The sequence below is a fragment of the Pelecanus crispus genome, chromosome Z, assembly GCF_030463565.1.
Source record: "Pelecanus crispus isolate bPelCri1 chromosome Z, bPelCri1.pri, whole genome shotgun sequence".
NCBI lineage: Eukaryota > Metazoa > Chordata > Aves > Pelecaniformes > Pelecanidae > Pelecanus > Pelecanus crispus.
In genome coordinates, this window is record NC_134676.1 from 306,261 (window position 1) to 370,745 (window position 64,485).

Sequence of the window (64,485 nt, forward strand, 5' to 3'; positions counted from 1 at the left end):
GTTTCAAACTAATATGGAAAATATCTAAAATTAGCTTTTAACCTAGCATGAAGGGTTTAGAGGGGCACTTGCTCTGCTTCTTTTTACTTAACTTGAAGGCAGGGACAGAATCTAAAAAAATCAAGCAAATAAATATTCTTGCAAAAAAGTATTTTATACTGTTATGCAAGTTAACCCCATGACAACTTACGGAACTCTTAATTAGGCAAGAAAACACTCAAGTATGTAACGTGATACAGGAAGTCCTACTTTCCACTGGGATTGGCCTATGACGTTAATCTTGGCCTACTGGACACAACAGAACTCACATCAGGCATCTCATGCCATCGCTAAGACTCTCAGAGCCCAAACAAAACTTTGCCACAGGCTCTAAGCAAAAGCATTCCAAACAAGAACAGTGTAAAAGAATCATTTATGCCTGTCACTAATGCGTATCTGAATGAGAAAGAAAATGTTTGGGTTTTTTTCTTTAGATAAAAATTTAATCCAGTTATTTGAGAAAAATCTTTTTCATCTTAACTGGGGAAGGGAACAAAGTCAAAAGCTCAAACCTTGTGTAAAATTCCCATGGAATGTGGAAATAATTTCTTAGTAATTTCTAGCAATTACAAGGGTAAATTAGTTAATTTTGTATTTACTGGTGAATTATTTGTTAGAAGTGCCATTTTTTCAAAAAATTAATTTCCACTCTCTGCATCAGTGAGAGGACTACAGAAAGCAACTTTTCCAGGTAAAGTAGTTTTTTGAATTACTATTTTATTTAAGAAATTTTAAAAAAACCCATACCAGATCTAGTTTGTACCAACAGCAGTACTGATTTAAATTCTAAATTTTCTATTTTAGTTACAAAAAACATAGACATTTTGCATTACTTACCCTCTTGCTCTTCCAACAACATCTTTCTTCTCTAACCAGTTCTGACCTTCTTTGTACAAGCCTCTATCATCAACTTCATTATTATCACCTTTAGTCAGAAATTTGATGTTCCCATTTTCTCTAGAAGGCAATGAGGTGATAAACTAAATACCACTTAATTTAAAAACCTCAATTAACATCTACAAAGCACAATGAAGACGAAAAGTGCTCCAAGATTAGATAACAATGTTTACTTCCAGTCCTGCTTGTCCTGCTTATTTAGCAAACACCATTAAATCATTAAGATTACAGACTTTACTGACAGAGTCAATAGATTTTAACAAGAAATGTGTTTTTAGAACACTCCCAGACTGTCAATTGATGTAACCAGTTACACATGAACATGCAAGGGACATTGTCCATCCAGAGCAGGCACTAAACTTCTTCAACAAAAGCAGCATGTGCCTATCTGGGAAAAAAAAACCCAAACAACTGACCCCCAGCATTTTCAACAGAACAGAAAGTTTAACTCTGAAATACTGAATAATACCCTACTAAGGGGTGGTGGTGGTGGTGTTATTTCTGTTGTGATTTTTTTGTGTTTTGGTTGGTTGGTTGGTTGGTTTTTGGTTGGTTGGTTTTTTTTTTTTTTTTAACAAATTGTGGAATAAGATCCTGTGAAGTCATCACACATTAGAGAATTAATTTAATTGAATTTGAATCGCAAGTTTCAGATGAGGTAGACCCTAAAAAAAAAAAATCTTCCCTTAGGAAAGAAAGTAGTATAATAATATAATGCTTTAGGCAATTTTCTTCTAAATTCTATACATTGTTTAACTCTTAGTAATCATATTTATGTCAAAATAAAGCTTTGTCCTCCTTTTGATGGAAATAAATATTGAAGAGCCTCTAAAGTTGCTGCAAATCTGCATCAAATTCAGTATTTTGTCACTAACGCTACAATACAGTTTTGGATCACTCATTAATTGTTAAACAATACAGTGAGTTCCAGGCAAAACCTCCCTTACGTTTGATATTTATTAATGTGGCAAATAAAAAAACCCCACTTAACCAGTCTTTAAATAACACCATGTGGACAAAACATCACGTGGGGCTTTTAGGGGATCGCATGGAGAAATCCAAGCGACAGAAACGCTGCAGTAGGTGGCACGCTCCCCCCCACGGATGAACGCCTGCAGAGCTCGGAAGAGCCAGGCTGCTCCCTCAGAGCTGGAGCTGACGCCCTGAGCTCTCCTGGCCACTGAGGCTCAGTCCTTTTTTGTAGGAATAGAGGTTTAAAACCCTGAACACACCCAAATCATAACCTTTCCCTACTGTTTCAAATGAACAAAGTATCCTACGCTACGTTTTGAACATGATATAATTTAACCACTGCTGTTAGAAAACCTCCCGTTTCGCTCCCTTTCAAGCATTAGGCGTATTGCACACAATGCATGCAAGACTTCAGTTCAACACTCCCATTTAAATGAAGTTAAGTTTACAGTCTTCAAAATGATTATGCTCAAGAAGCTGCTAATTGCAAGTAACGATATCAAGAAACAAGAAATTTTTATGAAGGCAAATTAGGTATTAAAAAAAAAGAAGAGGTAATTCTTGGATATACATATTTGTTTCAAAAATGCGTTGAAGAACAGATATTACTCAAAAGATAAACACCTTCAGTTCATGGCCAGGACCTCCTGAGGAGCAAATATGTCAATATTTGCCACCTCCAGGTTAGCTTTTTGCTGTGTAGAATTAGAAACAGAACTGCCTCTGTTTGTCTGAGAAGAAACTGTTCATCATGCCAGGGATATGCAATAAAGGTAAAAACAAGTAATCCACCTGTTGCTTTTCAGCATGAATTGTTGTTGGCATTGTGACTAACAGACACAAAAAGAGTAAGAATCTCTTCCTTCATTCTGAGTCAAATCTCTTTTCTGGAAAACTTCAGTTAGCAAAGATCACATACTTGTCAGACTTCATTTACAGTTCTGATTCTGAATCTTCACCTTCTTTCAGAGATTTGCTTTTAGAAGTAGCTATTTCTCATAATCAAAATCCCAATTCTGCAACAGCCAGTACAGAAGTGGACTCTGCTCCTACATATTGCTACCGCTGGCAAAAATAACGTGTATAGCTTGTGTTACCGGACTCCTCTATGGCACAGGTTTACCTACTTCGAACCTGAGCAACTTTGCTGAGGGACAGGAGTCAGGGTCTCAAGAAGCGCGCCACAGAACTGGGGACAAAAGCGGATCACATTTATCTTACAGCATATCCTCACTTGCCTTTTTCATAAAATACTACCAAATTAAAACGTAAGTGAAAGTCACGGTGAAGGAAACTATATTTAGAAACAAGGAAAATGCCAAGTTGCATTACTTTTCATGTATTTTGATTACTCTGTGAACTATTGGAATGTCTCTGCCTTCAACTTTGAAAACAACTATTTCACCAGCTCTGATTGGGTCATCATGGAAATTTGTTAAGAACAACAGGTCTCCCCTGTGAAAAGCTGGTTCCATGCTTCCACTACAAAACAAAAAGAAAGAGTGAGTTTATTAGCATTATGGTAAACGAAAGAAGAACCATGAAAACAAAGAATATTTAATTCTTACAGATAAACTCATGATTTTAACTCAAATCTGTAGCTTCACCCATTCAATAACACTACACAGGCATTTAACACAACCCAAACCTCTGTACGTCCCAAGCTGAGCCAGGCTATAGAAAACTTTCTTACTGTCTCAGTGAAAGAAAGAAAGAAGCTGTACAGAAAAGTAACAGCATTGTAGCTATGAGGAAGGAACAAAACGAGCCATTCTGGTTAAGAAAACCAATCCATTAGTGAAAAGCCAAAAAATGTTTCACGGTACGACAGACAGTACTTCTACACATAGAAAGGGTTTAATTAACATGAGCAAGAGTTATGCTTACATCAGTGATTACTATTAATGATCAGAAAATCTGTGCCTTTTTTCAGAGCCAGCCATAGTATCTTTTGGTAACAACCTTTAAGGTAGGATTCCAGATCCCGTAGCTAATAACACAGTCAGACAATCTCCATTAAAACACTGTTATTTACCGCATACATTCCTTGCTGACACACATTCAATTTCTGTAAGGCTGAATCTTCCATGAACACGTGTTTTAACTTCATGTACTTGATCAGCACTTAGGGGCCTGCAGGACTGGCTCTTTAAATGCCACATATCTACCGCTTCTACAAACTTCAGTGAAAACCAGACTGCAATTACAAAAGCAGCCTTTGCTAAGTGTCCAAAAACAGAGTCAGAAGAAAATAAGCATCTGAATACTTCTTTAAAGCAGGTGAGATTTCAAACTCCAAATCTATCCAAGGGGGAAGGGGAGGAGATAAAGGACAAAACAATCTTTGGACTTGAACAAAAAAGCCTTCACATTGACTTACCTGAGCACCACAACAATAGGGCTTTCACTTCCGGTAATGACGATCAGCCCTTTCCATATCATAAGGGCAGAAGACACTATCATAGCAAAATTTAAGACTTGGTAATACAGCTATATGAAACAAGAACATTGTTTTTAAAAGTTACTGTGTTGTATTTAGAAGCATAACATAGAATTTCAACCCGTATGCAACACTGAATCACAATCCAGGCACGCGGACTTCTATGCTAAAACCATTCTCCAACAGAAGCTTCATGGAACAGATTGCTGTTGGCAACCCAACCATACAAACCATCCTGCAGCACAAAGTTTTAATCCATTGTGTGCACCAATCCTGGCTTATTACGCCTGTGCAATACTCCCATTTGTTAGTGCTAGAAGCTAGTGAACTCACTACTAAAGACTTCTAAAATATAGGAAGCTACAAGGCAAATGATCAAATCTATTTTGACTACATGTCCCTGACTCTTACCTGAGCTCATAAGTATTAAAACACGTAAGAAATACTATAAGATCAGTAATAGCAGACTTTGTACTTTAAAGAGTTATTTTTGTTTAAACAGAGAAGCTGTGGGACTAGAAGAGAGATGACAAAGGATCATTTCCTGCTATTGCCAGGCAGAAATTTCTCATGTGGAAAGTCTTTTATCGATTTGACTAACTTTCTGCCCCAAAATTCTACTGCTTCGCCAGCCATTACAGCAGTGGATATGTTTTCTTCATGCTACCTCCTTTTTTTTTTTTCTTGGTAACATATGAAGATGCTCTGATGGAAAATGACCCTGCCCATCTCCATTTACCATGTGGCTCCCTGATGTAAATATGGCACCAGAAATTTCCAAGCCATCATTCTAGCTGGAAAATATATATGCTGGGATTTTGAGGTATATGGCCCACTTAACTTAGCATTGGTCAAGCTTCAAAATCTGCTCTGAAGCTTGGGTTTGTTTTTTTTTTTAAAGTTACTGATAGATAATAGGAAAAAAAAAAAAGGGAACTTTCAGACCTCGGAAATCAGAAGGCTTGTCACCAGTGTTACATTCGCCCTTCCAACCAGCTACGTGCATAGTCGCACAGTGAAGATAAGCCAAGGACACCCATTTTCCACTGCAGGAGCTCAAGAACACCCATTTGCTTCCACATGCTGCACCCCCAGGATGACACTGGTCGCTGACAGGAATGTAAATCCGGTTTCTCAGCTTGCAACCCGAGGGCTGCCAGCCCCGGCACCGCGGCCCACCCGCCCCTCCCGTGGCTGCCGCCCGGCCCCGCACTCCCACTCCCGCTCCCGCTCCCGGGGAGCACAAACGCCGCTGACGGCCCAGCCGGCTCCCCCCGCAGCAGGGCGGAGCGCCCAGCTCTCCCTCAGGAGCCCGGCAGGCCCAGCGCACCGCGGGCCCCGGCCCGACCCAGCCCCGGAACCTCCGGCCTCCGCATCCCGACCGGACCCCCGGCGCCCGGCCGGCACCGGCAAGCCGCGGCCGCTACCTGCCGCTTGTTCATGCGCCGCAGGTCCCCGAAGAGATCCATGGCGGGACCCCCGGGAAGGGCCGCGCCCCGCCGGCGGCAGGGGAAGGCTACCGGCGCCCTGCCGGGCGGCTCCTCAGGCCGCGGCGCGGTGGAAGCCGCTCGCACCCCGAACCCCTGCGCTGGCCGCCAGCCGCAACTACCGCCGGCCCGGGGGAGCGGCGGCGCGGGCGGCCCCTCCGCTCCCCGGGAGTTGTAGTCTCCCTCCTCCCCCCGCCCCGCTCATACTCGGCGGGCCCTGCGGCCACTGAACTACAATTCCCAGCATGCACCGCAGCAAAGGGGCCCTGAAAGCGAGGCCCCTCGCCTCCTGCCCCGGGAGCTGCCCGACCAATTTGCCCTCCCAGGGGCCTCTCGCTGGGCGCTGAGGCCCCGCGAGGACGGGCGGAATGAGCCAGACTGCTCTGCGGAGCGGCAAAGGGGCGGCAGCGGCCCGCCGAGCCATGGCTTCTGGATCAGGCGGCTGCCGGCCGCCTCTCTGCGGGGCTGCCTCTCTGCGGGGCCGCCTCTCTGCGGGGCCGTGGCGGCGTGGGCGCAGCTGATTGGCGGGGCGGGGCGGGGCGGGGTCAAGCGAGGGAGGGCGGGTGCCAACGCGGCGGGGCCAACTGGGCAGGGGGCGGGGCCCGTGGTGGCGGGCCCGGTGGCAGCGATGGCGGGCGATGGCGGGCAGGCCGTGGGCAGGGCGGCAGCCGGCCCTCGGCCCTCCTGTCAGAGCGGGCACGGGGCCCCGCAATGGGGTCTGCCTCAGACAGCGCTCGGAGCCGGGGAGCAGCAGCTGTGGGAGGGATCGAGTTCGTCTAATTTCAGCAGCTCACGGCCACCGCAGTGCGTGTTCGGGGGCCGCTGCACGGGCCTTGAAAAGAGAAAACCACAAAGTCCTAGCAAAAACACCTATATTTTTTATGTGGCAGCAGCTCAGTCCTTTCCACAGTCCTGGCTACTGACAGGAATGAGTTTGTGCTAGTCAGAAAATTGCTGGCAGCAGCTCAGGACCCCCAGGGTAGGACAGGGACGGTTTATACGCCCAGCTATCAACTACAGCCTTCCCTTCGTCCTTCACGCAGGAACGGATGTTCATAAAAAATGTGACCTTACAGAAAGTGGCAAGGGAGCTGGATTTGTTTTGGGGGTGATTTTGTGGATGTTTCTCTGAGCAGGAATGCCAGATGGAGGAGTTTTGCCCATCGGTAGGGCAGTTGTCCCTATAGCACTGCTGTGGCTTTGCTCTAAAACTGTGTGACTATGCAGTGAACTGGACTCTTAACTAATCCATGCAAAAATGCTTCCAGATAAAAAAGATGGGATCATGAAGAGGGGAGTATTTTTAAACTGCATTTTTCTCCCAAATTTAGTTCATTGCATGGTTCCACAAGCAGACCAACATCTGTTGGAAGTTAATTTTCCATGCAGACGGGCTGACCAGATGTTCTCTGGAATGGTTGCATAAATCTGAAGCAACAACAAGCCAAATAGGTACATTGCCCAGAGCCTGTTGATTTCCTGGGGATGGAATGAACCAAACTAAATGAGTTTTTCACCAAGTTCAGGATTAGCTCCTGAAGACAGGGAATGGCAACAGGAGAACAAAGAACACAGGGAAATACTAGTAAGATAAATGGAAGCAAATCATTTGTCTGAAGGAGCACTGGAGAGGTATTTCCACAGTTTGCCAGAAGTTGCTCAAGACTTTCTGTTAGCAAACAGTTGGAAAAGAGTGACTGACAGTGGCAGAACTGGCATTAGCTCACAGAGGAACGTGTAATGGTGTCATGAACGGCCAGAAATGGCAAATGGACACCAGGAAGCAAGCTCCAAGGACACTAGCTAGGCATTACCTTGACAAGATCTTTGATCTTCTCACCTGATTATTCTTTCAGTGACACCAGTATTCTTTTACTTACTACACAGGGATTCCTCTAAGTTTACATTATTTCAGGTTAGTTTTCTCTGATATCCTTTAAATACTCAAAAGAGAAAATCATACTGAAGTTGATTTTCTGTATTAACCATATCCCCAGGGAGCCCATTAAGGATAGTCTGGGGAATTCTGACATAAGAGGAGAGGCTGAGAGAGCTGAGGTTGTTCATCCTGGAGGAGAGAAAGCTCCGGCAGGATCTTACCAATGCGTGTAAATACCCGATGGGATGGAGGAAACAAAGAGCCAGACTCTTCTTGCTGGTACCCAGTGACAAGACGGGAGGCAATGGGCACAAGCTGAAACACAGGAAATTCCATTTAAACATAAGAAAAACCTTTTTTACTGTGAGGGTGGTCAACGCTGGAACAGGTTGCTCAGAGAGTTTGAGTAATCACCTTGGAGATACTCAAAACCTGCCTGGACAAGGCCCCGGTTGCGGGTCATGGGGAAAATATCTTACCAGGAAAGAGTGCACCATGGCAGCTGCACCCTATGCTCGTGTGTCAAAAGACCCAGATGGCCTCTGGCCATCCAAGCTTTGGCACCACGCTGCAGCCAAAGCATACTTGTGTTGATGGTGCCGTAGATAGCATTACAGCTGGCTGCCTTGCCTGCTCAGCCTGAGTCACGCAGCAGTCCTTTAAAACTAGGAGCTTCAGCATTACCACAGAGCACGGCTGATATACGTCCCTAGAGCCACAACAAAATACGTGATACAATTTGTCATTATCCCTCTTTGAGCAGATGTAGTATTCAGAAGTAATTACTAAGACGGACATGGAGAAGGAAAATACACAAGAGCAAACTCAAAGGTGGCTAGAAGATTTCTGAGTTTTCTTTGTGTAATTAAGATTTTAATTAAAAAGGTGTGGAACAAAGCTATCTATTCTTTAAGAGTGGGATCTGCCCACTGAAATGTTTGATAGAGTCTTGCCCAGCAAAAAGTTTTCTGCAGTTCCCCTGGAGTAGGTTTTTCATACCATGCTACTTAGATTTAAAAAAAAAAAAATAGAGGTTTTCTCCTTTGTGTACAAATCTGCTTGCCAGTTGTTTGTTTTTTTTTTTAAATGACAAAATAAAGATTGAAAATGGTGACTGGGACAAAATGATCAGGAAGTAGAATCAATGTAAGGGAGACTAACAAATCACAGTCTCTTGTGGGTGACTGCTATCCACAAAATCTGGAGCTGCATATTTTTCATGCTTCTTCTATGACAAATTGAATCCTTTTGCAGAGTTTACAGTGGTGTCCATATAAGACAGAGAAGAGGAACAATTAAGGTAATAGTTCTGTGAAGCTTTAGGAAAATTTAGCTCCAATTACCTGTTGGTTACCTTCTGCCCATGACACAAATGTAAGAGTTGTTTAAGAGGGCAGTCATTCAGGTCTTTGATTTTTCATTTGCTCCTCTAAGAGCAGCTAATTGCTGATTCTCTTAAAAGAACCCAGAGTGTCTCACATGTTCTTCTGTTTCAAATGAGTCTCTTCATGATGAATAAACTGCCAGTTGCTTCTGTATTGTTGTTAGATGCGTACTGTGATGATGTTTTAGAACCCATGCCTATTTATGAGCCTGTAAATCTTTTCAGTGCTAGCTAAACCCTGCTTTTCAATGGCTAACTGCTTCCATAAATGCATTTCTGATATTTATACAACTGGAAAATGATGATCGCGAAACTACTAATTAAAATATATAACACATAAGGTCCCCATTGTCTAATTACATTTCTCTCCCAGAAAATTGTGCCTTTCAAGCAAAAAAAGGCCAAATTCTCCAGAAATAATTCACCAGAAGTAATTGTACCTGGAGTAAATCTAAAAACCTCATTGAATATACCACTAATTTACACTAGGGTAGCAGAACTGAGTTTAGACCAGTAACTCATAGGCAATTATAAACAATCTGACAATTAAATCTTTGTTAAATTTACTTTGGCATTGGAAATAAATCTTTATGTTATTTCTTGTGGTTATAGATGTATGTTTCACTTTAGCTATTAAAAGAATTCATTATATTAATGTGGAGTATCATATTTGCCTTAATAAAAAAAAAAAAAACACAACAAACCAGGTTTTGTTCCAAAATACTGTGTACCACACCCAAATTCCTACTAAAGTAGAACAGATTTAAACTGTGCTTTGCATTTAATTGTATGTTTACACTTAACAGTAAATATTTGACACTTTTCTATTTTCCAGTTCTAAGCAAGTTTATAACCTTGTCTGCAAGGTTATTTTATACTGCTTGTGGTGCTCAGAGCAGTTCGGGTTGGTTGACGGTATCTCCTCCGATAAACTGTTTCAGACTGTTTTTCCTTGTTCAGCAACTGAACAGAGCAGTGCTGTGATGCACGATTGTGACCTAGCTCTCCACCTGTAAACACGCTCTGCAGTCCTCAAAGACTGCTACTACAGCATGAAGAACGGGCTGGGCAGGTACGAGGAGGTATGGCTGATAAGCCTTTGGGCTAGCTGATGCCTTGCTGTGCTCTCTTCTGTCTGCTGCAACCCAGAATAAATCACAAGACTTTTGAGGCTGTTGCAGGATTTCATCGATGCAAAGGAGACTGGAAGACTTAGGATGCTGTTGTGCTTCTACATCTTCCTGCAAACGTAGCTCTGCACAGTCTCGCTGTAGTTAAGAAGTCACAAAATGAATGGCTGACAGTAAATGGATGAATTTGCATCCTAGACTAGAGTTGCGATGCTGCAACACACAGAATGACGGCAAATGGCTGTGATAGGAGAATGAGCTCTGAGTATTATTTGTAGGTAGTGCTTTAATTCTCAAAACAGGCAGAAAATTATTCTTGCCTATTGTGAAGTAGGAATAGATGAATTCTGGAGCTGAAAGACAAGCCATTTAGCAAGGAAATGGCAGTATCTTAGAGAATGTAAATGACAAAGACTGGTCAGTGTTAGAACAGTTCCTTGCAGTCATTCCTGATGGAGAGAATTAAAGTGGAGGTTCAGATGATAAAATATAATTTTGTAACAAGTAGAGGGAGAAAGCAGAGCTAGTGTGTGGCGAATTTAGAGAAGCAATAAGGCAACTTTGTGTTGAGACCTGGTAGGACTGAAGCTGCTTAGATTTTTGTTCACAAAGACGCTACATTCTTTTGTCCAAGGCACATCCCACACTTAATTCTGAGACCGTAGTACCCTTGCTAGTATCTTTGCCTGTCAACTTGCTATTGGTTAGAGTTCCAAAGCTCAGAAAACACTTTTACTCACCCATTGTTCATGGTGAGTCAAGGGAAACGTATTAGGAACATGCTTTTCTTCCTTTTCCACAGATGCTAGGAATCACCCACACTTCTGTTGGTGGCTTTGTTATTTTACCATCTGGATGATTTAGATTATTAAAGGTTACATGTATTTTGAAATCTTCCCATACTCTGGATGTTTGACTTCAATATTTGTACAGTAGATCTTTTGGAGCTCTGCAGCTAGAAAATTATGCTAATTTTTTAGTACACAGAAAAATGTAGCTCTTGACATTCTGGATGATTTGCCAGACCTTTGCAAACATCTAGGCGCCAGTGCTGCCTGTATATATAATATTTGAATTACAGCTCTTTGGTTTCAAAGAGATTGGCCATGGGCAAATAACTAGCACCTTGCACCTGAGCTGAAAAATGTAGGTTAATAGGCAAAGCTGTAGAAGTCCATTTGCAGCCACTCAGAGTAAAGCACAGAAGAAATGCAATAACTGACTTCCCTGGTGAGCACTCTTTTGTTCCAAATCCATTTGGAACTATTCTGCTTCCCGTTCCTGTTGCTCAACAGGCTGTTAGAGCAGCCAGTAATGCACACAGTGCTGTCCAAAAGCGACAGGATGCCACTTACACCAATACCACGCTCTCTTCTGGATTCTTCTAATACCTGGAGCACTAAGCTATTTGAGTAGTTGCATCTGAGTGTAAGTAAGGGGACAGCAGCCTCCTTTGCTCTGAAAAAGCTTCTGCTGCATCTGCCAAGCAGTAGCGTTGAAAGGGAAAAGACGTGTGGGAGAAGGGATGTATTTCAGAGAAAAGGGACTGAAGTATGAATGTCAGCAGGCAACTTGGGTATTCACTAAACGCATCTCCCTTGAACCCATTGCTTTGGAAGCAACGCTGGCCCACGTGCACCCTGTAGACAACACTGTTCTTCACCTTCTTGGCCAGACTCAGTTGGATTTTCTTTTACCACGTCCATAAAGCAGGATCATGATCCTAATACTTCCTCCCATTACCTTTGGTTTGTTGTCAGAGGAACTATGCAGGACCATGTGTCTCTGTCTTCAGATCTTGTTACTCCACATTTTCACCCAATATTATATGCTTGAGCAAAGCTGCAGGCGACTCCACACTAGGCCCAGTGTCTACTTCAGAAAAATCAGTCTCTGGACGTTATACCATTCTCTGAGCCACACAGCTGAGCCGACAATATGCGCTGGGATAGCCAGCTTGCTGGGAATGTAACCCTGACTCAGTTGCCTCCTTCTGCATGGAATCACGTTTCTGACAAAGACAGGAATGCGAACAGCTCTCCTGCAGCAGCTGGCAGGGAGCCTTAGGTACCTCTTCCCTCCTTGTTCTGTGGTTTACGTGTGGCTTCATTATCTTCAACGCTTCAGTCTCATTAATTTTCACACACACAACATCCACTGATGTGCTGAAGGGTTGTTTTTCCTGTGTGTGAAAAAACAGCACAGTGGAATATGACCCCAGGTACACACCTTTGCTCTTAAAAGTGGTTTCTGAAGTAATTTCAGATGCTTCTGTTAGACCACACACCAAGTAGTCTCAGGCAATACTGTATGCCTTGCCTCTGAAATCCCATTAAGGTTCCTTAAAATTGGGCACCCAACTGGCAAGGCTCTCAGAACAACCCGTCACTGCAGAAATGCAGGCTTTCACGTTTGGGGTTATTAGTGGGTCTTTCTGGCTCAGACTAGAATGTCACTTTGCATGGCTGTATTTCTAAATGTATGAGTCAATGTTCTTAAGTCTGCTCTGCAACCCACTATCTGGATAGCTAACCTGATTACAGCTGGGTAGATTTGTTTCAGGGAATAGTTTATTTTTGAAAATAAGTTATTTTTCTGGGGGAAAAAGGGAAGGAGAGGGGGGGGATCAAACTATCTGAACATTCAATTGAATTTAGCAAATAGTGTTCTCTTTTCCTTCCCCTTCCCTCAAGGAATAGGAAAAAAATCAGAGACAACTTGTTTAGGCTTTTCCAAGAGAAAAAAAGTTTAATTTTTAAAACTGCTGAAGAGTAAATGAGGGGAAGGTAAAAGGGTTTTAAAAAAATTCTAACAAAAGGAAATATTTAATCCTTATTCAAGAACAATCTCTTGGTGAACTAAAAATGTGTGTAATGGTTAGGTTTTTCTTTTTGCTGGGGGAGGGGAGAACACTGAGATGGCTTATGGGATTTTTTTTTTTTTTTCTTTTTCCTATGAAAACTGCTAAAGCTTTTACATAAAACCAGCTTAGCTTGGATCTGAAATGCGCTCTGCGTTCTTTGTGAGTGGGGAGTGTCCATAAAGTTCACCAGCCTCAGCAAGGTTTCACCCCGCCTCCTTCCCAAAGGTTCTCTGCCCTAGTGACAGGCTTAATTGACACTTATTTTGTCCTCTCCCCTTGTCATGTCTTGTATCAGCCCACAGACACAGTGTCATAGGCATAATCAGATTTCCAACGCTGCATTATGTCAAGAGACAGTACAGAAGCGATGCCCCCGGCAGCAGCACTGTTGTCGGCACCAGTAGGCTTCCTGCAGAACACTTCTGCATAATCCGTCTGTCCCTTCAGCCGTCCCCCGCGGCACGTGGCCCGACGTGCCCAGCTGCACAGTCTCGTAGTCCAGAGGTCAATGGAGACACAGACTTCCAGCAGGCATGGGACAGTACCTGAGCTGTGACTGCCAAATGTCCAACTCCACCGTCCTGCCACCTCTCAGTGAAATTACGGTCCGTATGGTATGTACAGCGGGCCTGATGCTAAGTCAGGAGCAGGTCTTTCATCAGCTCCGGGGCTCCTGTGTTGCTCTAATACAGCCCTCTTCAGGGTGGCAGGTGAGTTATGGGAGGCTGCGTGCCAATTCCCTTGTGCGCCACTCTACTTGCTTTTTCGGTCTGGTATAGTGCTTCTGTGTCATTGCTGATGGGCTTGGGATCGCAGCAAAACCAGACTCTGTTGGAAATATCTGTCACAGCTCTTCCTAAAGTTGCCTCATTTGTATCTTTCAAGCCCATGATTTGCCATCTTTCTGTGGATCTGCTCTCCTTTGTAAGTGGGGAACGACCCATCTCCTCCTCCTTAAGCTGACAGACCCGCAGCACCTGGGGTAGGTTCAGGACAGCCCCAGCACCGTGCAGGAGCTGACCAGAAGGCACCGCTGCTGCCCTTTGCCTCTTCGCTTCCTGCCGCTAGCTTGGTGTTACCCCTGGGGCTCTGGTGCTGGCAACATTCGGGGTTTAGACCCCCTTGCTGCCTCCTCTTGCCCTGCAAGTGGTTGATGTCCTCCTGTCAGCACTGGCTTTGGAAGGGCCAAGGGCAGCGACTGCCAAGGTGGCACCCAAACGTCCCTGCCACCAGCCTTGCCTCCCGGTGCCCACAGGCTGCTGCCCAGGCAGCAGTAGCCGGGGGGAAGGCAGGTATTTTGGGGACGGTAGGAGTTTTCAGCAGTACGCTGTGCCCACGCCTTCCAGCAGCAGCAGCTGGTGAGCCAGTGCTCGCTTCTGTGCTGCCTCCAGCTCCCACCTTTCCCGTGGCAGCTCACCTGCCCTGTGGCTCAGCCGGGAAGGAGATGCCGAGCTCTGCCTGTGCTGCCAGCCAGCCTGGAGCCGCCTCTGCCCTGTCCCCAGGGCTGCGGCTCACGGAGAGACGTGACCACATCTGTCCCTGTCCCCAGGGCTGCGGCTCATGGCAAGATGTGGCCACATCTGTCCCCGTCCCCAGGGCTGCGGCTCACGGAGAGATGTGGCCACATCTGTCCCTGTCCCCAGGGCTGCGGCTCACAGAGAGACGTGACCACATCTGTCCCTGTCCCCAGGGCTGCGGCTCACAGAGAGACGTGACCACATCTGTCCCTGTCCCCAGGGTTGAGGCTCACGGCAAGACGTGACCACATCTGTCCCCGTCCCCAGGGCTGCGGCTCATGGAGAGATGTGGCCACATCTGTCCCCGTCCCCAGGGCTGCGGCTCACGGAGAGATGTGGCCACATCTGTCCCCGTCCCCAGGGCTGCGGCTCATGGAGAGATGTGGCCACATCTGTCCCCGTCCCCAGGGCTGTGGCTCACGGTGAGATGTGACCACATCTGTCCCCGTCCCCAGGGCTGCGGCTCATGGCAAGATGTGGCCACATCTGTCCCTGTCCCCAGGGCTGCGGCTCATGGCGAGACGTGACCACATCTGCCCAGAGCACCCGCGCAGACACAGCCCCAGAGAGCGCCTGCCGCTGCGTCTGACACGAGGAGAGGCTCTGCAGGGCAGCTCTGACACCAGTCATTTATGAGTGCGGGCTCAGATTAGCACTTTTTTATTAATCACAATAGTGATATTAATACCTGACCAATCTCCTGTGAAGCAGGAAAACAGATTGTTTTGGGGGTTTGTAGCAAGCATTACCATTAAATGTTAATCTTTCTTGGGTGCTTTTGGCCATGCACACAGGCGTGGATGTGCTGATGTCTTCGTTGTAGCAGGGCTGTGGTGCGTGCGCCTGCTGTGAGGTGTTTGCTGTCTCCCCCAGATCCCAGGAGTAACTCCGTACAGATGCAAGGAGACAGACTTGCTCCATGGTTCAATCAAGAGCTCTGCTACTGCCTTCTTGGCCTGTGGTCGGTTCACTTTTGGCACAGCTGAATCGAACATCATTAGGCAATGTCCTGGCCTAAGTGAAGGTGCTTCTGGAAGGGTCTGGGAGCTCTCATAAAGCCAGCTCCCTCAGCCTTAACTCAGATGAAGTGAAACAGAATGACAGGCATGAAGATGAGGAAGGAGGGCTGGAACACCTTAAAAAACTCTGTCTGCTCCCAGATTGAGGAATGACTGTTCTGAGAGCCACAGCTGTAAAGTGCGGGAAAGCTGAGAGGCTGACGGTCATTTCTCTACAGAGGAAAGGTCACGTTGCTTCTGTGCCTTCCCAATGCATTTTAATTCCTAAACAGTTCTGATTTTTTTTTTCCTCACTAAGTTTATCTGCAGCTTTTAATTTCTTGTCATCTCAGTGTCTTGAACTATTTATGACTTTTCCATGGTCTCTTCTCTCTTCTGTAACCTGGGAAGATTAGCAGTGTTGCACCAGCAACCAAGCTGGCTGATAATGATATTCGTTAACTATTTGCTTAACCTGCACTGAAGAACTGAGGCTAAAACACTGCCTAGGAAAACAAAAAAGAAATCATATCTGTGATGGCACTTGAAGGCCTCAATCATAGCACCATATAAGATGATCTGGCCCCTGGTCACGGTGTTAAATGGAGACGAATTTGGCCTCTGGCCGTAGAGTCTGCTATTTGATGCTTGCGCCTTGACTTTTATGAGCATTTGGAAAGTGCTTGCCATTACATGAGTGGAGCATATCATGTGTGGGAAACATCTAAGTGAGGTAAACCGTCCAGAGCAATGCTGGTGCTGCGTGATGAAGAGGCATTTCTCTGCATATAAAGGGCTCTGCTCATTTTGCTAACAGCAACAGTATGTAAATGTAATGGCCAAGTGATATTTTGAGGCAGTAGCTCCTCCAGTTGCAGCCTGATTGCATTCATCAGGGACGGGTCCTCATTTTAACTGAGAAAGTGACAGTCACTTAGACCAGGAAATATTGTTGTACTTGACCTTCGGTATTAATCTGGCACACAGAGCTATGGCAATGTTAGCCAAGTGGTGGACGGACTCGGAGAGAGCAATACTTATGATGCACTGCATCCACATACCCGCCATCATATTAGAATCATTGAATACAAAATAGCAGAATTTGAGAGTATAAAATAAATGAACTGGATAAAGGCTTCTGCCAAATCACATTAGGGGACATATCTGTGAAGGATACAACGCTCAGATTATTTTGCTAATAGCCACATTACTGCTCCAAATACATTTTTTCCTTCAAAGTAGAAACCAGGGGGTCAGAGAAGAAACCGTAGTGCCTCCAGTTCATTTTCCAGATGAATTTGGGTCATTTTCAGTGCCTTGCTTTACCAGGACTTTTCAAAACACCCTATAGCCGTGGAGGAGAGCATGGTGCTTCAGCACGCGGCTCTGCTCTCGCCCCTGGCTGGCATCCACCATCCTGGACGACGATTTCAGTGGAGACGGGGATCTCCGCCTGTGTCAAGATCCGCCGGTCTTGCCGCCGACCCTGACGATTGCGCCGACGGGCAGGTCGCAGGCACCTGCGTCACGGCGGCGCAGGGCCACGCGGCTGAGCGGCGATGCTCTGCGCCGGGGAGGGCATCGCCGCAGCCCCGCCGTGCCGCGCCTGCCCGGTGGGCAGCGACCTCCGCCCGCCCAGACGCAGAGCGCCGGCGGGGACTTTGCAGGGTGGCATTTCGCCCAGCAGCTGATGCGAGGCCTGCGCTCGGTCCTCGTGCGGCTTGCCGGAGGGCTCGCGGCGGCCCCGCATCTCCTGCAGCGCAGGGCTGCCCTGCGAGGACGGGGTCGGACGTCAGCCCAGACGGCTCTCCCCTCGGGGTGTCCACCGCGCCGCGCCGCAGGGGGCCTCACGGTGGTGCCCTTGGAGGGACCGCCTGGCCCCCGGGGAGGAAAGCTGTCTTTTTTCCAGCTATGAAAGAAATAACGTTAAAAGCAGTTTTTGTACAGCCACTGTTGAGGAGAAAACAACGTTTTTCAAAGGGACGAAGCGCTCAGGGCGGACACAAGAAGTGCTCCTTCTTCCACGCTCCTTCTGCATCCCCCTCTGGGTACAGAACGCAGCCTGTGTGCCCAGCCCAGGGCTGTCGGTCGGGTTTGCTTCTGCCTGCTATGTTTGCCATGGTCTGTACTTATTTCTCTTTTCACTCCATTACCCACCCTTCGTCCTTCCGGGAGCCTAGACAGATAACCTTTTAGTAATAATCTGAAATTCAAATACAACGAATTGACTCCTGAAGTGCCCTAATATTTGAGAAAGGTTTTAAAATAAAATAGGTTTTTCTGCGGCCCATTATTGGGCTGGCAGCTGCGTGTGTATGCTGGGTGTACCGAGAAAGGTAATATTAACAGAATGAAAAGGTCAGAGTTATATAAAAATCCTTTTAAAACTAAATAGGCCTGCCGTGCTGAATTCCCCACAGATACACAGAGGTTAAGAACTGAGAACATTTGGACTTTTGGCAGGTCAAGTTGTGCATCTGTAAATGCCCTCCAGAAATAAAAAAACCCAGACAAGTCTACAAGTACAGTGATTGTGGTCAGCCGGACTCAACTTCTGCTGTACCTGACTGCGAGAAGGCCAGCTGGCCAGGACAGGGCTAAATACCTCCCTGAGCAAGTCAGGAGCAGCCCCGTGAATCTTGGGGGTACCATGGAGGCAAGCACCAAGGGGCACCGTGCAGGGGTGGGCAGTGCAGGCGTGCATCATGCCCAATAGCCCCATAAACACAGGAGGCAGATACCCATGGGATTAGACGTATTGCTAGCTGAGTTTAGCGGTACTGCAAGGTGCGTAGTCCCCACGTGTACTGCTATCCCGGGGCGGGCGGGGAGCGCGAAGGATTGGGGCTGCAGACACCCCTGTGGCATGCCAGACTGAAACAGCGGGTGCCACGCCGAGAAGGCAATACACGGAGAGGCACGAATGGGAGCGGCGAGGGCCTGGCACGGCACCGCGGGCACGGCTGCGGCGTGGAGAGAGGACAGGCAGTCCCGCAGCGCGGGGGCAGCCACCTCCTGGCTGCTGGGTCAGGGCCCTCAGGGCTGCAGGGGACATCACGACGGGAAGGCGGCTCGCGGATCTCAGCTTGCAAGAGTAAGCTGCAACTTGGATAAGAAAGAACCTAAAGCCAGCCTGCCCAGATCGGACCAAAGGTTCCTCAAGCTCAAGCCCTGTCTCTGACAAAGCCAAAACCAGGGGATGCCTGGGAGGGGCTGTAAGAACAGGGAGTTTCCAAGCCAGAGAAGCTGGTTTTGTCTTTAAAGAGCCCCGAGTGGATCTTTCTTCCATGAATTTGTATAATCACTTTTTGACTCATATAAGCTTTTAGGATCTGTAACATCCTGTTGCAGAGAGTTCCCCATCGTGGAATCCCCCACGTGTTTGATGAGGAAGCACTTCTGAACTCCCCATCTCGTGTGGATGCCCCCGTTTCTCATGCAGGGAGCGGACATTCCCTGTTCGTCGTCACCACGGCATTAGCTCTGCAATACCTGCTTGGGCCATCCCTTACGCAGGCTGATGAGCCGTACCCTGTTTTGACACTCCCCGTGCAGAAGCCCTTCCAGTATCTGTCCTTCCATGTGCCTGTCCCAGGTCTGCTCTGTCTTTTTTGGTGCTGGTGGGGAATTCAAGCTGCATAAGGTATTCCCTATGCAGGTGGTCATGGATTTATTTAGTGGTATAACTATGTTTTCTATTTGTTTTTGTATTCCTGTCTTACTAATCCATTTGCTTTTTTAATTGCTACTATGTGCCAGGCTGACAACTTCATAGCACTGGCGATTGCCACTCTAAATCTTCTTTCCTGATTAGCAATGGCTGATTTGGGGTCTGTCATTTGGTGTGTAAACTCAGTCCCTTTGTTCACTTCTGAATCATGTCGCATTTTCCCACATTGACTCTCCTCTGCCATTTTTTTCACCTTTGTCAGTACTGTGATGTCCTTTTGCAGTGCTTTGCAATCATTTTTCAGTTTCACTACCCTGCATAGCTTAGTGTCGTCAGCAGCCTTGTGACTCGTGACTCCCTTTCTCAGGCTGTTCATGAACAGCACAGCCCTCAACCCAGATGCCTCTGGGGACTAATTCAAGACTACCCTCCACTGAAAAAAAGTATCATCACTTCAAGATGTAGGCGTACACACCCCTTGTCACTGAGGCGCTTTGCTCTCTTCTTCTTGCATTTGTATGACTAAATCAAGTCTTGTTTCAGCTGAACGACGAAGCAGTGCCAACAGCCCAACCAAACCTCGTTTGAGACCCTATAGCTAAATTACACTTTGTGACACTGTATGTGTGAAGGTGAAAAGTAGGTTTCCACCTGCATGGAAGTCAGTCCTCTGACTTTAGACTAGTTGGATAAAATCAGTAGATTAGTTACTCGCCATGCAGTAACTGCTGCCAGACCCGATCTGTCTCAAGATCGCGTTATTCCAGGTTCTTGCAATGTGAACAAAGAAAGAAACCCTACAGGGCAGACATAAGGTCATCTGGTTTCTTGCACAGGTATTACTCTATCAAAGTAAGAGATGGAGGAATCCTTCCAAAAGGTATTTCCTGTAAATACATTTCTTACCCTTGCTGAAATCTTGATATTCATCATTTTCTGTGGCATTTGAGTTCCACTGTTTAACTGTATGGCAGCATTAAAAAAATATGTGGTTTATTAGTTTTGAATGTTCTGCTCCTTGTGAGGCATGGCTCCCCTTGTCACATCGTGAGGCGTCCTCTGCACCACCCACCCCAGCTGCGCCTCACCCTGCTCCTTCTCGCCGCGCTTCCCCCTGCGCTGCAGCCTTCCCCATGGCTGCCCGTGGGCTGGTGCCTCCGGGCGCAGGCAGACGGCCTGGGCAAGCCGGGTCAGCCGGGGAGAGGAACCACGGCCTGCCTGCACGCATCGTCCCCGCCATGCACCGTCCCCACGCCACCACGTCCACGGCACCACGAGGCGCAGCGTGCCAGCGGCGGGCAGGGCTCGCGGCGGCATGGCACGGCACGCACCGCGGGGCCCGGGCACGTCTCTCGGCACCGGGCAGCCGTCCCAGCGCCAGCGGGCTGTGCCTGCTGCTCACAGCCGCTGCGCCGAGGCCCCTTGGCTCCGTCGGCCTGAATGCCCAGCGGTCGGGCTCAGCAGGAGGGGTGCGGCACGCTTGCCTCTCCCCGGAGCCCCAGGGCCTGCCGCGCCGGCTTGCTTTTCCCGTAGCGAGTGTTTTGCTTCCTATGGGGTTGATTGCACGGAATGAGGCGGCTCTGCCTGACCCGGTGTCCCACTTCCCCTTGCTCATTGTTCCCTCCTGCCGGCCTCGCGGCCTTTCTCAAGGGCGTTTTTCTTGCTGGCAAATTGAACGTTTTGGAAGGCGTCTCAGTATGGCCCTGTGCACAATGCGAAGGGCTGGCCCCATGCTGCCTCACTGGGCTATTGTAAACTCCCATGCTGTCATTTTCTGTTACTTTCCCACTGATAAGTGAGTGAGCGTCCCCATGAAGATGCATTCAAAACTTTCCCGGCTGGTGTGTGTGTGTTTTTTTTTCGCGCACACACTTGTTTCCGTGCCGTTCCCCAAGGACCTCTGCCATGCACGGCCGGGGCAGAGCCCCAGCGGGGTGGGGTGGCAGCCAGGCGCTGCCCGTGTGCCCCGCGGCTCCGGGGCGAGCCCTGCACCCACCCCGGCGCGGAGCCTGGCACCCGCCGCACCGCAGCCGGCCCTTACAGACCTGTCCGCAAAACGTCTGCGCACCCTGAAATGCAACAGCTGAGGGGAGCTCACCCACTCTCAAAAGCTTCGTTTTTAAACACTAAAGCACACTTCAGTTGGCTAAAGGGGTCTGAGGGGGGAGCACCTTTGACCATGTAGCACTGCCAGCGTTAACCAATATTAGTGGGTGAAAAATTAGCTTTATTTAGGCTGTGCCAGCAGGTGGGTCCAAGCCTTGTCGTGCCGGGGCTGCGCTGATGGCTGCCTTCGGGCCAGGGCAGGCACCGGCTGCTCCTCCAGCCGGCCATGCCTTCCGCTGCCTGGCCCCGCCATCGGCCGCCCTGGGCCCGCTCGGCCCGGCTGCGGGCGCTGCCCGGCGCCGTCGGGACGCACTGGGTGCCCACGCTTCAGGCAGCCGAATCTGAACAGGAGCGGTGGGACTGGCTGTGGCGATGAGGAGCGCAGCAGTCGAAGTCATGACGCTCCCGAGTTCGGGGTTGCAGTCCCGGTCAGGCAGCTTCTCTGTAGCTGGATACTTGGGAAGAGGTCTCGGTGAGCTCCCTACCTTGCTGAAGAGCAGAAGGGATTGAATGGGAAGGCACAAAATGGGAGGAGAGAGATATATATGTACCCATATATACCTGCCAGGCACTGCCTCCACGGAGATCAGAAATCCCTGCCTTTGTACTGGGTAAATAGAGAGAAGCAGCCACGTGTTAACCCCAGACCTGATGCTGACGCTTTGTTCTGCCTGCCTGCATGCTCCCTCAAGCCGTCATTGGTATTTCTGTTCTAATCCGCTTGCTAGAGTTGATGTGCAATGTGAAGTATCTCTGTGTTCAACCAAAAGAGTGGCTGCAGAACAGTGGAGGCTAAACGATCCCTTTCCTACCTCACAGAGGGGTTTTATGAGGTTTAATCCATTATTGTTAAATCCTCAGAGGAAAGAAGGTGTAGAAAAGAGAAGTAGTAATGTCATCATTGTAATTGACTGTCAGTGCCACAGCATTAATTAAAAGCAAACAATTCAAATGTCAGATCTCACGTACAAATATGTTCACATATTTTCTTTATAGTTTACAAGAGGAAATAATTCCCCTAGGCAGGCAAACGGAGATCTTTGCCTTTTCACTGGAGTCTCACGTTGCTTTGCAATGTGCTGCTCTCCTCCTGGTCTTCAGGAGGTCACCTTCCCGTCAGGAAGGCCTGATGGACCTGCAGCTCCACATACACAGTGCCGATCGGGGCATGCCCTGACGCCCAGGGCTCCTGGGGTATTTGCAGTGGCAAAGGATGCGCGGTGCCTGGGGCATGCTTGGGATCGGGAGGCCCCTGCCTCGGCGTTGGCCTCCCCAGCTCTCCCAGCCCTGTTCGCTGGCTGCTCAGGCCCGCCTGGGTTCCGTGCCAGCGCCTGGGACTGGGCGCTTTGGGTGTGCTTGTTGCCGAGGGCCGGGCTAAGGAGCCGCCCTCGACAGGGGTCCTGCCACATGCCGTGGAGGAGGTTTGCCTTCTACCGCTCCTCTCCTTCCCAGGTTTTGGGAGCCTCTCCAGAGAATTTGTAATTTAGGGTTTGCTTCCTGCTCTTGAGGGGAACACCCGGCCCTCGCAGCAAACACACAGCGAGCTGAAGTTGCGTGAATTTGAACAGCGGCTGTGAATGCCATTGCTCCGGCTGCGGCCCAGCAGAAGCCTTGGAAGCCGGTCTGTGCTTTTAAGGTTGCAGCTACTCCCTTTTCAGCCTGCACAGCCGAACAGCTGGGATGGAAAAGGAGAGGCCAGACTCATTTCTTTCATTCCCTTTGCTGTCGCTCTCCAGCAGCTCTCCTCAGGCTCCCAGTGCGCTGTAGCTGTGCCCAGCTGCTTGCTGCTGGTTTATTCTGTGCAAACGCGCAGAAAACTTCTCTTACACGTTCCCTTCTGTGCCATCCTTGCTGGCTGTATTGCACCATGTTGTCCCTTACAATCCCTTCCTGTTTGAAACACGTGCCTTGCAGCAAGGATGGTGGCATCACCTGCTGCTCAGCAGCAAGACTGCTCAGCCTCTGCTCCAGCAAAGCGAAACCTGCCCTGAGCCAGCAGCTGCATGCGGAGCGCGGGTGACCAGCCTCCCTCCCCATCAGTAAAAAATCGCTTCATTAATAAGGCACTACACTTCCAAGGGGCTGTGCTGTATTTGGGTCCCCTACTTGCTTTTGCTTTTCCGTCCGATAAGCACGCGTGTCCCCCGAGAGCTGGATGGACAGGGAGACGAGACCAGCGCGCTTAGGACCACGACAAACTTACGCTGAGGGGTTCTGAGCAGCAAAGGAGCCACGATTTCTGAAAGGGCCAGCCAAATAAAATGTGAAACTTTCTTTGCCCCAAGTCAAGTAAAATAGCAATAAACAAACTGGTCGGTCAACACCAGGAAATCTAAATCTCTGCTTGGACAAGACCAACTTCCAAGCAGAAGAATCTCAAAAGGGAACCGGCAGAAGCGTCACTCCTGGAGTAGTGCTTGGACACTGGCAATCTGCCCTGGAAAGAGAGGGAGGTACCCAACAGGCCTTCTTCATTACTAATATCTAGGAATCTGGAATTACTCAGAAGATGCAGAAGGAAAATCCCCAACATCTGGAGGAGCTGGAGGACTAGGCAAGAAATACTAGGTGAGAAACATTATATTAATTGTCCCACTAAGTCTTTTTTTTCTTCTTTTTTTCCCAGGTCTGGTATTTGGGAAAAGCCACGGTCCTCAGAAGGGCTCCTCTCCCCTTCACCTAGCTGAGTGGATTTCTGCCTGTCAGAAGGAACCATTTACCTGGAGGAAAAGTTACAATACTCCTGCTGTACCCAAACGCGTATAAGCTCTAACACAGAAATGCATCTAGATGTTCCGGGTCAGTTCAAGACCCACAATCCCCTAAACCTTTCAAGGGATTGCTAGAAGGAGCATTAAATTATCTTCCAGTTGAAACTGGACAGAACCTACTGCTCAGTAGCTGGGCTCCGCTCACTGGCTGCGGCAAAACGAGCTCCCGTGCGGACATGCAGCGCCAGTCACGGGGGCAAAGGCAGCACAGGACCTTGCACTGCGCACATCTGCCCTGGGAGGCTGGCTGCGACCACGGAGTGATTTCATGTCGTGCCCAACACCTTTCAGATGACTTGCCAGTAACTTTCAGCATTCTGCCTCTCGGCAGCACCAACCATGGCCTAAGTTACTGGTTCACAGCATCCCTTGCAGGTGCAAGACAGTGAAAAGGGAAAATAAACAAAAGTATTAATAATGGCTGTGAAAATTTAACTTTTATTATCTGTTCACTGTATACAAAACACCATTCTGCATAGTGATAACTCATTTGTTGTACAGTTGACAGTGCACATCAACAAACAAGTGTTAAAGAGGTATACACTTAATGGACAGGGCAGTGATGGCCAGTGTACATTACACACTAAGATCCTGCGATGCCAGCTGTATGTTTTAGGATGGAGAAGTACCTCATAACCACTCAATATGCGAGTAATATAAATGGGATAACAAGCATTTACCAACGAACCAAATTAAGAATGAGGATGAAGAGAGAAAGCAGAACTAATGTATCCGATACACAATTTCCAGAGTGATTAAGAAGTTTTACAGAGGTGGCTGAGAAGGATCCATATTTTTTCAAACACTTCCATTTTTAAAACTGTTAAAATTTAATGATAAATAACCGAATCTCACAAATCTTTAGGGGCAAAATGCTCCACATTTATTTACATATGAAATGTGTTTAATACAGTTGTAATGGACATAGTGTATAGTAACATCTGACAGCAGCAAGACTTTTAAGGAACCAAACAATTACTACTGTATATCATGCAGCTATCTATATATACACAATTTGTTTTAAAAAAAAGTACAAAATTTTTTTTTAGGGATACATACAAGGTATAAAATGCAAAAACAAACCAAAAATATAACTCTCACAGAGAACTATATATGAAAGGGACAGTACGGTACCTTTTTGTACTTTGTGAAAGCGTAACTAGTGATATTAGATACGTGTTTGAAATGGCTGAACTAGCTTCGTACGGTCTGTGCTAAAGCTGAAAGCCCCAATTATACTTACATAGACTGGTGTGTGAGCTTCTTGACAGTTGTGGTTGTATGTAACACTGAGCACCAGAACATTTGGCATTAGCGTACAGAGCTGGGAAATACCAACCCCTGCAGCAAGGGTTAACTATTTTCTCTCAATAACCAGAAATAAAGGAAAATACATAATGCTGTGTACTCGCATCTATATAATGTTTAATAAATTACATGACAAAAAACATCAGTATAAACCTATTCCTCTAATTACATCTTATTTGTTAAACCCAGAGCAGCCCAGCCCTTTTGTAACAATTTGAGCTTTGATCACAAGCACCTGATGGCCTAAAAAATCACTTCATGATACAGAGAGTTGTGCAATTACACTTTTCAAAAGTACTTTGTCATTCTAGGGGCTCTGCACCTGTTCTGGTGTTGCCACCTAAAACCAGCACTGCATTTTACATTATGCAGTGGTACTTTTACTTCTTATTTTTCTTTTTTTTTTTTTTAAAATATATATATTTTTAAGAGAAAGTTTAAAAGCTTCCTTAGACATTTAGAAGCACAAGTTCTTCGAACTTAAAATCTCCCCTTAGCTTGCTTCCCCTCCCCACTCCCTTCCAAGCACTGCCTTCTGATGTACTTCTGTTAGCTAAACTTTTTCAGAAGCATTCAAACAAGAAACGGTTTAAGAGAACCTAAGGAACTGCCCCAGCATTCAGAACTCTGTTTTAAAGAAACTTACTAGAAAAAAAACAGAAACAAAACAGAAAAACCCAAATTTTCCACTAGATACCAATACAAACACATAACAAAGAGTATAAAAGTTATTAGTTTAAATATATACAAACTCTTTTCAACTCAAATACTGCTTCAATGGTTTTGAGGGTATAGACAATGAGGTGAAGGGGACACTTTTATGCAGAATATATTGCAACAGTCTGAACAGTACTGTTAACACTATTATACCTTGAACTTTCTGTAGCAAAAATGTCATTAGTATTCCAATGTGGAGAGGGATTTCTGCGTCCCAAATAATCTGATCACTTTTCAGCTGAACTCATTCTTTTTGACTTAATGAAGGCCATGCCATGTGTTCTCATGTGAGTGTTTAAGGCCGCTTCAGTTTCAAAAGTCTTTGCACACACTTTGCATCTTCTGTCTGATGCCGTACTGTCAGATGATTCATCCTCATGATTGGGTTTATTTTCTTGCTGATTATCCTCCCCAGACCCATTTTGTTTTGATACTGGCTGAGGCTCCTTCAGCTTATGTACAATGAAGAGATGTCTGGAGAGGGACACGTGAGATGTGTAGCAGAGTCCACATTCCCTGCATTGGTACGAAGAGCCATCAGATTTATGCTGAGGAATATGTTCATGAAACTGGAGAAGATTTTCTGTTGTAAAGCCACAAACAGCACACTTGTGAACTTTAAAAACATTTATCTTTAGCTTCTTCAATGGCTGAGTGATTGCACCTCGTGGAGGCCTGAATTCCAGTACAGGTTCTTCCAATTTACGCTTTGGACTAGGAACCTAAAAAAAAGCCATAAATGGTATATCATGTAAGCATAAATACGCAGTTCTTTTCATAACTATTTGTGACTTGCAAACTTCAAAACCTTTCCCTTGGTAGATTACAGTACAACTTTGATAAATGCAGTATTTGAAATAATACAAGCAAATATATGTTGCACATGTTGGAAAACTAGGGGTTTTCTTTACTATAAATTGCACATAACATTTGTTTTGTCAGCTCTGATGGAGCTACAGTATCTAATACACTGTATAAACTTGAATAAATATTTGCCAGCGTAACTGAATCCAAGTACACGCACCAATGTGACTTCAATTGTGTACAGAATGTAGGATATTGGTCTAGGAACTTTTCAGCACTACCTTCTGGAACTCCATTTTAATGACTTAATATTATTTCATGCCTTGAAATTTGACTTGACATATTATCTCCTGATGCTAGTAACCAGACTAACATATGGCCACAGGATGAATCAACATGCACTATTTTTTAAACTAATTAAACCGATCATTTTTTATATTCTGCTTGTTATCCTTCTGACATGACTACTCCTCAAGAATCCTCTGCATCCTACCTAGCTCAGATATGCTCCATGATGTTTATGAAGACAAGGTATATAGCTGCCATATTTTCAACACTTAAATAAGAAGACAATATGTTGGGCTGAAAGAGAGTCATGTGAAGGACAACAATACATTTTAGAACACCGGCATGTTTGCGTCTCTGCTGTCAGCTTTGGACATGCCATCACAGGTTAAATTCTTTATCATATAGAGCCCAAAACACTTTAAAAATGTTGTTAATCTCTGCATGTAACAAATCTTTGGACAGCGCTGTCATCGTATTTTTGCTTCCCTCCTAACACTCGTCATCAATGGAAGACTAGAATATTTCAGCTGGAGGGGACCTACAACGCTTACCTAGTCCAACTGCCTGACCACGTCAGGGCTGACCAGAAGCTAGAGCATGTTGTTAAGGGCAGTGTCCAAATGCCTCTTGAACACTGACAGGCTTGGGGCATCGACCACCTCTCCAGGAAGCCTGTTCCAGGGTTTGACCACCCTCTCGGTAAAGAAATGTGTCCTAACATCCAGCCTAAACCTCCCCTGGCACAGCTCTGAGCCGCTCCCAGGCGCCCTGTCCCTGGATCCCAGGGAGAAGAGCTCAGCACCTCCCTCTCCACGTCCCCTCCTCGGGAAGCTGCAGGGAGCAATGAGGTCGCCCCTCAGCCTCCTCTTCTCCAAACCAGACAGACCCAGAGTCCTCAGCCGCTCCTCACAGGACGTGCCTGCCAGCCCTGTCACCGGCTCTGTTGCCCTCCTCTGGACACATGCCAGGACCTTCACATCCTTCTGAAATGGTGGGGCCAGAACTGCACACAGTACTACCCGTGAGGCCGCACCAATGCCAAGTACAGCGAGAGATCCTGCTGTATTTCAATCATCAGATTGAAAGCAGTTTCACTGTAAAATTTCTATCAAATAATATAGAATATTATTATATATAAATTTTATATTTAAATTAATACATCAAATAAAATAAGCTCCAGGCTGGGTGTTTAGAAGAAGGTCACATTACTTCTACCTAACCTGTAGCTTTTCTACAGCTATGAGAGGACTTGGTTGCAGAGGATTTGAAAGGTCATCTTAAACCAAACCACTAAGTGGTAAGTTATATTCTCCATCATTCAGTGATCAAACCAAACAGAAAGTCTTTCCAAAAACATGTTCTAGTACAAGCATGACACAATTTGCTGCAGGAACCTTTGAGACATTTTTTGGGCTCTCCGTCACAGAAGATCAGACTTTTATGGGATCAAAATACCTACATCTACTTAAAGATCCTGAATGTATACCTACAAAAAATTCATTCTCAGTGCCTGAATGAATCTTCTAAGTGATTACCTTTGTGTCTTCTTTTACTTCCCTTTCTTCCATATTGGTTGATTCAGTCATTTCTTTCACATCAGGGTCTTTAATGCCATGCATCAACTGAATATGTTTTTCCAACATCAACCGCTTGGTAAAAGTACGTCTTGAATCTGGGCAGTGCCTACATAAACACAAAGCAGACATGCACAGATTCAAATGTCATGCTTAACAAAAGTTGTAGTATTCTGAAGAATATAAATAAGAGTAGTAAATAATCCAGACTAGAGTACAATCTATTATAAGACAGTGACAACATTTTTCCAATCAATTGCACAAGTAAATATTATAAGACAATGAGCATAATTACAAAATAAAACTAGAAGTATTTGAGTAATTTATATTCAGAGCGAATGAGAAGTTCTCTGAAGATGATCTCCAAAATGGTACAAAGCGTGCATCAGAATAAAACCTGGGAGCATCCGAGTTTGTTTCTTGGACCACTGCTAACATCACCAAACTGTACACTCTATTAGACACTTTCCCAAGTTCTCTTTAATTTAAAGTTCATAGGGAAAGCAATCACCTTCCATGTTGGATGAATGCTGGCTCCAAATGACACTTAATTCTGCAATTAAATCCAAATACTTTTATCTCCTTGGAACCAGCAATTTCTTCTCAGCTCCCCTTCCAACCTCAAACTAATCAGCAGAATAAACTTGTCTTTCACAATCTGTGCTTTGTTCTCCCACACTGAACCAGCTGCATCACTTCTAAACCTCTCGCGCTTTTGGGAAGTGTGTTTCTCCTGAGCTCCAATGTTGTAACACATTGTACGGGTGTCTGGAGGGGGGGTGGCCAAACAAGAACTGCAGGAGAGAAGTTAAACTGTAACACCCCCTTTCTGAGTCTCTCTCATAAGGTTTTAACTTTTAAAATACTGTTTCACTTAACTTTATTTAAAAAAAAAAAAAAAGACAGTACTGTAGGCATTCTGAAATGAAAACAGAGAACCACAATAAGCTTTCTGCTCAAAGGGTATGCAAACAACAGGCACTTGCTACTTGTCATACACCAAGAGAAGCAGTGTCTAGGCTAGCCAGCTCGTGTAGGTTGAAGTACAAATCAAGGCTACATTAGAAACAATCTGATGCATGGGTTGTGGCAGGCAACCGTGGTGCAGGGAGACAGGAGGTTATAAAGCACTTTGATGGAACGCTGTGCTGTGCACGGCCGTCTCAAGTCTCCACACCACTGGCCCCTGTGGGCCTTGTGCCTTCCATAACAAAGCAGCGATCGTACTACGGCAGGGAAGGGAATGGTAAGATCGCAGCCACAGAGAATGGCTGCTGCTTGCAGCTTCCTTTTCAGCCCTTCAAACTTGGTTCCACGTACAAAACTATGAATGAAGAGATACAGCAAAGTTTGTTTTATGTATCTTATCCAATTGACATAGATTTTTCTATTAAATTATGTATCGTCTCTCCAGCCACTTAAACATCACTAAGGATTCTGAGACATTTCACACTCTTTCATGTATGAGAACCATACAAATACTGGCTTTTGTAGATTCGAAGAGCGGGTTGTATATTTGAGAGACTATTGAAAACCAAGCTCACCTCTGTAGAACTATCAGCCATGCAAACTCTCAGCTCAGTAAAGTTTCAGATTTGCTTGCCAAAGCCCCTGAAGGACAGCAGACTTCATGTACATGCATTCTCAGTAGCCTGCTATGTTTTATGCATGCAGGATAGCCTAAATAGTTTGCCCTGTCCATGTATCTAAATACCCGATTCATTTGAATGAATGGGACGCTGGCTTTTATACAGTCAAGAAAAGAAATTCAACTAACAACCTTTTTTGTTGGTATATACTCTGTTTCTAAATAAATACAAGTAGAACTTACGAGCATGTATAAACCTTCCTAATGCCTTTGTGCTTGATACGATTGTGACGACATAAACTATGGGATGAACTGAAAGATTTGTCACATTGTCGACACGGATGTTTCTTCATTTGCTTTAAAAAAAGAAAAATACATTAATTAAAAAAGCTCAGTAGAAGTAGTGCATGTGTCGAACTTTTAATAATTGGAAAGAAACATCACTTACCAGTGTCTGGTACTGTACCCTCAAGTACACATCACTCCTACAGCAACACTGCAGAAGTCAGAGGACCTGGACCTCTTTCAAAGCAGTGTGGCCAGCATGAGTTACACACACGTCTATCACCAGTTGTAAACTGGTGTCACAGACTACGGATGAAGTGAATTTCTTCCGCCAAAGCAGCAAGGAAGATCAGTGGATAATTTCTGGATCAGTAAAGGCAGTACGGTGAGAGATTTGCTTTCGCTATAAAGTAACCTTTCCTTCCCATCTCTCCTGGTTTTGGCTGGGATAGAGTTAATTTTCTCCCTAGTATAGTAAATTAACTCTATCCCAGCCAAAACCAGGACACCATCACCAAACTATGCGGCTGCTGACTGAGAGAGCTCATCAGTCACCTACAAGGAGGGGTGAAGAGCACATAATAAGGACCAAAGCAAAACGTCACAGACACTGACACACTAACAGGGCCCAGAAAAGTCATGGAGAAATGGGAGGTATGATCCGATGCCAACTTGAGGGACATCTGTTTGGGGACTTCTGTGGGGTTTATATTGCAGTTATATTACAGTGGAAGGAGAAAGAAAAGGAAGCTGAAAAGGATGGAGTGGTCTCCATCTATGTCATTCCAGCTGAACATGGCCACAGGAGCTCTAGTATCTGAAAAAGTAACATCTCCAAAACTGCGGACTATGCAAGCCCCAAGAATGAATGAGTGACATGGTCCTGTCCCTTAAGTTCCATCAGTCCTAGAACTCAGTTCAAAGGGCACGTCTTATCAACCTGAGTAGCTGCAGTAAGGAAATTCAAATATTCCAATCAGATTTCCTGCTTCCTTTCACAGGTAACTAGACTGTTCAAGCTCACATCTGTAATTTCTGCTGTTTTGGCAGTAACAAGGAAATCAAAACAACATTTTGGAAATTAAATCCAAACACTGACCAAACAAATCTAATTGAAGACTTTTCCAGATTACTTTTCCAGTTTACTTTTCAAAAATCCAGTCAGGGCCAGGATCCCATACTCATCATTCAGTACAATGATTCCTGCCAGAATCAAGGTGTCCTGGGTCTGAAAAAGAAATGGATTTTATTGGAACCTCCCGAAAGAAATCTGGATCATGTGGACCCAGATTTCAAGTGTTCCAGTCTGAGGGAGGGCTCATGCCTGCTAGTCAGGTACAAGTGCAGGAATGGACAGTTTCAGACAATCAGTCAAGTATCTAGAAGGGAAATCATCTTCCTTGGATTGCTTTTTCCTGCTCTAGCAGTGATCATAGTTTTCCTTCATTGTATCAATAACATTCTCTTTTCTGCATTTATTGGAAAACTGAAAAAAAAAAGAAAAAACATTATTCTACTATTGCAACTGAGGCCACTGAGTGAAACGCTTGGATCAACACTTGAAATTGGACCCTCCTTGACTCTTCTGGGGAATCCACCCAAGATCTGTCCCTATGTTCCAAAGCACTCAATAGCAAAGATTTTCTTCATGGAATAATGTAAACTGTTTGGCTTACTTATTCTTACCTTCTGAGGAAGTGACAAATTCCTAAACAATGCAGATGCACAATAATCCACACAGACGTTTTAATATGACATGAGTCTTTCTCTGGTGCCTAACATTAATCAATAATTAAAAAAAAAGAATTCTCAATCCTAAATACTAACAAGCTCAAGCCATACATAAATGCTTAAGGAACTGAAAACCATCCGTCTTATATTTGTGCTCTGAGCGCTGAACTTAATATTGATGTTCATATTCTCTCCCTAATGGTTACATTGCTCAGGAACAGCTACAGACAAGCCAGGGAGATCTGTAGAGGTGATGTCATTAATGAAAATTATCATTTACTGCTAAGTTTGGAGTGAACGGTGGAAGGTTTGTATACAGGAAAAAGATGTCTGGAATGGCTAAAGGAGTAAGAGCTGTTAGAGTGAGATGAGAGACCTTTTGCTATCAAGACCAAAATCACATGGAGTGTGGGGGAAGGAAAGAAGAGCAGTTTTGAAAGGTCGTTCATGCAAATGTGAAGCAGCCCATTAGGAAACATGATATGGTAATTTTATTGGGGCTAGTCAACATAATGCTGTTAGAGGCACAGTACTGTTCAACCTAGACTTCCTTTTCACATTTAAAGGCCAATTAAAATAAAAGGAAATCAACATATTTTGCTCTTAAATTGTTAAAGGTGAAAACTTGACAGTGTTTACCTGCAGTGCATACTCCTCAATGCTAATGCATTAATCAATACATTTTGCAGTATAGTTCTGCAGTATGCTTATGACTGCAATGCTCTGGGAAGAATTTATAAAATAAAATGTGAAGTCCTATTAGCGCTTCTATCAAGAAACAGCCCTGCACCATGCTGTACAAACATACAAGCTCAACCAGGGCAGCCGATGTATCTTTGCCAAGGCCACTGTACCGTGTAGATGCATCAAGCGCTTCGAAAAGCAGTAGGAGGGCTGTGCTCAGTAGCACAGGGCACTACCTGGGGTAACCACCCATGACACCACAATCATTCTGAATTTCTTAGGAAGATTCCTGATAGAGACCCAAATAGGATTTTGGATGCACTAGTTTCTGCAGTGTCAGCCAAAACCAAAAGAACTAAAAAATTCGTTCTGTAATTAGGTGCAGCAGGACCTCTTGTACAGCATCTTGTCTTTACAGGAAGAAAGAGGATGTTCAATTAGATGCACAGCAAGTCAGAATTGTAAAGCAATTCCTGCTTAGAAAACATCTGTCCTTTCATAGAAACACACTTACACACAAGTCCTATGAATCTCAGCGTCCGTCTACCTGGCTGAGTGCAGACATACACAACCCAGTTTCAAGCCAGGAGTTATACAGACTTGTTAGAACCACCCGTTGTCTGGGCTAACAGCATTTATTATTTTTTTAAAAACAGCACTTTTAAGATGGGGCAGAGAGTCACACCAAGGTGGCTACAAATTTGCCTACCCTTCAACCAGCTCAGGAAGAAAACATAGAAAATGTGAACCTGAACTGTCTGTCTGTGTAGACATTACCCAATAAGGTCTGGAAACTCAAGAATCTGTCTAGAAAGGATATACATGGCAATACCTCTCCTACGAATACCTCTGAATAATCCAGCCTGCGATCAGCTAAGAAGGGTTACAGCTCCAGACTTTCACTCTGATCCTGCAAAAGCAGCAATTAGAAGTTTGAAACTAATTATCTTCAAATACCTTACATGACAATGGACTTTTGTGAATAGCTCATGAACTGCTTAATTAAAGTTTTTAATAAACATTCTGCATAGATCATTTTAGAGCATTTAACCCACACCTATCATTCTTAAGACAAGCAGACTATAAATGAATTGCATTATTTATTAGACCCATTATCACATACTTGGTTATCTAATGTTCTAGTCTCTCTACAATAAAATGTATCCATAAAAACTTAGCTTTTGAATATATTTTGAAAGCTAACAATTACTGAAAGTTTCGAGAGGTGTGGAAGTAGTGTAGCAACTGGTCTTTATCACCCATTTCTGCAAGACATGGAGTTGTATCTCTGTTCATTTTAATATATATATGCCTTCTTTGTTATCCCGCTTGATTAGGGATACAAAAATAGCACATAATTGTAAGCAACGAAACAGGCCTTTAGGCCAGTATTTGAGTGCAACAATTATCCAATATTTCATAGTAAGGGCTGTTCTAGAGGTAAGATTGCACATTCTTACTAAATGTCAGAGATAGAAAGATACATATTTAAGGCTAATACTTAGAAGCATTATCAATGTGTTACTAACCTTATTTACATGGCTTCTGCCACTTTGCTGCAGATGTGATCAGACTGGCTATCATTCTCTAGTTCACCCTGAAATGCCACTTTCATAGGGAGGTTGTGTTGTTTTGTTTTTAAGAATTGCATCAATGTAAAAGGCATCTGGTCTTAAACTTACTTCTGTTTGCTGGTAAAAGCACTGATGAGTTAATACTTGGACTAACAGGCAAAACAGAGTGGACCAACAGTTTATATGTTGCTAAAGAGACTGATTTTGACAGAATATTAAACTATGAGTGAGTGTTAACAGGATCAGGAACAAGTATTCAGAGCATAGGCATGCCACAGGGACTGCAACACATTTTATGGAGTTTCTTTACAGACACTGCCTAGTAGAAGTGTCAGGAATACACCTGCTAGGCTTGAAACTGAAGCAATTAACAGTTGCTCGGTGACTTCAATGGACAGAAATGCAAAAATGGTCTTTTAAAGCAACTGGAGAAATCAAATGGAGACCACATGATCTCAGCTGTTTGTCTACTTTTCATGCCCTCAAGCTGTAAAAGGAGAACCAGGTAAAAGAAAATGTAGTTCTGTGAATCAAAATCCTTTGGTTTTGTGTGTTCCGTTCCAAGGGGACTGCAATGTAGCTACAGGACTCTACAGCAGGAAGGCTGAAAGAATGGAGTGGGAGTTACTGAAGGCAAGGAGAAACATGGAAATAGTCTCCTGTCAGTCAGGCTCGGTGCTATTTGCTTCAAGTTGTCATAAGAAAATTAGAGATGACATTCAGTAGTCTGGCCTTTTCAGCTTTTCCATAAAGTATTTATAAACAGAATAATTTTCACAACTGCTTTAGAGATAAACACTGTAATTTGAAGGGACACAGAAACCTCTGGAAATGTGCTCATTTATTACAGCATATTAGCATCCTGAAAACTACAGATTTTCATGAAGGATGATTCTTCTCCACGTAGACAAAATATGTCTGTTATCCCTTCTAGTTCTGCTCTTACATTAGCACAGTACATTAGTTTAACTCCCTGCTTCCCAACTGAGGGAAGAACCAGACCGTTTTCACTAGCACACAGCGAAGGACAGGACTGGACAGCAGACGACTGCTGCGTGTCGGCATCGGGCTGGAGCTTGCTACAGTCTGTCTCAAGCGCAGCTAAGAAGGGTCCATGCGAGGATCAGTTTCACTACTGCCTGCCTGCCAGTCTTTTTAATTTCATTTAATTGGAAAAGCTACGGGATGCAGCAAGGACATCAAGCTGTCTTTCTGCTGACTTGACGATACAGCATGCCCATATGTCACTTTCAATCCATTTTAAGCAAGCTATCTCAAATCTAGCTGCTTTAAATACAAAATCCAACTTGTTCAACTCAGCTGACTTGTTGGCTGAACCTACAAGTGTAAGATTAGAGCAAAGGCTCAACCTTAGAGTGAGTCTATGTTTAAAATGAAATGTGGTTTGGCACTCAGTGGACCAATAAAACAAGACTCCATTCCCTGAGTCTAACAGTTAATGAATTTTCAAGAGAGAAAGGGAACTGAGAAGGCACAAAGGAAGAAATGAGAACCTGGATCAGATTAGATGACTTGGATGAAATACTGGAACATCTTTCACTCTTTCCATCTTGAAGAAATTTTGGTACTGGATGAACAAGTCTACAATTAAGTAAGAGCGTGTGGGTTTTCTCAGTAGAACTATGTAGAAAATGACAAAAACTAAGCAGCCAAAGAGAGAAAGATGAAATAGATACAAGAACAAAGAATAACAACGATGGAACTTAAAGGAATTATTTGCACAAACACAGCTGAATTTGGAAAAAAATTACTTCATATTTCAGGTTTAATTGACTTTTTTGTAATTGAATATTATTCATTTACCTTTCCATGTTCTTTCCTCATGTGAGAGATGTAAACGTCTCTCTGAGTGAAGAGCCTATCACACTCCCAACACGTCCAGCCAGGATTAGCGACTTTTTTAGGCTCTGCTTTCTTTATGGGAGAAGGAGATTTCTTCTCCAACTTTTCTGTTCCGTTGACAGATTTTGTGTCCTCTTTGTTGTGACTGGCTGAGTTCTGAGTTGTGGGCTTAGTACTGAGAGGCAGATTTATCCCCAGGTTTGGTGGCCCCTCAACACTTTTCAAAGTTCCGTGCATAGACTACAATAAAAGAGAGGAAAAAAGAAGTACAAAACTAACATTGATGTATACAGTTGTATTGACAAAATGCAAAGACCCTCTGAATCAAAAGTCTTAATCTACTTCTTTGGTAATTGCATTGGGTTTTTTTTCATTACATCATCATCATTATTATGATTATTATTAAATTTCAATTATTAAACGGCTCTTATCTCAACCCACGAGTTTTCTTACTTTTGCTCTTCCGATTCTCTCCCCAGCCCACCGGGGGCGGGAGGGTGAGCAGGCGGCTGTGTGGTGCTTGGTTGCTGACTGGGGCTAAACCACAACACAGGTAATCTCAGAAAGAAAAAAAACATTCAATACATTCTTGATTCTGAGAATATAAGAATATGGATCTGATACTCCAGTATAATACTTCAGTATGAAGTTCTTTTGTAAATCCTGTGGCATTTGGGACTACCTGCTGGCTCTACAGCAAATACCAACCTGATCTGTAGAACATGTTCTTCTATTTAACAACTTTTAAAAGAAAAGACAGTAATTTAAAAACCTAAAATGTTATTAAAAAGGAAGGCACACAGGACCAACTGACAGGCTCCAAGAACAAACTGAGCTTGTGTAGTAGAGGAGGAGGCTGCCTTTAGTATCCCATTGCACCAGAAGAAGAAGGAAGAAGCACGGGGTAGGGGGAAAGGAGGTTCCTGTACTTTCAGGCAGCTGAAGATTGACCTGGAGATTCCACCCCAGCTTAACTTGTCAGCACGTAGAATGTTAGTGCTCAACTTTCTAAATGTCTTTTAAATACAATACTTGAAATTTAATTTCTTATTTGAAAATAAACAAAAAACATTAAAGCATAACATGGAGTCACAGCAATCACAGCACTCATCACCAGCAGAACTGGGAGCATTACACCTCCAGTCCAGACCTTCACCACCTGTTCTCACTGGTTGTTAGGAATTTTCTTGTAGCTAGCCACTATAGGAAAATGAGACATACATTTTGCCAACAAGAAACATTCACATCTTCAGGAATTATTCTAGGTTATTTTTTGTAGCTTTAAATAACCTCCTTCTGAACTTCTTTCTATCCCTTTCTGTTCTATTTTCATCCAGGTCTTCTCTGCCTTGATGGTTCATGTCTAGCCATACCAAACAATTACTTCTTGTGCAGCTGGGCTGAGCTCTGCCCTTGTCTGGCACTCATCCTCTCCCCGAGTCCTTTTCTGTTTTTATCTATACCCTGTTAGTGGTTTTTTCATTCCCCCTTAACTGAAGTCCAGTTTATACTTTTCTGCTGCTGTCCCTACTACTATACACACGTCCTAAATGTAAAAGCACTAGCAATTCTGAATAAAAGCAGTAATACTGTTACTGCACATGTATGTTCTAATCCTCTAATTTCATTCTCAAAAATGTCTGAATCATTTAGAGCGAAACATGCTAGAAAAACACTGGTTGAAAGTACAAATACTGGCATGGAACACTAAAGCTGAAAGAGTTAAATAGTGCCCAGATCGTAAGTAATTGAGAGTAACTTTATAATGAGAGACGCTGAGCAACCCTAATTTATAGAAGAATAGCTTCTGGCCCTAACTACAGTCAGATCACGCTCCTAAAATAGTTGTTTTCAGGTCTTAAAGAAGTAGTTATGTACAGATATAACAATACTTTTACAATGATACCCGAGTCAAGAAAAACTAATTACGTAAATAACACATACACTGCAATATATGGAATTTGCCTGTTTAGTTAAAAAAAGAAGCAACATGAGTACATCAAAGGAAATAGAAAATAGGACTTTGCATTGCTGCATGAGAGGATCATTTGAGATATTGGGCATAAATGTAAGATGACTCTTACAGTAAACATGAACTAGTTCAGAAACAAAGAAAATATCCAGTCCTTGCATTTCTCAATGTCTCGGGTCAGCCCTTCCCTATCTCCTCCTCAAGTTTAAGATTGGCTTTAAGACCAACTGTTTTTTCCAAGACTTGGGATCTTGTTTTCAATACAACTTCAGAGATTTCTGAGGTTACAAGTGCCATAGTTGAGACTAAGATGCAAAATGATGGTTTTAGCAGACAAGAAAGATGTCTGGTTTTCCACTATGCTGTATACAAATTTTACTAAGTCTTAATGTGTCACTAAATTAAGTGCTACCATTCTGGATTGCAATACTTTGCAATGGTGTAAATAACTTCAACTGTTACCAGACAGTAACACCAGATCATGTTAATAAGGCATAAGAAATTCCAGCACTGCTAACAGATTTGGTGTATATAGAACAAGGTAGCACAGCATATTTAGAATACACAGCTAACAAACTATAGCCAGGGGACTGATTATTCTTAATAACATGATTTACAAAGATGACAGTAGATCATCTTCAATTATAAGGGTATTTATGAGAAAATCCACTTCAAGTTTTTTTCAAAGCATGCATGTGTTCATGTTCATATGTAAACACACACAAAAATAACCTCTGCATCCATTCAAGGAACACACTGGTTCCTACTGGTGAGTTCTGAACGTCAAAGGTTTGATGTTACAATGTACTCAGCATTTCTCAACTCCTAACAACTGGAATAATACTTACAATACTGTAAATAAGGCTCAATACTTACTAAGATTGGACTAACTTACTTCACTATACCCATTATTATTTTGATAAAATAACCTGTTGAATGCAATGCACTGAGATATTCCTAGTATACCAAAATCAACATTCATATAGAAAAACTGAGTTAATGATTACATCACAGATACACTGAAGATGATACAAAATACAACATTTTAACATTTGAGAACATTATTCACTGATTACTCTTCTGGAATTATTAACATCTCTCTCAGCAGTCGTCCTGGTATTCTGTGCCTTTTTACAGTACTTTCTCACAGCATATATTGCACGACAAATGGTATCTATGAACGAAACAAGAGAAGATGCCTACACACCTTGATATGATCCATCATAAGCTGTTTCTGTGCATATAGAAGAGAACAGTCTGGACACTTGAAAACAGACACCTTCTGGTTTTCAATGTGCTGATCAAAGTGGCGATAGAGCAAAGGTTGTAGAGTAAACACAGTGTCACACATAGAGCATTTATATATTATTCTAAAAACAGAAGTACAATAAACAATGTCAGTCATGTTGATGATCCGTTTGCAAGAATCATGCATGATGTTAACTTTTTTTCTCAGCAGAGCTAAGATCTGACATGTTTAAGCAATCATTTCACACTGCCTGAAAAAAGTTAAAATTAAACTAATTCAAAACATCCTCCAATTTCAAAATATGGGAGCAGCAGAAAAAACAGAAAAATAGAAAAAAAAAAGATTAAAAAGTGCAAACAAGAAGCCAGAAAACAACAGCACATGCCAGTTACATATATAACACCAACATCTGCTTAGGATACTCTGGAAGTTAAATGTCTTCCATTTCTGAACTCACATTATAACTAAAGGATAAAATACCTGTTTCACGTTGTAAAGGCAGTATGTTTCCAGGGAGTGACTGATTCTGTCATGATAATATACTTCAAGATAAATTTATTTTTGGCAATGTATATGGCTTTGAACCTCCTGAATGCCAAGCCTAGACTCTGTTAATGCTCTGAAGCCGAAACTTCACAGGATGGTTTTTCCCCGTTTTGCAATTACAGGCCTTTAAGAATCTGTCTATTGAAGCAATGCAGAGACACCACCAAAACCACAAATTCCTCTCTCAAGGCATACGCAACTTTTCAAATGAGCTACCTACATCTCCCATTCTGACAGGCAATATTCTAATCAAAATTGTAACAAAAGCTATTTGTTTTAGTAGCTGTGTAACTGGTGAAGCAATGCATCTATTAATGTAATTTCAAAAGTGCTTTAGAAATAGGTATACTAATTAACAAAGAACTAGGTAAGAACCGGGCACTAAAAGCATAGTCCCTGAAAATGGATGAGATAGGATTTTGTGACACAGAATTTTGGCTAAGAAAGTTATTAAACAATCTGAAAATGCTTGTTTTAGCAGATCCTTGTCAAGTGTCTGTCCAACAGACAAAAAACATAGGGAAACCAGAAACAATCCTCTGATCTAAATGCTCCAACAACTACTACATGACAATAGTTTGAAGCTTGTTTCATATTGCTGATGATTTCATAATGAAAAGTGTAGTTTAAATTGCATTCTATATAATGATTACTTCATACTTTGCTTGTTGTTTTTGCCTATCTGCATGTTTGACTGTATTAAGAATGATTTCCCTGGCAACTAAAGGTGAGTTACAAGACCAGCCATTCAAACTGCAACCCTTTAATGTTATCTGCTTATAAATAGTAAATAATTCTATTCTTTCAGAAACACCACACTTTTTTTCTTTAACTTGGAAAACAAATGAAAGGAAATGACACGTGAAAGAAAAGTAACACAGAAATTTGCCATAGATCATCAGGTGAGGGAGAAATCTTATCCATTAGCCATCAGTAGAAGTAGTACTTCAGAAAAAGTTCAGCTAAAATGAAAGCAAGCCAGCAATGGGTGCTCAGTACAATGACAGTCTTCCTAATCCCATCAATTAGAGGGTGATGTCTGTCCTAAAGAATTACTTTTCATTTAAAAAAAGAAAGGAAACCAACAAACCCTGGTTGCTAGAGTGCTGAATTTTCCCATTATCCACATAAATGTTCTAAGTCCTTTCTATATCCCTCTGAGCAACTACTGTCGACAGTACATGGTTCAAGAGCTCTAAAGACCACGCTGTGCTGCGCTTTGAGATGACAGCAACAGGGACTTTGCTTCAATGTCCAAGCCATTCAGTGAGTCCAAATATTTGAAATAATGAAAAATAGTACACTTAATCATCTTAACTGTGAAAAAATACTGGTTTTGTGGTATACCAAGTGGTCCCAGTTTCTTACATATGCTGAGATAAATTTATTTAGTCACACAGCGTCCTCTGATGACCTCCACAGTACTGTAGTGCTTTCTGCGGTGAACCCTCTGCATGGGATGCCACTGCGCAGGCACAGCAGCACACACACCTGCTAGCTTCACCTTGTGAGCACGGAGTATTTGGAAAGAGGAGCTCCCTCCCCATCCTCTGACCCCCCACATTACTGTCCAAAAAAGCTTCTTAAACATTATTCAAAACAAGTATTTTAGTTTGCCACATTATTACTGATCTATACCCCTTCAGAATCCTAACTTCTTGGGTAATTCCTGTATGAAAGGTGTTAAAGAGCTTGCCAGAAATAGGAAATGCTCCTTGATAATAATTGGTAGGAAAGAAACCCCAGGTTCCTAAAATGCAGTTTTGCGTCATGTACCTCACATCAATATAAATATATGTATCTCACGAATAGTTTTAACTGAGATCATAAGAGACAACTTCTGGGGAAAAAAAGTCAATGGATCACCACCCCAGCAGGTCAGCCAAATTGAGCACAGAGAGAAACAGAACGTGAACCTTCTCCAGGCACAGTGCTGTTACAGGCACACTGTGGGATGCACCGTTTAAGCCTGAAGGGCAGAAAGAGCCAAAGGATTCCCTATGCAAGGGATCATTTCCCTTGGCCACAGCACACAGAGCTACTGAGCGTCTAAGCACGCTCCGCCATCTCGGTCCCATCTCAGCGGAGCAGCTAGAGATAATTTAAAGCAGTGATTTTACTGTCAGCCCTCTTCACTCCATCCAAGGAAAAAAAAGCAGAGTCTCCTCAGAAAAGTACTTGCTGCAGTTCTGTAGTGAATCTGCTTGTAATGTCGCAAGCTAGAGAGCTGGTACTAACCACACGCGTTCCCTAATCCTGGGGCATCACATATTTTTCTTCTGTTCCTTACATCCTGTCTCTTATAACACTGTCTTACATCTCCATCAGCAACTTTGTCCAAAAGTCAGGAAGCGTCAAGCCTGATTACTAACTAAGCAGGCAAACAAGCTGAGGCACAAGACTGTATTACAGCCTTGTCCCTGGCAGGGTGATTTTCACCCTTCTGGTTCACTGCTCACATACCACTGCTAACATCCAGAATCCCAGCATTTTGGTGCCTGTTGCCAAGCAGTCGATCCCATGGCTAGGTGCTAAAGAGAATCATAGAATCGTTTAAGGTTGGAAAAGACCTTTAAGATTATCCAGTCCAACCATTAACCTAACACGACCAAGTCCACCACTAAACCAATTAAGGGCAGAGTAGTAATTAATTTCATGTTTCCTGGCTTGGTGGCTGAATTATTTTTTAATGAAAGTAAAACTAGGAATCATTAAGGTTGGAAAGGATCTCTAAGATCATCAGTCCATCATCAACCCAACACCCCCATGCCCACTAAACCATGTCCCAGAGTGCCACGTTTGCCCGTTTTTTGAACACTTCCAGGGATGGGGACTCCCCCACCTCTCTGGGCAGCCTGGTCCAATGCTTGACTACTCTTTCTGTGGAGAAATTTCTCCTAATATCCAACCTGAACCTCCCCTGGCACAGCTTGAGCCCATTTCCTCTCGTCCTATCGCTAACTCCGTGGGAGAAGAGACCAACACCCCCTCCCTGCCCCCTCCTTTCAGGCAGTTGTAGAGAGCGATCAGGTCTCCCCTCAGCCTCCTCTTCTCCAGGCTGAACACCCCCAGCTCCCTCAGCCGCTCCCCACCCAGCCCTGTGCTCCAGACCCTTCAGAATAAAGATGAGAGAGACGAGTAAAGTTACACTGTTCCAGGTTAGCAAGATGTAAATAAAGACTGGCAGAATTAAAAATAACTCTCTGATTATTTAATGAAGTATATTTCTATTAGAACCATATCTTGCAAATAAAATCAGACACAAGAAATTAGAAAACCTTTATCATCTGTGGTGGAACTAGACAGTGATCTCAGCTGGAATGATTTCAGGTCTGTAGTATATAAATTTATCATCACAGGGCTATACAATTTAATCAAACTATGATCCAGTGTAAGCTTCAGATTCTTACTGTATCTAAAGTAAGGAACAGAAGACTACAGAATTGCTGAGGTAGGAAAGGAGCTCTTTGAGGTCATCTAGTCCAACACCTGCTCAAGCAGAGTCAGCCAGAGCAGGCTGCCCAGGACCATCTCCAGTTGGGTTCTGAATGTCTCCTAGACTGAGACTCCACAGCCTCCGGGCAACCTGTTCCAGTGTTTGACCACCCTCACAGTAAAAAAGTGACTTCTTGTGTTCAGGTGGAAATTCATGTGTTTCAGTTTGTGCCCGTTGCCTCTTGTCCTGTCTCTGGGCACCACAGAGAAGAGCCTGGCTCCCCCTTCTTTGTGCCTTCCCATATGGCATTCATACACATCGATAACATCCTCCCGAGCCTGCTCCTCGCCAGGCTGAACAGTCCCAGCTCCCTCAGCCTCTCCCCATGTAAGAGTTGCTCCAGTCCCTTATTCATCTTAGTGTCCCTTTGCTGGACTTGCTCCAGTATGTCCGTGTCTCTCGCACTGGGGACCCCTGAGCGGAGGGGAAGGATCACATCCTTCGACCTGCTGGCAATGCTCTTCCCAAGCCCTTAATGGCCACATGCCTGGGTAACGCAGCACTCGCAAGCACCGACAGGAGGAAGTGAATCTGCTACAAAAACAATCTGACGTCATTCTGAATTTATCACATATAAAAATTTTCTCTCTCTAAAAACACTTAACAGCTGAATATGTTTACTTTCTATGTAAGCTAAAAGACTTTGTTTTCACAGAAGCACATGAACTATCTGGTAGAGATCCAAATTTCAGACAGGTGTCTGAGAAAAGACTCGACTCGGTTAAATTCATGCCAACATACCTAATAGTATGAGTTGTGACTACACGCACGTGAGTGTTTCTTTCAGTCACAATCAAAAGCATGATTTTCAGTTCTGAACACATGCAACTGACTATGCTGGTTTGTGTTACAACTGAAATACTCAGTATTTAACATTTAACAGCTTAAAACCCCATCCAAAGCTTAAAGGCAGTTACGCTTAGTCAGGACATAATTTACAACCACCTCAATCCAACGAGGCACTTGAGCAAGGCAGGCAGCTCAACTGCAACCACAGCACCGGGGTGGTTACTCGGTAACTGCTCACGCCCCACAGTACACACCAAAATGGGCACGGTACACACAGTTTCGCTTTTCAAAAATTGGGTTAACAAATTCACATATTATCCTAGAATAAATACAGATAGTATCTCACAGGAAAACACTTTCATATCACATAAAAGAGGTTTAGCGTTTTGAAAGCTTCTGCACCAGAGTATGGTATTTCTCCTTCCCCTAATTTTTTCCTATTAAAAAATGTTACTTGTGGGATAATATACTTTGCACCAGTAGTACAGTATATATCCATAATCTGGCTTGATAAACAAGAATTTCTCCAATACCCAAAAAGAGATCAGCCACGAAAAATATCTTAGTGCCATTCCTATGAAGTTACACTGTTTACTGAAAAAAGAAAATCCCATATAAGCTTTGGTTTCCCATAAAAAACATGTAGCGTCTTAGGTATGCTACAGAAGAGCGCTTCAGAAAGTTGAAAGACAAGACACCCATCCATTTCCCTATATTAAAATAATCTAAATTCATCCCACTGAGAATCCCTGCACATAAACTTCATTTTTCATACACCAAATAGTTTACTGTATCTGTTCTGAAACAACCATTTGTAATGTAATTGTAAATTACTCAGCTCCAGCAAATGCCAGAGGCACACAGGCATTTACCCAGTGAGCCTGTAAACAAGAACTGTGAATCAGTAAAAAGTTCCTCAGGACCGGACTGACCTCGGCCCACTAACAGGACAGAAGTCATAAATCCTCCCCAGCCACCCACATGTGCTGACTGGGCCTTGTTTTCGGCTGCACCCCTGTGATGCCCAGAGGAACACCCAGAAGCCAGGCTCCACGGCCACGCAGCGTTCAGCAACATCTGCCTACTGGGTGAGGCTTGAAACTCACATTCAAGGGTCAGACACCTTTTACACACTCAAGGAAAACTCAAAAGCTTCACATTTCCAAACACGGAAGGCTACCGTACCCTTTTCATTTAAAATTTTTACTTCAGAACAAAAATTGAACTGAGCTTGCATAGTCATATCTATAGTGTTACATGACTATATTACACTCCTTCCTTTCAATAACGAATTTAAGCTTTCAAAATGTACGCCAGCCACATGCAACGCAGATGCTAGGTAATAGGATACAGATAAACCAGCAGCAGCAGACTGGTTCAAGGTGAATGTATTTCCTCAAATACAAGAGTGCTCGTCAGCTCTACTCAGTGCTGGTCAGGCCGCACCTGGGCCACCGTGTCCAGTTCTGGTCCCCACAACTCAAGAAAGACATGGACAGACTGGAGAGGGTCCAAAGGAGGGCCATGAAGATAATCAAAGGGCTGGAGAACCTGCCCTAGAAGGAAAGGCTGAAGGAGCTGGGTCTCTCCTCCCTGGAGAAGGCTCTGGGGGACATCATCGCAGTGCTCCAGTACCTACGGGGCAGCTACGAAGAGGACAGAGGGTCTCTCTTCACAAGGAGCCACACGGAGAAGACAAGGGGCAATGGGTACAAGTTGCACCAGGAGAGGTTTCATCTTGATAGAAGAAAGAAATTTTTTACAGTGAGAACAATCACTCGCTGGCACAAGCGCCCCAGGGATGCGGTGGAGTCCCCATCACTGAAGGCTTTCAAGATGCGACCGGACAGGGTGCTAGATAACCTCATCTCAGCCCCCTCTCCACCAAGGGCTGGACCCAGCGACCTTCCGAGGTCCCTTCCAACCTGGGCTGTTCGGTCACTTTAACACAGAACATCACAGCAGATAAACCAGAATTTGAGCAATGCCACAAGCACTTGATGTCAACTTGACCACGAAAAACATTTCCTTTTTAAATTGCTACTGAGTAGCAGAACTCCATGTAGTTAATTCTGAGGAAAACCACAGGTCCTGATAGTTTGAAATAGACCTTATTAAATGGCAAAACAGCAGTCAATGCGAGCATCTTGAGTGTTGGTGGCAACACTGTACTACCTACAGATGCTTGTGAAATGGAAGTAAAGAACTCCAAACATTGCAGAGACTGGGAAAATCCTATGAGTCACTCTGCGTGCATTTAAGACAGCATCTTGATTAAAACTGGCAGATTTAAAGAAAACACCACTTCTTAAGAGCAGCACTCAACTATGAATTCTGTAATTTATTACAATAGTACTTCATAAAATTTTATTTTAGTCTTTTTATAATCAAAATAAATTCATAAAAGAATACAATTATAAGCACATCTATATGGAAAGAAAACTAATGCAAAACACTGAATTCATGAAGTTGGTCAGAAGCAAGATCCAAGATCAGCAGATCCAAGCACAAATCAAGAAGTCTTCTGCACTTTTCATACATGAAGTATCTTACACAAACGGTGATCTTAATCTTTCAGTCTTCTCTAATGAAAATTATGGGAATCTGACACAAGTTTTAGATTAAATGTTGGTATTTCAAAGCCTCTCACTGAAGATACCATTCCGAATTAAAGCCAGGTATCATCTGTCACTGGGTGGAAATGTCTTAATTTGGTATCAGACACAGTAAGTTTGTTGCCGTTTTGCAGTAAATCTCCTGTTAATATGTTAGAAGAAACAGTGATAAACCAAATTCTTCTGAAATCTGGTTATTACATTACATGGTACCTTGTTTCTCTCATCTGCCTTCTATTTTCTTGAGTCTGCAAGTTGTAAAATGTACTAGTATGCTCTGCGCACTCCACAGGAACAACACAGAGTTAAATACGTGAATATTTACTCTCAATACTGCACTGGTACCAACAGAGGAGAAAGGCGACAGAAGAAAAAGGCCTGCAAAGAGAAGGCATCAGGCTAAGACCGATGAGATTTGAAGCCCGATTTTCACATGCATCAGCACCTGCAGCTCCCACTGGCTTCAGCGGAGGCCTTGAATGTTCAACATCGTTAAAACAAAAGACCCTGAAGCCAAGTTCCTAATTGTGCCCTGTGTTAGCATCGTCAGTAAACCACCGTGTTTATGCACAACTTTCCTAGCTGCAGAACGGAATGGGTTCTGCTTTAATCCAGAAAAAAGAGATTACGTGTGGGAAAAAAGCTTATATAAACAGCTCTATAAATGCATCTATTTTGATTTGGAGGGGGCAAGGCTGAAAATGGCTTGAAGGCTGGCACCTCTCACTTAATAACACACTGGAACCGCTGTCCTTGAGATGTGACTGTCTTAGGGTAGCCAAAAACTAGCTCACCGCTCCCAAGACCTATGGCGTTCACGAAGAAAAATCTAGTAGACGGAAAGAACAGATCCTGCAGGAAAAACACTGCCCGACAAGCGAGCGGCTGCCTGGCCTAAAGAACAGGGCACCGCAGGCGGCCGCAGCCCGTGAGAAGTGCCCGGGGTCCGCCCAGAGATGACAACTGCCGCTCCTAAAACCATCTCTCGCAAGTACACACCCTGACCCCTGTGAACTGACGGCACGTAAAGAACCCATTTTCCGAATTCACCCAGACGACTATCTGCGAGCATGTAATAGAAAAAAATAAAATCACCTTTTCCCACCTTTTCAACCAGATGGTATGAAAATCACTGCATTAAGTCCTGATGAGTCTTAGCAGTTCTTTTTGGAATCACATTATCTTAATTCAGAGTAAAAATGCAGGTGAACTAAGTGGATCAAAAAATAAGAACGAGCAACACACTAGCTGCCTGTCCAAATAATTTTTGTAATTACTGTACTACTCTCTTGTAGCACGCAGTGTTTAAAGAACCACTATTGCTATGTTCATGGAAATTTAACCTTTGCCAAATAAATTGCCAGCTAAAAACTCATGAAAACATTGCACGACCTCCGCACGTTACCAACAGGATGACAAACTGTTGGCTGTACCGTACGTGACTTTTAAGATTATAAGCACAGGACAGAATGCAATTTCAGAAGTTATTAAAATGCAGGCAAGTGCAGTAGAAGATTAATTTTGCTTACTTTGGTTCGCCTATCTTGATACCCGGGTGTTGTGTATAGGCATGGGAGTGTGTGCTGGGAGCAGATTTAAATGCCATGGGACAGATAGGACACTTGTAAAAGACTTCACAGTGAGAACCTTGAATATGAGACTTGAGTGCCGCCACATCAGAGTACACAACATTGCAATGCACGCAGCTGCAAAAAGAGTGGAAAAGAGTCAGTTCAGCCTAGCCCAAAGCAGTACTGAAAGAAATGGAATCAACACTGATTTTCAAGCAAGTGGAAGAACATATATATATACAACCAGATAAAACTACATTATTCTGTCAATTTAAACAGCCCAGTAAGAATCAACATAAACAGAGATTTTCATATCAGAAAGTAAGAAAAAAGAAATTTCCCAAATTTAATTTGAAAATCTAAGAGATATGAAGTCAGAACACGTTTTTATGGCATTACAACAAAACAGATAGAAGGGTCGACAGAGGAATATTCTGTTGATTGTAAAAAGAATGCTTAAAACCTCTGCAAATTTGTAGAGATTTTACGAAATGCATTTTTACCACATGCAGTGGATTGTACAAGGGACACCACAGCAATTTAGAAACTACTACCAAAATGGAAAACCAGTAAGGAAAACGTTTCCATCATTTCCCTTGTTTAGATTTAATGAAGACATACTGGTAATGATTTTCTGTACATGTAATCAAATCAGCACTTGGATTTAAAAAGAAAAAAAAAGTAATTTAAACTCAGGACAAGGAAACTGAATCTCTACAATCAGATCAATCTATCAGATTGGAATTCTGAAAATATTTTTCAAAAACATACTTCTGCTGTGTCGAAAATTTGTGACCTTTCCGCATCTATTCTAAAATGAAATGATTAAAAAATTGAATTAATATCAGTACATAAGAATTTCTATACACAATGGTCCCTTTTAGTGCCATACATCTCCAGTACTAAATGCTACCAAGTCCAAGAACATACTGCAATAAACAATTACAAAATAACCTGTCAAATGAACAAATTTCTTATTGACTAGTATTTTGCAGTAAGAGTTTTACAATTTAGACATAGAAGGCCTCTATCCTTCCAAAATTTTAATTTTGGCATCTATCAAATCGGTTTTTGATACTGTTTTAATGCCCTGATGATGGCAATAAAGCAGGAAACACAGTTATACATTGCATTCAAGAATCCCGTTTTCCTTTTAAAAATCTATCACCTTTGAATTTTATGAAATGTCATCCTTTCTTTTCTGAGCACTTAATTTACATTCTTAATACTATTAATCAAGTTTATACCTATCTAGTCTCTGCTTACCAATGCATTTTCTAAAGTAAATGGTGCTTGCCCTTTTTGGGTCTGTTTAAGATCTTCTCTGCTTATACAGAGATGAACATTTCTTCACAGCAGTACAAAGCACGATCCTCTCATTAACAGATCCACTCCCAAGGTGTCACCTCAGGAGAGCTGGGTCACATCTCTCGCCTCTCCATCCCATCCTGTCCAGACTTTATTCTCAGCATCCACCATTGTATATTAAAACAGTTCTTAAGGACCAAGCCTTCCTTTCTTGGACTGCTATAACAGCATTCTTGTTTTCAACTTGGAAGGATGCAATTAAACTTAAGGTTGAAATTTTCAGCTGATTTAGTTCAGACAACTAGCCAAAATCGCTGAAATCAAACTGAACTCCCTCACAGAGGTCCTCTGGAAAGGCAAGACAGGCTATGCTGTTCCTCGAGCGAATGCACCATGGTGATAAATTGATGCTGAGGAGACTAAGAAGGAAGACATTAACTTTCCCAGATACTGCTTTTCTTTATCTAGGTATTTTTGGTTTAGTCTCACCATATACAGAAAGTCTGACAGTGTGACACGAGATACATCTTGAAAAGTTTGGTAACTTTAGTTTAGATTCACAGTGAAGAATTTATGAGTCTTCTGGTGTTACTGGTGCAGGCTGTCAGTCTCTTTAGATGATTCTGTGTACAAACCCAAGAGGCACAGACTAAAGGGAAGGCAAGTAGAGTGGAGGCAGCAGATGTAAGAAATGTAGGACGAGACAGACTACTGCTTGGGAGAAAAGAATAAAAGAGAAGAACCCAAAGAAACGCAAAGAGCTGAGAGCTGTGTCAGGCCATGGATTCGATCTGAAAACAGACTGCCAGAGCAGCTGCTCTGATGCAGTAAAAATGCTTTCTTCCCTTAGTGGAAGATTTCACAGCCATCCTAGCAAATGAACTTGGGGCACCTTAAGGGGGAAGAAGCTGCCTACGGGTAAGATTTTCAGTCACCCTTCTCCAATCAGACAGGGTGAAGTGGAAATATTTTAGGAGTGCTGAGCAAAGCTCGGCTATATAGGTTGGTCTTCTGATCTCTTGCTGTGCTGCCTGCCATTCAGTGCAAGTAAAATTCTAAGAGAAAACAATTTTTCAAGCCTTTCAAAACTTAGCATTTCCACAAAATGCCTCTGGTCCCCATTTTCTCAGCGAGTTGCCATTACAGAGGAAACGTAAGAATAAAAGGGAAACTGAAGAGTGACAAAGAACCAAAAGACCAGGCTGTTCAAATCAGAAAGGTAATTTTCAAGCGATGTAAAGCTGAGGAATCTTGACTTCCCACAGAAAAGAGAGCAACCAGATAGATGCAGTACGCCTATCAGCATCTCGATAATAAATTTTGGCAGTACATACTGAAAACGACGGTTCTAGCACAGAGAACAATCTGAAACTCAGTGTTTTGAAAAAACTCAAAAGGTTTTTTTTAAGAACCTGAAATTAAGAAAATACATCTGAATTCTCTAGACCTTATAAACTGTGAAGTCCTGAATCTGATGTTTTATGGCTGGATGAGATTAGCTAATATTCTGATTTAGTAACATACAAAAGCGGATGCCCAAAACAAAGCAGAATCCTAATGTGGTATTTATTCCAAAATTTGTAGTACTAATAGCATTGTTGCCATGACAACCTTAACCCCATGAAGCTGTATTCTACAAACAATGCTTATGAAAATGGAAAATTACTTCTAAAAGCATAAATTATACATAAATTGACAACAAAAGTAATCATTATACTGACCGAAAACCAACTCTTCGGGTATAATGCAGGCAGTTCTTAGTGACATGAGTCTGGAAGTGGACAGATCTGCAGATTGCTCCACATTCAGGACACGTGTATGGAGATTTATGCTGATGAATTCTCTGGTGTGATGCAAAACTGCACTGGTTAGGAAGCAGCATCTGGCAGATATTGCATGTCTTCTAAACGATAAACCAAAATAGATGAAACAAAAGGTTTGGTTCAGCTATACATAACGTCTTGTGTCAAACACTGTAATATATCAAATAAAAGGTTAAATGCTATGACTGTGATGTGAACCAAAAGAAGTAGGCAAGTACTACATGCGGGCCCTACTGCCAAATCTTGTAGGACAGAGCTGGCAGATATTGGCAACCAGACATAGCGGCATTCTGGGCCATTCTGACACAACAAAGCTCCTTCATATACCACTGGCCACGGGAGATGCATGTTGGTTTATATAAAGTTTACTTATGTGCCTCACAAGATTACCTTAATGCAAGGGGCTTAAGTACAACTTGAGAATCAAGGCTTATGGTTTTAACTTAGTGCACCACATAAAGCAAAAAACCCAAACCCACCAAATATACTATCTTCTTTATAATATAATAATCTTAATAATATAATAATCTTCTTTCTTTGATCCTTGCTCCTGATGAATTCTTATGGTAACATCCCCAATACCAATAAAATGGAGTATTATCAGGCAGAGTGCACAGATAATGTCAAAATATATTTCTCAGGCTAGAATACATCACCTGCATTATATCAACATATTGTGCATCTGAGTAAAAACTAGACACATATAAAATATTTACAAAGCTTTTCTTTGCAGGGCAATCTTTCTACATGCAGGAGTAACTTACTAAACTAATTCTTTTCTTTTACTTTGTTACACAAATTTTACTTACAATAATACATCTCTAAGATCTCTAAGCAGATAGCTGACATCACATATGAAGCTATGCTTCTGTTTAACTTTGATCACAGAAGCTGCTTCGACTTCAACAGAAACACTCATGGTCTCAAAGTCAAGCACAAATACAAATCTTTGCAGAACAGGACTTTAACTCAGCTTCATTTCATAAGACTTTGCTTTGTAAGGCTTTTCAAATTATTATTTCTTATGACTTGGGACTTACGAATCTCACCAGTGACTTATGAAGATTTAAAAACAAACCCAAGACTCCTTCATGACACGGGTATTTTTTTAACATGAGATTTGCATATTTTTAGAAACGTTATCCGTAAGAGTCTTGCAGATGTAGCGATGTGTACATTTTGCAAGAATACAGAACAAAACAAGATCTCCAGAGCTGTGTTATAAATTATTTACTAACCTATGTATGAAGAAACCCTGAAATAAATCATTAAGAAATCATAGTTTCTTACTAAAAGACTGGTGCTCCACAAAAAGTCACCCCTTTCTTCCAATTTAGGCAACTCTCCTTTAAATCTCTTTTAAAAAACTGTACTATCCAGATTATATAATAGCAGAATCAAAGCTACCATTGTAGAAGAAATAGCACAGTGTTACAAATAGCTTTCATAGGAGTCCGATTTACTAGTATTAGCAACTACACCAGTAAAAAAAGAGAGCCTGTTCCCATTTAATCAACAGGAGACAGATACTAACTCCAAAGACAGAAGGAAAAAGCCTTTATAGGCACTGCAAAAAAAGATTTTTTTTTTTTCCAAATAGAACACTGTTTAATATCAAGGTCTAAAGTAACTTCTTAATTGCCTTAGCATTTTTGCAATATTACTGATACTCTAAGAACAAGTATATTTTTTTATTACAAACTGTACACTCCATTTTTATTCTTTTTCCAAAATAGCGTGATCTAAATGCTGTTTTTGAGGGTGCATGCAAATACTTTGACTCTTTTTTTAGAAACAGTAATTTTAAGTAGAAATGTTAACATGAAAAATCTTGTGGTCACACACAGAAGCAAGAAGTGTATTTTCATATGGTTCACTTTTCATGTTTACTTTGTGAACATGGTGGCCTGTTATGTTTGAACACGGTCTCCCTCCAAACACTGTTCCCAAACGTCCTGGCAACAGCAAGATGGCAAAATGCAAAACATTGAAATAGAGGAAGTTAACCAAAGAAAATCTACCATTACTCAAATTCAGATTCAATATTAACACTACTGCCAGCCTAAAAGATTGATAGCATGGATACGTTTACTACCCTTGTGAAAGGCTTTGCCTGAGGTTAACTATCTGCAGGGATCTGGAACTATCAGCCTGATGAGAGCCTTTGTAAGGCTGAAATTCTGCTCAGACACTATACATAAAGACTCGCTTTGAAATGCCCAATATTTGTCCTCAATTGACCAAACAGCTATGGCCAGACCCACCGACTCATGCCCTCCAACACTGAACAGAACTGTTCGGGGTGTTAACTTTTGTCTTCAGCTCAGGCTTAAAGGCAAAACCCCGACTAACCACAACTCTACTTAAAATGTGCTTGCCGCATTTACTTGGCTTCAGTACCATTCCTAAGATCTATCTTTGGCCATTTATGTGTTAATAAGCACCAATATAGTACTGGAGAATCTGGAGTATTATTTGATTACATAAGAAAACAGCAGAACAGAACTTCTTATTCCAATAATAGAAATACATGGGGTTTTCCCAGTCCTTCCAAAGCCTTTCGTCTGCAGCACTACAAAAGGAAACTGGGATGCTACGCCACAGAAGAGCCATACAACATTCCAACCCCAGCTAAGCACGTATCTCTGATTTTGCAACAAGCAGCCTGCAAGATTCACCTGTAATGCTGGTAACTCAGACTGATGCAAAACGCCAATAATGCTATTTGTTAAGGCCACTGTTTTGCTATTTTGATAAGCACAGTAAAATGTTTCATTGTAACTGATTACAGTAGAACAAGAAGAATCTACTGTGAAATTCTAAAATTCAGCATGTTTGCTTACCATTTTATTTTGGGCTTAAGGTGGCATTAACTTCCAGTTCTCTCATTCCAACCCATACCAAAATAAAACACAGTTTGTGAAAATCATCACCTGCCTGCATTTAAAGTCAAAGTTTCAGAAAAAAAAGTTAGAGGAAAAAATGGTGGAGGTGGAAAATAAAGATACACAAGAACTATGAGTATGAAGGGAAATGAGCTATGTCATTTCCATGGGAGCTATACACTTGTATCTGTAAATGAGACTAATATTAACATTAGTTAGCCCAGGTTTTCCCCAGTGCGTAGATGAGGGTTTCACTCAGGCAGGAAACCCATCAGTGAGTGGTCCCATTCCCTTTAACAGGAATATTAACAGAAGTAAAATATTACAGAAAGGTAACAACTTTACAGGGAACATCTTTTAATTGCTAGGGCTGTTTTACTGTTGTTTATTTTAAAAGAAACATTCTACCTGCATAACAAGAACAGCAACAGCTACTTATTGCTTAGACTCATTGAAAACATCAAACAGTATACAATTTCCATTTCAAGAGCAATTAGGTGGGCACTAGAAAGACTGGTAAGCTGCAAATAGTAACTTTTTTTCCTATTATTTGTTTGCAAAATCCAAATGTTTATTTTTATTCTTTCTTCGTTCCTTCCAAAATTCAAATATCATCTAACTTTCCTGTCTCCTTCCCCCCAAAATAATGGTAGTTTTACAACAAAAAGCCAGTGCCAAACACTAAGAAGGAAAACAGAAGTCAGATCATTTCTTGTCCAAGCTTTTCAAGGGGTAACAGATAATGAAAAGGTACTAAAATGTTTATTAATAAATGCCTATACAGAGTCTTTCTTCACCAAACACTACCCTTGCAGCAATGCTTGGGACAAAAAATGGACAAAAAGATAACAAAAAGAAAGCAGGATGTATTGCTCTCACTAAAGCAACTGTTCAGTTGAACAGTTTCCATGCTGGGCATTTCAATATAGCTACGACACTACAGTATGTAATAAAAAGCCGCATAAAAAAACCAGCACAGAATTGAAAACTGCTGCTTGATATATGAAAAGGACTAAGAAAAATAATTTTTAGGAGGATATTTCAACAAAGAACATTTAAAACTACGTTTATTAAGAGTGTTCCTTTAAAATGGAACAACATGAAAATAGCTTCTTTTCCTCCAGTGCTTTGCAGCAACAGGGCTGGCTTTTGTTTTGTTTTTTTCTAAAAAACCTGGAAATCCATGGCCTATAAGCAGGTATTAAGGCCCTGTTCATACATCAGCTCTTAAAAGAGAGCAAGTTTCCAACAAGAGACACAGACACATTGTCAGGCAGTAGGCAGTGCTGTTCTCTGTACCTTCACGAGCTTTCCTCCCTGAACAGCAGTATCTTTGTACCCATACTTATCTTTCCACCTAACTGCTGTTATATTTTGACATTTTATGAACATCTCAGTTGCTTTCCCACAGTGAATGACCAGGGTAAACAGAATCTAACAGGACATGCATGGAGGGCAAACTCGACAGCAACAGGGCAAGAGCACCAGAGAGGTAGCAGGAAAGGGCAAAAGGCGTTTCTACAAATCTGGTTTGTTTACCTGTCCATACAAAAAAAGGCCCCCACAGAAAGCGAGTACATCACTTTATATCTTTGTTCTTGTCTATTTTTTTCATGTTATCCTTACCTCATCCTCCCAACCTATTCTCAGTATATTTGGCTGTCTCTCATCCACTTGCTTTATCTTGGTGCCTTCTTAATTGCTTGATTTTATAGTATCAAGAACAACAGGGTTTTCACAAAGACTACTGGATCTTAGCATACCAAATGGTAACTAATGGACCTATTATGGAAAAAAAGATAAATCTAACACCAATAAGCACCAGCAAAGGAGTTAGTTAAAAAATAGTTACTGAGTATTAAGTAACTCAAGAGCTGGTGCAGAATATACTCATGGTCAGCTGTTACTGTTCAAAACTGCAGCAAGATCTAAGGATGGAATACATTCTGCTAACTTCTGACAAAAAGCTTAAATAAAGTCGCTTTAGGTAGGCACATCTGTAGTATCTTCAAATGGAAATTCACTCACATGGCATGTCACTGTGAAGCCAGGCAATTTCAGCCTAAGTCCGCTAGCCAGTTAGTAAAGTAGGAGCTGAGGCAGAGCCACATAATCCATATAGTCAGTATTATTTCCATGTTCAAATCTCTCTGCATTACTATCTGTAGTGGCGGGCGCAGTGTAACTGCTTCATGGCCACAGAACAGGTCTTAAGTTTAGCAAATAGATTCTGACAGGAACCTGTCTGCACTTCTACGACTAGTGGATTTTTTCCTAACTGCAAGACTTAAAAACCTTTATCCTGCACGTTGCTGTGTGATTCCCAGGAATATTCCTGGGGCATTCCTGTCTCGATCAGTCTGAGCATGTTTGCAGGTTTTCAGCTTCCCACATAGCAAGAAGCTGCAACACCAAGCTCAACTGAATGCTTTGAAACACGCCAGAATCCCTTTTAATTGGCACACCCCAACAGAAATCCAACTATATCATGTAATTAACGATCTTAACTCTTACAGGATTATAAAATACATCGCACACTGATTAATATTAACTTTTATTGAATGACGTGTTTCTTTCAGATTAGGCCACATACATTAGTAAAGAATTTTAAAATGGTTTGTAAGTTTAACTCATTAGCAATCGTTGAGGAAAGGAAAACCAACACAAATAAACAAATGGTCACACAGCAAGAAATGCATGCTAGTGAACACCACTTTTCACTTCTGTTTAAGAAAGACCTGAAGAAAACAGCATGCATATCCCGTCAATAGAATCAGTGTGCCATTTACTCATTGCCTAGAGCCCCTGTAGATAAGAGGAATGCCCAGCTCACTTATGGTGCTATAGGAAAGTAATAAAACCTGAAGACAAATCAAGAATTAATCACTTAAACATATCATCCAGATTGTATAGGCGGGCTGTTAATGAGGGTGCCAATTAAGTGGATTCCACAGGATACTCAAATTCCAAAGCACAGAAATAATCATTAAAAATTCTTAGTAAAGACCATTGTTAATTTATGTATTGTAATGTTCAGCTGTAAGAAAGCTAATGCTAAATTTTAGTAAAAATATACGGTGTAAATTTCAGACTTCAGGGCCTAAAAAAATCCTAAGAAAACTCGTATTTAAAAAATATTGACATTCACTACATAAATGCTTGCAAGATTTTTTGTGGTTTTCGTTTATACTTTTAATCACGGAGGTTCAGATAATTAACAGCTAAATGAAAGTAAAAACATATCCGAAGTCTCCTAGGCTTATAGATGAAACATTGGAATTTAAACATATGATACTCTACTTGTCCACTTGTGTCTGCAGCCTGCTGGAAATGAGTTGCAAGAGATGTCTCATCTTGGAAAACTTCATTACACTCCAAACACTTTAGACTATGTCTACAGAGTTTCGATGGATCTTCGTCTAGTGGCATAGCTGGAATGACAGGGGTGCTTGCTGGGGCCGATATTACTGTCCCAGTTATGCCAGACTGTATCTTTGTTACAGTATGCGTGCCAACTCCCACAGGGCTTTGAAGCATAGATGTAGCAGTATTGCTTGAAGGAGATGCTATCATTTGATCTGCTGGGACTGGTTTTAAAATCAGGTGTGAACACTGCATTACAACTCCTTTTTCCTTGTGTCCACGAGCATGGGAAAGAAGACTGCATTTATTGTAGAAAACTAAATTCTTTGTACAATGATTACACGTCACTTCAATTCGCACACTTCTCCTGTCATAATGCTGTGTCAGGCTCTTCTCAAGAGCAAATGAGTCACCACACTCCAAACACTTGTAACCTCGCGTTGGTAACGTTATTCCGGCATTGGCAGGGGGACTAAGGTTTGGGATGTAAACTGGTACGGGATTGACACTACTCAGCACCTTATTGAATGCTTCCACTACAGAACTTTGTAGAGATGAAACCACCTGGACTCGAGACACTTTTTTAGAAGGCTGTGAGGCTGCTGCAGAAATTATTGCCTGCTTTATTTGTTGCTGAGGTTTCGTTAGCACTTGGCGGAGTTCAGAGGTGGTTTGAGCACCTTGAGGCAGAAGATTAAGGTTGGCAAGATGGACTGTCTTTGGCACAAGTTTAGCACTGGCAAGGCTTGACGCTGGCACCACAACAGTCTGCTGTTGTATAGCATTGGCAGCTTTTATAATGGCGCTACTGGCGCTCTGCACTGAAGCAGCAGATATTACAGTGGCTTTCACTGTAGTATTGTTAGCAAGCTTCAAATTAATAACTTGTGAACCTGCTGTTTTAACTGCTGAAACAGGGAGAAAGGCAGTAGCCACGGGTTTGATAGTGACCTGTTTTGGTGCAAGTTCTGCAGATGCAACTGCATTGGTGACAACTGTGGACTGAAGAGGAGCTCTAGGAGGCGAGGAAAGAACAGCAGCAGACGTTGGTGAGGACAGGAGAGATGTCATGGAAGTTACCATAGAAGCAGTCTGCTCTGGCTTTTTACCAGAGTCCAGATCAACTTCTGGCAACACTCTAGTAACAGTTCTCTTGATCTCCCCAGAAGAAGTCTTGATGGTCTTTATGCGAACTTTAGGAATTGCTGGTGTAGAGCCTGCAGGAGAAGATGGAGACCCTTTGCTACTGTTCTCACTCGATACACTTCTGGGGCTATCAGGTGGTTTGATAGATGGCTTTTTAGCACCATCAATGAGACTCTGAGATTCAGGTGATTTTTCAATAGCCCGGGGACTTTCACTCATGTCTTTTGGTAATGGAGAAGATTCTCCTGAATTAGACTGTAAATCCTTACTGGTATCTGTAGCTGCCTTTTTAGCACTCAGTGCTGCAATTGCAGCAATGCATGAAGAAAGCTTTGCTGATGACTTTGCTTTGGACTGTGAAATGCTGGCAAGATTTGTTTCACTTTTTTCAGTACTGAGTTTTCCATCAAGTACCCTGTTTTCAAGAAGCTTCTCAGAATTGTCTTTTAGCAATTTGTCCTCTGTTTTTCGAGCTTTAAAAGGCTCATAGACACTTAAATTCATGGAGTTTGTCTCTGTCTCTCGTTTAGCAACTTTATTTTTATCTATACCACTTGAAACTGGGATTCCAGATTTAATCAAGTTCTCCCCTCCAAGTGCCTTTAGTTTGTCATATTCCTGCTGAGATACAGATCCTGCCAAGACATTTGCTCTGAAATTTGCACGCATCTCCTCTTTATCTGGAGGGTCATCCACCTCGATTTTTTCATCATCATCAAATTCTTCAGCACTTGATATTGGGCTAAACTGGTTGAAAGCTGAATCCTTCAGTGTAGTCTCAGCAGCTGACCCCTCATCTTTAAGTGACTTCCCTTCATCTTTACTGTAACTATCAAGAGCTGATGATGTTAGGAAGCCATTATGCAAGCCATTGCCTGTGGAATGGTGGCCATCCTTGTCCACTCCTTCGGAAGAATCAATAGTACGCACATTTTTCACAATGACACTCACACCAACATCAGATGATGATGGGGCATGAGAATCTTCATCCGTGTGAGCATTTTGTTTTATGTGGCTTTCATGGTCATCATGTCCAGATTCAATAGCTGCTTTTGGATCAACCATGTCTGGTATGTCAAAGGCTGCAAGAAGGTCATCGAAATCTGGGGTCTTCATATCCCCCATGGTCATGTATTTGATTGTAAGCAAATCTGTAAAATAAGCAGAAAGTCATCATCTCAGTATTTTAAGCTCTAATAGCACAGTCTGTTCACATATGCCATGCAAAAAGGTGCTATTTCACTTCTGAAGTAATATTTTCAGAAATTACACATTACAGAACAGCGTTCCAGTGCAAGTGTACAGTCAAATTATTACACCAAGAGCTGGAGCAATCCATCAACTTCACAGACTGTAACCTAGTCATTTCATTCTAGACACAAATTCCTCTTCAGTGACTTTCTTCCTCATCCCCCTCCTACCCTCTCCCACATACACTATGATTACAGCAAGATACCTAGACTTCCATGAAAATAATGTGAGGCGCTTGCAATTCCTCCTAAGTCTAGATTTTCCTTGACATTTGCATTACCAACCTGATGAGCCTTCTTGAAGATGGTAACAAACGTGTTTCTACTAACAGTTTAAGACTGTTGCACTGTTGTCTAGAAATTAAATTGCTCTATAAGAATTATGGAATAAGTATCTCCCAGTGTTCACAATGTTTTTTTTCAGCAAATCTAATGAAGGATCTGCTGTATCTACACTACTCCTGACAGGTGTCTCACGTACTTTAAAGACCTCCCATAACAGAGATTCCACAACCTCCAATGTAATTTATTCCAGTCATTCACAATTTTGACTGTTATATGTTTCCTACTGCATAATCTGAATCTTTCTTGATGCAATCTGAACAAACTACGTGTGGTTCTATTCACTCATCCTCTTTGCAACAGCACTTTACTCCAAGACCATTATCCCCCTTCAATCTTCTCCTTTTTAGGCTAACCAACACCAGCTCTTTAGGGTTTTCCTTCCCCTCACAGATAACATTTTCCAGATCCTTTTCTTTTTGTTCACCACTGGCCCTTACTGTTGGGTTTTTCCCTTCCGATTCCCAAACCAAACACGTAACTCAAAACTTAAACTTTACAAAGGTATGTAAAAAGAAAAACTAACTTTGAGTATAGTTTCAGATTTAAATCCCACTATGACATCTGCCTTTTTCCACAGACATTTCAATAATACGCAGAGGTGTGCAGGGGAATCGCTTCTAGAGATCTAAAAAAATCGGGTTACAGAAAGCACAGACAGACACTTTTTCATTCCCTTTCATAACCATGCACAGGTATGATTTGTATTGTTGTGACAGAGCTGTTTTTAACATACTTTTATTGTTCAGTAATTATCAGGCCAAAGTCAGCATTCAATGTGGAAAGATACTTAACCAAGTAAATGTTATTGTTAGAAAGTGCCCATTTAGGAAGCATCCTGTCTGACCTCCTGCCTTTCTATCAGCACTGAAGGACTGGAAAACATTCTTACTACATAGCTCAACGTTCTGTCTCCAGTATCAATTAACATGGGCCATCAGAGAACCACAGCCTGACTAACGGCAGCAGTGCTCTCCAAGCTCCTCATATTAGCTCAGGTAAGCAAGAAGCTGTGTGCCCCATGGCAGAAGCCACTTGCCAATGGAAGCCACCTGCCAATGGAGATGCATCCTCCAACTTCAGTAGCCCATTTCTTCCTCCTCTGAGCTTATTATTTTAAGCTCTGGAGAGAAACTACTTGCTGACTGTTGAATTCAGCTGTAACAATGCTAACAAAAACTAATCAAAATGCTTATATGTTTAAATACATATCTTTATGCATATCATTATCAACACGGGCAGCACTCTTAACTATTCCTCAGAAAGATGCAGTTTATTAAAATGGAATAATCCCTTTGCTTGACAAAAAGCTGTAAGACTTCTGTATTCATCAACGCTGGCTACCTGGAAGTCACTATGGACTCTAAGGAAGGCAAGTGAGGAAAATTTCTCAAGCATACTGGAATACACACAGACATTTCATATAATACCTTCAAAGAAATATATAACATTTTTGAAAATTGTTTACAATTAAGTCCACTTAATGGTTTTGTTGCTTTGTCTAACTTAATTAACTCCTTTTCATCACACCAAGTCCTTCTGCAGAGCTGAACTCAGCATGTGATTCTCTAGAAAATATGAGTATACCATTGCAACTGATGAATTTACTCTCTTAATTAACTCATAATTCCTTTACTTAATGGACAATATATAGTAGCCTATCATGGTAAATGCTCATTATCAAGAGTTCACTAATTTTGTAAAGCATATGGTTATAATCCATATGTATCAGACATAAGATTGTTTCAAAATGCTGGTAATTCTGGTTTTATTGTATATTTGTTCAACTATAAAAATTTAAAATCCATTTATTCAAAAGCAAGTTTCTAGCCCTCATGCATTTAAAACTAATCATTGGGATAAAATGAACATAAAGATTTAAGAAAAGAACTAGACAAGTAACCAATACAGCTCAACTCTCTTGCAGTGTAATCAGAAGCTAACCCATCACATTCAGCACACGTGGCAGTAGATGCCTTCCTATACCAAAGCAAGATGATTACCACACTTATGCACGGTTCTGCAGACCTGGACTTTAGTCTACCCTCTGCCTGAAGGATTTCAAGATCCTGTGAAAGGGCCACAATCACAAGGCAGTTATCTAATAAATACAAAAAAAATACATACACGCATGATATCAAAATTACAAAGAAAGTTCTTGTAAGCGTTAAATGGAAAAGATTCCAGAGACCAAAGCGTATCAAATCCATGTAAAACCACAAAAACAAAGCCTTAATTGACACAGTTTTTCATGATTTGAGATACTAATTATTTGCACTCTGACTGTACATCTGTCCATAGGTGTCTTTTTACAGGTATTACATACGCTCAAAAAGAACTAGAACTAATTATATATACTGGAGTTTAATTAATATTTAGCAACAGCAATGAATTAAGTAAAGGCCCATTTACACAGTATTTTATCCAAGTGTCTTCAAGAGCAAAACTGCGTAGCAGAGGAGATACGTTTGTCCTTTACCGAGAAACTCGGTTATGCTAATTCCAAGATGGGAAAATAACTAAGAAGAATTCAGAGGTCTGCAGAGCTAAGATCATAATTTATGAGAGCACACTGCATAAAGCTGCAACTGTCTTTCAAGTGTATGCAGAAGGAACAACTCCCATGCTCTCCAGACCATGAGAATGGTTTCTTCTACATGGGGGACCCAGAATTACTGCTGCCCTTATGAAGAGTGTCTCCCATTCTTCAAACTTTTAAAGCAATCTAAGTTAAACAAAAAGGGACAAAAGACATGGTTAGTCTTGATAAACAAGTAAGTAAAGTTGTAACTTGGACATTTTATTCACCTCTTCCTCACTATTCTAAAATATCATTTTAAGATTCAGTATATAAACTATGTTTCTATAACTGCTAGGACTCTGAAGCCACATTCCTCCCTTTCTTTCCCTCTGAAAACCTTTCAGTAACTCCATCCCTTAAGGATAAAATGCCGCTTTTTATCCGAGATCAAAATCAACTGACACCTTGGCTGCCAGACAAGTTGCTAGTCTATTCCTCCTCTGGGCCAACGTGATGCCTGTAAATACTTCAGAACAGGAAATGAGGCAAGTTCCTGGTTCCCCAGGAAATCGTGATTTTCCAGGAACTGGAATTTCTTTGAGAACTGCTTTTAAAGTGCTGAGAGCAAAGATTGGTGTCTCCAAAGAGACACACAAAGGTATAAAAACCTAGCATCAGAGGGCTGCCATTAAGACGATCTTCAGAATTGAACTGAGAAACAGTCCACAATGTGGGTAATCAAGGATACAACCCTCAGACTAAACAAACACATATTTAAAGAAACAGCCTGCAAGATCCCCACCTCCTCAAAAATCTTTGTCCAAAATAGGTTTTTTTGCATTTTTAGTTGCTAAAGAATAGAAACAAAATTCATGTCAAAACATGGGAATGCTAACTTGAAGCATATGTTATGAAGAACAATGGATAGCTGATACAATAAACACCCCTAATTTTGTGGATACTTGCGTAAAGAGTCAGTTCTTAGATTTACTGACTCTGTCCAAAATACTATTTCATTTTCAGATGACAGCCTCCTTTTG

General features: G+C 42.5%; 2 protein-coding genes across 10 annotated transcripts in view; both read right to left on the bottom strand.

The window, feature by feature from the left end:
* SEC11C (SEC11 homolog C, signal peptidase complex subunit) overlaps positions 1 to 5,841 on the bottom strand; it is an 8,094-nt gene extending 2,253 nt beyond the window's left edge. For 2 of the 6 annotated variants that reach the window (XM_075726326.1, XM_075726329.1), the window contains exons 1-4: positions 5,776 to 5,841; positions 4,289 to 4,398; positions 3,241 to 3,390; positions 877 to 996 (exon numbers count right to left, since the gene is read on the bottom strand). In XM_075726326.1, coding sequence (XP_075582441.1) covers positions 877 to 996; positions 3,241 to 3,390; positions 4,289 to 4,398; positions 5,776 to 5,817 — 422 coding nt within the window. In that variant the 5' untranslated portion in view covers positions 5,818 to 5,841. Of the gene's footprint in view, positions 289 to 876; positions 997 to 3,240; positions 3,391 to 4,288; positions 4,399 to 5,293; positions 5,502 to 5,775 lie in introns of those variants that run through there. The other 4 variants (XM_075726328.1, XM_075726327.1, XM_075726331.1 and 1 more) reach the window with 4 other exon arrangements.
* A 20,564-nt stretch (positions 5,842 to 26,405) lies between these two features.
* ZNF532 (zinc finger protein 532) lies at positions 26,406 to 60,475 on the bottom strand. 4 transcript variants are annotated; one of them, XM_075726517.1, is made up of 8 exons: positions 58,124 to 60,475; positions 51,837 to 52,018; positions 48,766 to 48,942; positions 39,749 to 39,911; positions 36,531 to 36,809; positions 30,676 to 30,788; positions 28,806 to 28,953; positions 26,406 to 26,900 (listed from the first exon to the last, which is right to left on the bottom strand). In XM_075726517.1, the coding sequence occupies exons 1-8, from the start codon at positions 60,461 to 60,463 to the stop codon at positions 26,406 to 26,408; spliced, it is 3,897 nt and encodes a 1,298-aa protein (XP_075582632.1). In that variant the 5' UTR covers positions 60,464 to 60,475. The 4 variants fall into 4 exon arrangements, with proteins under 4 accessions (XP_075582632.1, XP_075582630.1, XP_075582631.1 ...); XM_075726515.1 differs by lacking the exon at positions 48,766 to 48,942 and having other exon boundaries at positions 58,124 to 60,463; XM_075726516.1 differs by lacking the exons at positions 39,749 to 39,911; positions 48,766 to 48,942; positions 51,837 to 52,018 and having other exon boundaries at positions 58,124 to 60,463.
* Positions 60,476 to 64,485: the final 4,010 nt, after the last annotated feature.

Coding starts and splice junctions, on each gene's coding strand:
- ZNF532 (XM_075726517.1), bottom strand. CDS start 60,463: ATGACCATGGGGGATATGAAGACCCCAGATTTCGATGACCTTCTTGCA. Junction 36,810..39,748: donor TTATGATGGATCATATCAAG/GTGTGTAGGCAT, acceptor CTTTTATTGTAG/TCTATGCACGGAACTTTGAA. Junction 28,954..30,675: donor AGGAAGGTTTATACATGCTC/GTAAGTTCTACT, acceptor GTGTTTATGTAG/GCACTGCCCAGATTCAAGAC.